This window comes from Triturus cristatus, chromosome 5_2, assembly GCF_964204655.1.
Source record: "Triturus cristatus chromosome 5_2, aTriCri1.1, whole genome shotgun sequence".
Lineage (NCBI taxonomy): Eukaryota > Metazoa > Chordata > Amphibia > Caudata > Salamandridae > Triturus > Triturus cristatus.
This window is the reverse complement of record NC_140588.1, coordinates 794,771,124-794,827,941: the sequence shown is the minus strand read 5'-3', so window position 1 is coordinate 794,827,941 and position 56,818 is coordinate 794,771,124. Positions and strand designations below refer to the sequence as shown.

The 56,818-nt window shown below is 42.5% G+C and overlaps 1 protein-coding gene across 1 annotated transcript; it reads left to right on the top strand.

The window, feature by feature from the left end:
• Positions 1-7,968: 7,968 nt before the first annotated feature.
• Positions 7,969-53,159, top strand: MMGT1 (membrane magnesium transporter 1). The gene is made up of 4 exons (XM_085607923.1): positions 7,969-8,129; positions 17,442-17,494; positions 22,659-22,762; positions 51,573-53,159. The coding sequence occupies exons 1-4, from the start codon at positions 8,051-8,053 to the stop codon at positions 51,733-51,735; spliced, it is 399 nt and encodes a 132-aa protein (XP_085464049.1). The 5' UTR covers positions 7,969-8,050; the 3' UTR covers positions 51,736-53,159.
• The last annotated feature ends 3,659 nt before the right edge of the window (positions 53,160-56,818 follow it).

The window sequence follows — 56,818 nt, the reverse complement described above, 5'->3', positions numbered from 1 at the left end:
AATCGTGATGTTCCACCCAGACATCAAGGAACTCAAGTTTTGTAGTGCTAGCATGGGCGGTAAATCTGATATTGCTATCAGCCGCGTTCAGCCATTCAATATAGTCGTCCAATGTCACTTGATCGCCAGTCCAAATGAAAAAAAAATCATCTATGTAACGCGACCAGTGACGGACGTTCTCAAAGAAAGGCGCGACCTCATTGAAAATGTTGTGTTTTTCATAGTCGCCCATATGTAGACAGGCGATGCTCGGTGCACAGGCAGCCCCCATGCTAACTCCTTGTACCTGTTGATAAAGTTGTCCATCAAACTCAAAAAGTTTTCTTCTAGCCCAATCTCAAGGCATTGGATCAAAAATCTGCCATTGCGTAGGGACTGTTCAGTGTCAATAATGTTGCTCACTACCCTGCAGGCTTCCGTCTGAGGAATGTTTGAATAAAGCGATTCAACATCAAGAGTCACCAGAATCTCATGTTCTTGATCATAGTCCAGGCATTCAATCTTAGAGATGAAATGTCCAGTATCCTTTACATAGGATGATAGATTGACCACCATTGTCTGAAGAAACCTGTCAAGATATTTAGATAGAGGTTCCGTAGCAGAGCCAATGGTTGAAACAATAGGTCTCAAAGGCGGATCACATTGATCCTTGTGAGTTTTTGGCAACCCATAGATGATGGGGATACAAGTATGTGTGGGCGTAAGAAATTGAGCCTCTGATAGACAAATGTCTCCCCTCTCAACTGCCTGTTCTACCTCGCGGAGAATCTGGAGTTTGATTCTAGGTTCAGGGTTAGACATGATTTTACGATAGTGTCTAGGAGATCCGAGTAGCTCCAACATTTTCTCTTTATACCTGTCGGTATCAAAGATAACAATGCCCCCACCCTTGTCGCAGGGTTTTATGGTAAGATCGTTGTTATTTTTGAGCGAAATAAGGACGCAAAGGACAAAAAGAATGAGAAGGGACCTGTCATAAAATGAAAGGAAAAAGATATATATATTTATATATATAATATACACATAATGTGTAAGGCACATTTAGGATATCACATCAATCGCATTTTTTATTTAAAAATAAATACCAAAAAAGGTTCAACGAGCCGATAGTCCATGCAGAGTGTCACATAATTAATAGGTTCGTATTTGCAAATACGGCTCGTTGAACCTTTTTTGGTATTTATTTTACACCATTACATCATTAACACCAAAGGTTTGAAAATGGACGATAAAAAAGTGGTGGCCATTACCCAATTAAATTCTCCCTCAAGTGTCCACTCACTGCAAAGCTTCCTAGGATTCGCAAACTATTACAGAAGGTTTTTAAAAGACTTCTCTAAGATCGTTCAACCCATTACGTGTCTTCTAAAAAAAAACACCCCGTTCTGTTGGAAAGCAGAAGCAGAGGAAGCCTTTTGGGAGTTGAAGACTAGATTTACCCAAACTCCCATTCTGTGACATCCTGATGTAACCTTGCCATTCATGGTGGACACTGATGCCTCCCACTATGCTCTAGGGGGTATATTATCTCATAGACACGCAGATACAGGACAACTGCACCCTGTCGCTTTTTGATCCCGAAAATTAACACCATGTGAATTAAACCATAGTATCACAGACAAGGAACTATTGGCTATCAAAAGGGTTTGTGAAGAATGGAGGCACTATTTATTAGGGGCTCAACACATAGTGGAAATTTACACCGATCACTAGAATCTGCTATTTCTCAAAACAGCACGAGCTCTTACTCTTCGACAGCTGCGCTGGTCTTTGTTTTTCTCGAACTATGATTTTGTGATTAAATATCGACCTGGTCCACAGAATGGCAAGGCAGATGCTCTTTCTAGGCCTGATATCCCTTTGGACGAAGAGCTCCTGGAACCTGTCGAGCATCACAGAATAATCCAGAAAACAGCTTTTGTCAACAACGAAATAGCATTTGCTACCACGGAAGACTTCATGAGAGATCTTAGAGTGCAGATATCTTCCCTTGACCAAGACGCCTGGATTAATGAGGGCCCCGAACACCGCAAATTCTAGGAGGGGCTTCTATACCAAGAACATTCCCTGTACGTACCGAGTGTCCCTTTACAAATGTAAATCTTGTCCTGGCTTCATGATTCACCTTTAGGAGGTCATTTTGCGACTCATAAGACTCTGGCAGCAATACAAAGACATTTCTGGTGGCCTCTCTTACGATCAGACGTTCACCGTTACAGAACAGAATGTGCTGCATGCACCCAAGGAAAGGCCAGCCATAACAAACCGGCCGGTCTGTTAAGGCCTATACCCATCCTTTCTGCTCCCTGGCACACAGTGTCGATGGATTTTATAATTGAAATGACTCCCAGTGCAGGGTACACTACCATACTAGCAGTTGTGGATCATTTAACAAAGATGGGACACTTCATTCCTATGCCTAAATTACCGACTTCTGTTGCCTTAGCACATGCATTCTTACAACACATAGTGGGAGCATACGGCCTACCAGCAGTCCTTATAACCGATAGAAGTTCCCAGTTCACCTCTCACTTTTGGCGAGCCTTATGTAAAACTATGAATGTGGATGCTCGCCTATCCACCATTTTCCATCAGCAAACCGATGGAAAAACTGAGACTAAACCAAACACAAGAGCAATATTTACGCTGATTTTCTTTACAACACTCTGAGGAATGGAGCTCTTTTTTGATAATCCTTACAGTGTTTCAAAAGTAACCATCACTTTTCCCAAAACAAGTACTCTATTCTCTCAATTTAATTTGGAAGACGAAGCTGAGCTTGACATGTAGCATGCTACACAGCATTCCTTTGTTTTGTGGCACATGCCATTTTTAAAACAATTTTAAAAACTTTCTTTTGTGACTTGCAAATTGGCATGATTATAAAATCAACTAGGACATTCACAGCCCTAAACCTCCCATGGCTTAAATTTACATTTAGTATGGATCAGAACATTAGCATTTAATGTCCCCCATAATTACCACATAAATACATGTCTAAAGTTGTGTAATAGATATCAGTATAATGAGTATCAGTATTAGTATAAGTATAATCGTCATATGTCAGTAACATTGTCTCTAGCTTTTCTGTTTTCTAGGGGGGAAAAGCTGATTATAAATTGCATAGTACTGAAGTACGGATACAATCACATGTAATTTTACTGTTACTGAGCGGTAATTTTGAACCAGTACCGTGCAGCTACGAGTAAAAAAAACCTTGGAGTAAGGGTATGTGCGGGTCTGGTGGCTTGGGGTGGTGGTGGTGGTTATATGGGGAAAAAAAGGGGATGCATGTTTCTAGCAGAAAAAAGTATAAGGACTTGGCAGCTGCTGCAGCCAAATGTTGATGCATTTTTTTCCCAGCTGGTTTTACCTACCAGAAACGTCATATTCGGGAGAGGATCTGTGGTCCGTCGGCTAGACTGCCAACTTTGGTGTTGGAAACCAGGGTTCGAGCCTCGGGGTCGCGTCCACATCCTGGGATTCTGGGCAAATCACTTAATCTCCCCATGCCTGAATGTGTAATGTAAAAACGATGATAAAAAATATATATATATATATATATATATATATTTAGGTGTCCCACACATAGTAAAAACAACTTATACTATACTCAGGTGGACCAAATAAAAGCGAGCAGCAATTTCGCTCTGTCTAGGTTACAATGAGGTCCTATGTGGAAGAGGGCTATAAATATGGCCCTACTTCTATGTAGATGGAATATCCCTGCTTTTGGTTCACAAAATCGGGACAGCAGAACTGTAAAGAGCTGATTTAGGTAATCCAGACATGCCAACCCTCCTGATTCAGGCGGGAGACTTCCGATTTCAAGGCTAGTCTCCCGCCTCCCGATTTCATTACAAGACCGGAGGCTACATTATGCATTAATCCTTTAATGCAGTCACAGACAGCCGCACTACATCATAAAGAACACCCATCAAATTTGTGCCACGAGGGGCACTGTTCTCATTTGAGGCGCGAGGGCCTCCCAACATAGACGAGGTGCTAGGACCTCCTAGGTCAACTGAGGTACTACGACCTCTTGTAATGTAATCAGAAGGATATTCGCAGTATTTCAATTTTTTATTCTTTTTGCCGTGAGTTGTGATGTCGTAGGTAGGGTCATCCTGACCAGAGGGGAGAGTTCTTTTGCAAGACATCACTTCTTTAAAAGTAGATAGCATGCAGGATCGCATTTCTTTCTGTAAAAATTGTTTAAAGGAGTCATTATTGTGGAGGGGGGAACTAGCAGTGGCGTCATCCGAGTCAAGGTCTGACATTTGGGTGATAATTCTATTAGCTATGTTAAAAAAAAAAATGTATATATATATTTTTTTTTTTTATTATATATAAATATTTTTATTTATTTTAATTAATTAATTAGGTTAATATTAATTCTTCCCTCTTCCTTTTTTTTTTTTTGGTGAGATGGCAAGGATAGTGAAATAAATCAGGTGGTAATCAGGTAGAAATTGATTTTTAAGCTTATTTCCGCTATTAAGGTATGTTTTCCTTTGAAAAACTGTTGAGGAGCGATTTCTGGCAGCAGCTGATCCGAGCGGAGTAACTGAAGCTCTCGCTCGAGATCAGCTGCTGTCAGAGAGCCGTCAGTGTTAGAGGAAAGTGCCTTTGATGAGGGCTTGCGAGCGTGCACCGTTCTTAAGGTGCATTCCTCTAAGGTTGTGACGCGCTCACTTGGTTATACGCGAGCGCGTCGAGAGCTCCGAAAAATAATAAAATTGTGCCCACTCAGGTATACGCAACCGCGTCGCAAATGGCAACGGAAAGGAAAGCTTGACAAAGGTAACGGATATGAAAGCCTATAATTGTGTTTTAAATTATAATGAAATAGGTTAGATGTGTGTGAGGAGGTGAAGAATCGACAACCTTAGTAGGAAGTCGATGGGAAGGGGGGATAGGGGCAGGGGGGTAGAGCCCATAGTCGGTCACGCATATAGCGGGGCTGTTGGGGTAAACACGATATTTACAAGAGATATTGGCATAACATTAAACCGGCATCAAAATCAATAAGGTAATCAAGATGTTAATGGTAGATCGTTATTTTTTTTTTTTAAGTTTAAACAAAAATCTTAAAGACAATTTGTAATAAGAGAGAAGGAATGTTACTTATCTGCCTGTGAGACGCATTTAAAAGAGGCAGTCTGTTTGTGCCTCATGCCATTTGTATCCTGATCACTACATTCTAGAACTGTTTCTTTCTTTATGATGTAGTGCGGCTGTCTGTGACTGCATTAAAGGATTAATGCATAATGTAGCCTCCGGTCTTGTAATGAAATCGGGAGGCGGGAGACTAGCCTTGAAATCGGAAGTCTCTAGTCATGTTAATAGGAGAATCGCAATTCCTGCAAGCAAAAACCCAATTCCTCTGGGTTTTCAGCTGAAATGAAATGAAAAGTGAATTTATAAAGCGCAAATTGCTGCCCTGAGGCATCCAAGCGCTACCTGAAGAGTGAGGTAGAAATAACCGGATTGGTTCGATGAAGTTAGTTTTGGGGGGTGAAGAGAAAGGTCTTTAGATGTTTTCAAAAAGAGGGAAGGTTGGGATTGGATCTAAGCTGAGAGGGTAGGAGGTTCCACAGCTTGGCGGTGTTGTGTGAGAACATCCTGCCGCCAGCTCTTGTTCTCCTAATTCTGGGAACTGTTGCTAGAAAAGCCTGGCCTGAGCGAAGTTGTTTCCTAGGATGGTAGTGAGTGATAAGGTTACGGCAGATTGCCGGTCCTTTGTCCCAGAAGGCCTGATGGGCAATACACAGTGCCTTAAAGGAGATTCTTTGCCGGACCGGTAGCCAGTGCAGGCTCCTCAGTCCGGGTTTGGCTGATAATCTCCGTGGCAGCTGTAATAGTGTGCGAGCGGCACAATTTTGAACAGTCTGCAACTTATGAAGTGTATAATCAGGGGCACCGAGGTACAAAGAGTTGCCAAAGTCCAGTCGAGACTGGATCAGACCTTGAACAGCAACTTGCTTGGCCTCTATAGGTAAAAGTGGGAGCACTTTTCTAAGCATCCTAAGGAGGCCAAAGCAGGTCGCAGACAGCCTAGTAGCCTGGGTGTTGAAAGTTAAGGCTTTGTCTAGCCATATCCCCAGTCTTTTTATATTGTCCTTGGATGCAGGTGGAATGCCTAAGCAGGGGGGCCAGAGAGAGTCAAAAGACGTTGGAGCAGCGGGTCCCAGGAGCATCAGCTCAGTTTTATCCCCGTTAAGTTTGAGGAAAGATCTCGTCATCCATCCTTTCAGGTCCTCCAGACATTGCCTTAGTCCCCTTTGCGCGGAACGGCTATGCTCCTGTGCCAGGGATACCACTAGCTGAGTGTCGTCCGCATAGGAGACGATCTCAATACCAAATGGGCGGACAACCTCAGCCAGTGGTCGCATGTAAACATTAAATAGCGCAGGGCTCAATGATGAGCCCTGCGGGACTCCACAGCTCAGGGGTTTGCTAGAGGAAACAATATCACCCTCAAAGATCTGGAAGGATCTATTGCTTAGGAAGGATTTAAGCCAGCATAATGCCTTGCCTGAGATTCCCATTTCAGAGATGCGACAGAGAAGCACATCATGGCTAACTGTGTCAAAAGCTGCGCTTAGATCAAGGAGGATCACTGCCACTGATCCGCCTTGATCCAAGATCCTTCTAGTTTCCTCGGTTACTGCCAATAAGGCAGTCTCCGTCCCATGTTTTGGTCGGAAACCTGTTTGGGTGATATCCAGCAGCTGATTGGACTCCAGAAAAGCAGTCAGATGTATATTAATGTGTTTCTCCAGGATCTTACTTACCCAGGGGAGCAGGGAGATAGAGCGATAGTTGCTAAAATCGCCAGGATCCAAGTTGGGTTTTTTCAGTAAGGCACGGGCCATTGCTTGCTTCCAGAGTGGTGGAACTATGCCGGAGGTAATAGAAGCATTGAGGAGGTTCTTGATGGTAGGCAGAACCACCTGGATTACCGAGACCATAGCCTTTGGAGGGGCTGGGTCCCAAGGTGACCCTGATTTGACTTGCCGCGCTAGAGTCTCCAGAGAGTCCTGTTCCAACAGAGGAAAACATTCCAAGATAGCCATGGGTTGAGAAGGGAATTCCACCTGACAGGGCAATGCCTGAGAAACAAGATGAGAATCAGTGTCAGAAAAAGAGGAATATATTTGAAGAACTTTTTGGTGGAAGAAGGCTGCCAGGTTGTTACAGTGAGCTAGCGATTTACAAGGTAGCGTGGACGGCGGTGGGGGTTTTGTGAGACTCTTCACTATTTGAAAATTTTCCTTGGGTTTTGATTTGGCCCGCAAGATTTGAGTGGAAAAGTAAGTTGCTTGGGCGAGTTTAACCTCGTTTTTGTAGGCTCTGATTGCCTCTCTGTAAAGAGCTTTATCACCTAAGGAAAAGTCAAGGCGCCACCGTCTTTCCAATTTTCTACCGTGCCTCCTTTTTATCCTGAGTGGCTTAAAGAACCAAGGGGCGGTTTTTTGTGAACGAAGCTGACAGGGCTTGGTATTGTGTAAGGTGCTAATTCTTCCAGCAATAGTCAGAGTGGCGATGCAGGGGCTCTAGAAGGGGTGAAAAAACAACAAAGCCTCATTAACAAGCCAATGGTCTTTTAAAGACCTGTAAAGTACTCAGGAGTGTGTGAGTGCCTGGGAAGCTGTTTCAACTCGAGCTGCCACACACGAGGGGGGGGGGGTATGCACTGCCAGTAACCTGCCAGGCCAGTGCACAGCACTTGCATCACCCTCTTTCTGCCTGCCATTGCGCTCCATGCTTCTAAAAGGTAAGAACAAAACGTGCATTTGCGTTTCAAATGTCCGATCCTGCAGCAGCACACTTCCAAAGCCATGACAGTAACCCGATTCAAGGTCCCTAATCTCCCGCTTTGCTCTTCTGAAATGCTGGCATGTATTGTACTAATACTCGCGCTGTGTAGAAATTCAATAATTAAATAGTGACGCCATCAGAGCGCCCCCGCCCTCCCACTCCTCGTGACGCCATCGGAGTGCGCGGCGGCGGAGCAGGCCTCGGGAAGAGGCTGCAGCAGCTGATCATGGCGTCTTCGCTCTGGAAGGGGCTAGTGGGCCTCGGCTTGTTCGCTTTAGCGCACGCAGCTTTCTCTGCAGCCCAGCGTGAGTGTCGGCGGGATTAGTGTTGTGGCAGGTGACAGTTGCTGACCGGCGTATCTTTCGGTTTATAAAGCCAAGAGTGGCAATGACCGAAAGAGACACTTGAAGCCTGAGATCCGCGTGTGCGGCAGGTAGCAGGTGCTCCGGTGCACAACGTGCCGGGAGCCTCTGAGAAAAGGCTTCCCCGTAGGCTGTCTATAGCGAGGGAGAAAAGGGTGCTGTTAGCCGGTGCACGCCATTGAGGCTAAAGATCACAGACTAATGTTGGGGGAGGGGTGGCAGGTACGTCTCTGTGGGGTGTGAGGCATAGAGTATAGAATAGATGGGGACTGTCAAGCCCTTGACACCCCCACCCCCCAATAAGGATGAAGTCTGGTATTTAAGAGTTTTTTTCTAAGTCCCCGGGCAAAAAAGAAAATAGTTTAGGAGAGGGGTGCAGAGGAAGGCGTCTCCTAACATAATTCGTACCATTGCATCTTAATACAAAGTACTAACGCATACAGTTACAATTGAATTAAAACTTGGAGGCATCAAATATGCCACACTTTCCACACTACAATCGTTGATGACCTAATCCGCGCCTTCCACCAGTATTGCTAACTATAGAGCTCTGGTCCTTCAAACGGAAGCCGATACGAATTTAAAATCCTATCTTAATAGTGATAGACTCGTTCCACTAAAATGTCCCGCTTCTAGAATAAATCCCGTCTGAATTCTCGAGTTGCTTTATTGACCATTTCATGTGTAGGACCAAACCAGCAGATACCCTATTGGTGATAACAGAATCATAGTTCTATAGCCTCATATATCATTATTACGTACCCCAAGTGCAATCATATCCTGTTACCGTAATTTCTGCCTCAAATAATCGGACATTGGCACACCTGTAAGAAAAGTGGTCAGTTTTTCTACATCATAACTAAATAGCCTACTGTTGATTATGTGTTATACCTGCATCTCAGCCACTGTTAGTTAAGAAGGGAGATATGTTATACCTGCTGCTCAGCCAGTGTGAGTGTGGAGGGGAATGTTGGTGTGTGGTGATGGAATGTTGGATGTCTGAAAGAGTCAGTTGGAATGTGGGCTGAGCTGCAGGAAGGTTGCTCCTGGTGGGGCTCCTCATTATAGCGCTTGATTTTAACTACTTAATAAACCATTTTACTTAATCTGTACCTGCACTACTGGACTGTGTCCTATGGCTTCCAGCAAGCAGATCCCTTATTTTTAAGTGCATGAACTAAAGCCTCAAATCTCGGGTGTGTCTTAGCAGTAGTATTCGCTGCAGTGTTCTGTCAAGAACACATACAAGTTCAGTTTATTCAGTAGTTTGCAGGGCTCAAGTCCCCTCAAAAATGTTTGGCAGGTCTACTATGAGTACATTTGGGTGTATTACAATTTTTAACAAATTAGATTTTGCATTGGGGTTGTGCCTCAATGTATATATTTATGTTTAAACCCTGCCACAAAGAAATTGACAACAAGGAGACGTGGCAGTAAATCTGTTCTAAATTGGTTGCAATATCTGTATTTTAAAATATATTATGGAGTTAAGGCACCTGCTGCAGGAATCTTTGCATGCCTGATCAATCTCAGTGAGTAATAAGGATAACCTATTTGATGGAGAGATCTGTGTATTTCCTAGTTTTGAATCAAAGTAGCATAGTGGATTAATATGTCTCCTACAACGCACATTATGTAAAACACAGGTGACATTTTTATTTTCTGTAAATGGATAAGTGGGTTACTGCTTTTAGGACCGATCCTTTTGTTACTTACAGTTCAAAAATTGTAATTCTTCTAATATAGCACAGTGCAGTATGAAGGGCATGTGACTACTACACTTTGTAACCCTCACTGTCTTGTGTAACACATTCTATACATTGATTTACACACACATGATTTATTGTTAATGTATATTCAGTACGTCTGATGTAAAGTGCTTTGACACCCAGCATTGGGATGAGTAGTGCTAGAATAATATAAAAGAAAAAAAAAAAAATAGTGGTATTTAATCTATTTCTGTAAATACTGGGACGACCGACACAACATTCTTGCACTGTATGGATATCTCTTGTATACAGGGACTGAACAAAGTCGAAAGCATTTCTCCCTTAAGTACCTGTGAAATAAGATATGAGCTTTTGTTTCCCCACCATTGCATCTAGGTGCGAGGCTCCTGATAGCTCCAAGCCAAGATACACTAACAAAAAAAGAGGCCTAATGGCCCCTTAACTCCTGCTTTTGTTATGTACTAACCTGGCGTCTAAACCCCCTTCCCCACCAGCACATTGCTGCTCGGAACAAAAGCAGACAACGCGCAGGTGCTCTGGAATATGTCCCGGTGTCAGAAAATAACACCAGGACGAGTTAAGCACATTTCTGTGAATTCCGGGCGAAGTAGGAAAGGAACTTGGCACTCTGCTGAAAGTGGGCAGCTTTGCAGCAGGGTATCGATGGGAGGGGGGGGCGTCTACCCTCTGAAAAAAGTGGATAGACCGTGTCTACCCTCGACTCGAGCCATGGTACTTTGCCATCACTAAGCATACCCCACACTGTAACTGTCAGCAGAGACGTCTTTGTAGTTCTGCTTAGCCTTTTATCTGACCACAAACTTGTCGGATCATATTTCTCCCAACCTTTTAATAAATGTGTGAGCTGCTGCACATTCAGGCATAAATACATGCTCCAACACTAAATAGGCCATGGTCCTTGATTTAGAATTTTCTAGATTCAAACTGTAAGAGGTACTTTTTCAATCTAGACACAGTCACTACAGTTCACACATTATTTCGAGTAGGCTTAAGCCAATGAATACCTTCAGTTACAATTTCATCTCTTCTAATTTTCTTCCAGGGTGCTCTTGAAGAACGTTGTACCCCGACCAATACAAGTTGGCCTAGTGGCTCACTCTTCTAAGATTTTCAGTGTCAGTTCGCATGCATTTATCATATTGGATTCCTATCTAAGGTCTCTTAGCCATAACTTGGATGCATTTGTTAACAATACCAACATCTGTAGAGTATTAGGAAAAATGATTTTATTATTATAACAATCTTGGCAGTACTAACACGAGAATGAAGGGAGTTATGTTCTTTTTAAAGGGCTAGCAATCCTGTTTAAATGTGTCTCGAAACACAATTTTCATTGGTTCCTTCATACTTGAACCCATCTAATGTGCTTTTATGCAGATTAAGGAAACAAAGGGTGTGGTGATATATTTACAGTTATAATCTCTGCATTGGCTCATTTTGATATAAGGCCAAATAACCACAAATGAATGCAAGTGCATCAGAAATCTCTCTCACTTCAAAACATGTTTTTATAGCCTTGAAATGTTGCCCGTGCATAACTGAAATAAGTGGGAATGTTGTAAAACTTTACTTCCCGTAAATACCACATTGGTCCTCACCAGTCATATTGTGGAAGAAACTTTAGAGTTCAGTAAAACAATTGACCAGAACATGCTGTAGTTAAGGAAGTCTTAAGTGATTTCTGAGAATAGCAGTCACCGTGAATCAATTTATCTGGTAGGTAGAACACTCCACTGTACAGCTCAGAAATAAGAGTAGATTTTGTTGAGCTCAGCTGTGACTGTTCTGACCTGGTCAAACTTTACCTTTCTGAACACCCCTCACACAAACCAACTCAGGAGATCTTAAAATATCATCTTGGGTTATCACATTAGGTGCTAGGTAGCCCCAAATATGCACGGGATTTGAATCCATAAATCCTGACTTGAATCTCTGCACGAATATTGCTCAAACCTCCCACAGCCCGCAACTCAAAACTAATTTTCGTATTATTCCCCTCATATGCAATTCTGACCAAGAGATTTTCTTTTACAGTAGCGATGCTTTGGTCTGCTCCCGCTAGTTCGGGCCTTTAAGGAAGCCATTATTGCTCCTTCCATAAGCAGAGTTATATTGTATTCTACAGCCTCCATTCGCTATAGAGGGTAGTTCCTCTACTTCAGCTGCCCCACAAAATCTTGTCATCCAAATTGGGTGACAGTTTGCCATCTACACAGGACTTTCTACTAAGGCACTTAATAAGCTATAGCGAGTCTACAGCCACACATCCGGGCACATATCTGGCTTGCAAGCTATGACTATTGCAAGAACTCACTAAAACTTTCCTGCTGAGGGCCTCCAAAAACAGCTGCAGTTAAGGTTGTGTCATTCTAAAGACTGTCTCTGTTCTTACCACTTACAAGCTTCCAAAGGTTCTTCCTGTACTATCAACATTTTGCAGAGCTCAAAAATACGTTTCTTGCATGCTTCCTAATAGTCCGATATTGCTCAATTCTCCTGTGACCTAATTATAGCTTCATTCACAGGTCTCTCTTGCACTTACCAACCCATTGCAGTCTAGTCACAAGCCCAAGTCAATGCCCATCTCCAGAAATCTAGCATGTGGCCCTAATAGGGACATGTTAAGATTTTTCTTAAATGTAATCCTTACATAAATAAAAATTTTAAGTTCTGCCCCTTGCCCTACACTTTTGACATCTAGGATTGATTTCTTTTTTACCATTTGACTGGTTTTTCGTGTTTTGTATGTCGAGGTGTGTTTAAGTGTATGCAAATGCCATACAAAAAGCAACAAATCATTCATGTAATACACTTTCACAGCTGAAGTACTTTGTAGTGTTTGGTTGTAACATCAGCCTTTTTAGTTGTCAGCTCTCTGTGGTGCATTACAGAATTCTTCTTTGGCATGTGGGTATGTAGGTTGCAGAAGGACAGTTGCCAGTTGGTCTGCTTTATGCCCTGTCCTGTATTTTAATCATAAAGAACATTGCTAATGACAAAAGACTTGACTTTAGAGAAAAGCCATAGAAATAGCTACCCAGTTTAACTATGTCTCGGGATATAAAACAACTGAAAGTGAACAGCATAGAGCAGTGGTTCTTAACCTTTTGCTGCAGTGGCCTGCCCACTGAGTCATTACTGGAAGCCAAGGATCCCGGCCTAAGAATTTTTAATGTTTAGAACTGCAAAAGAATACACAAAAATACAGAAACAAGCATTCGTCAAACAAATATAAAAATGATTAAATAGGTTATTTCATTCACAAATATAAAAAACAGCATTTTAATTGTACGGTTGGAGCTTTTCCAATTATAATTAAGGCCACCCATCGTTCATACTATATTCTGTTTGATGGACATGCGCTGCTCCCACAAATCACTATAAGAATACTAACTTTTAACTTCCACTTGCAAATTCCTTCACATTTACTGGCATTTAAAAAAAAAAAAACAGTTTCACACTTTGCTTCTTTATTTATATACACTTTATTAATCTGTTAATATTATTTAATTTTCTAAGCAGTCTCCGACTCCTGGAGTAGCCTTTATTGACGTCCAGGGTTCACAGACAGCAGGTTAAAAACCACAGGCATAGAGCAAATAAGTGAAAAAGCCAATGGTAAAAAGACACTGGGGGCTTAGGTGGGAGGGCATGCAGTAGTATGGGAGATGTGATGAAAGAAAAACACTAGAGAGGGTGTGCATTTCATGCATAGTAGAAAGGGCCACATAACCACTATAAAGGCCTGTCCTGCCTATAACCAAGTGTGTAAAAGGTGTAATCGAATGGGTCCCCATTCTGTCATATGCAGGGGTTGGAGTGTAGGAAATTACAGTTCAAGCAGGAACAAAAATGTGGTTGGTATCGAGGAACAGGGGTGAGGGCAAAGATGTGAAGGAAGAATTTACACTTCAAATTTGTGGGGTCAGGGATGACCAAGATGCTTCCTTCTGTGAGTTTACAGTTAATGGTAAACCATTGAGAACCACGGCCGGTTCAGCTCTAAGATGCATTCAGATTGGAGAAGATGTAGAAACAAGGGAGAAATCTGAAGGAGTCCAATATCAAGTCAGTGACATACTGCTGGTAGATAATAAGGGTTGTGGATTAATTTGAGGCAGATATTGATCTGCACTTCCTCAAAGGTGTATGTTACTAAAAATGGAGGATGTTTGTTAGGGTCACCTCAATAATGGTATGTGGCTAGAACATTAGAACTTCACGATTCTGACCAAGTGCTGTGCGATGATGAACCAAAAGAGCAAGTAGTATATGATAAGGGGAAGCCAAAGTATCTAAAGATTTTGATTGACAGTCTAGGGTTGCTAATGAAATGCAAAGATGAAATCATATTTCTTGAAGGGGCAGTGCTGAAGGTGCATACGGTGAGACTGCTATCATTGTCCTTGAGAATGCAGTTGAAGTAATATTTGGAGAAGTTATTTTAGGAAAGTTGAGGCTTTGAAGTGCTTAGCTGCTATTGATTTGGCTCTAAAAGCAGAGTGGAAAAAGTAGAATGCATGTGTATTTTCGAGACCTAGTCAGTGAACTTGGTTGGACCCTTTGGTGAACATTGATGAAATAAAGGGTGCAACATTATTGCTGACGTAGGACCGCTCCTCTTTATATCATCACATTGCACTAGATGAGCGATCCAAATCTTTACTGTTTATCACCCCTCTGAATGGCCTTACAGTTTCTTTTTTTAAATTTTTTTATTCGTCATTGCAAAAGAAAATCAATTCATACATTTCATTAGGCAGATTCCATTTAGCCAGTTATACAATGAAAAAAACCCAAAAAAAAACCCAGCAGAGAGAGCGGAATGGCAGATACAAAAATAAATGGGGTTGAAGCATAGTCAAATCTCTATATAGATTATTTCAGTCGTTTTCAAATCTATTTCTCCACTCGGAAATTGGTGTCCATATCCGTTTCCCCATCTGTTGTGTCTTCCATCCTTTTTTGTCATACAAAGCTTTATCTAATACATATATTGCTAACAGTCGTGCCATCCATTGTTGAAATGTTGGCGGGTTAGGGTCTTTCCACATAGCTGCCACACAAAGTCTACATAGGATCATGGCTATATAGATGAACTCATGATGAGATGATTTTATGCCATCCCTGGTTACTCCCAGAATCATAACTTCATTGGTTATACTTATTTTGATCCCGAGAGCATGATTCAAGAATTGCTCTATTGTGTTCTTGAATAGATCCAAGGCGGGACAAGCGGAAAACATGTGAATGGTATCCGCCTGTGCGATTCGGCATCTGGGACAAACCACTCCCGTTGTTCCCCCCCCACTGAGCAATTCTATGTGGTGTATAATATAGCTCATACAAGGTCATTATTGCTGACGTAGGACCGCTCCTCTTTATATCATCACATTGCACTAGATGAGCGATCCAAATCTTTACTGTTTATCACCCCTCTGAATGGCCTTACAGTTTCTGTTGCATGCCCTTTGGTTTGGTGTCGGGGGTATTACACTGGGCAATTCATCAGTAGCTTTGCAAGGCCAATGTCACATGCTTCCAGGATGACATCTTACTTTGGGGAAAGAGTTCGGAAGAGCATGTTCAAACATTTGAGCAGGTTTTGAAAAAGTGCCTACTGTCAAGGGTGAGAAGTCCAAATTGGGTAAAAACGGCGTGGATTTTTTGGGTCAACATATTGACTGAGATGAGGAAAATTGAACATGTGTTTAATTAAATTAAGCCCTCGGTTCTAATAATAATAAAAAACAATTATGCTTATGCCAAGGACTAGTGGAATATTGCACTAAAGAAGGATGAGAAATGCAGTGACAAAGGCATGAAAATAAATTTGCTAATTTAATATTGGGGAAGTCTGCAATATACCTTGCTTGAAACTGATCAATACAAAATGCCAAGAATAAAAACATAAATCAAGAATTCTGCTTATGTATATCTTTTTATTGTCCTCAAAATATTTATCACATATATGTTGATGATACTGAGTGCAAGCATTCCCACTGCATACTCTTTAGCAAAAACGACATTTTCCTCTGGTGAATTGCAACCTAGAAATTTTTGTCTGTGTGCTTCTGTAGCTAGTTAACATTTCCTTAAGTAGCCATCTATCTGCTAAGGTTGTCTAACAAATGGCTCTTGCCTCTGTATTCCTGGGAATGAACGGAATAGTGTTCTCCATTCACTGTACACCTTTATGTATTTTATATCTAAAGCTATTCAAAAGGTTTTATTGTCTGACCTTGAATTTTCTTAAAATATTCTTTTTTTCATCGTTGACCAAGGGGTGAAGTGTTTTTGCCCTTTTCGAAGTGTGCTGCATAGAATGTTTCTATCTTGGCTAATAACATCGTATGCCTATGTTCTGTGTGCCCCTTAACAGTAAATGCTGTGTGTGGCCAGCTATGGTAAATTTTCCTTAACAGATGGGCCTCCTATTCAGTCATATAAGTGAACTGTCTTCGTATAAGAATGTGTTGCTTAGACAAACGAGATACTTTCAACTTCTTTTTAGTTTGGCTTACTGAGTAGGGTAAATACCCCTTTTCACTCTGGTGGCTTTGTGTAATGGCTATATCTCAATTCTACCTGATGCCACATTGCCTCACATCTAAAGACAGTACTACATGCTGCAACTCCACTATCCAAAGGTAATTTACCTTTATCACTCTACTCGGGGAGGGGGGGGCAGGGGGGGGGGAGAACTGTATTGGTGGCTGCTGTTTCCTGCACCTATTGAGTTTTTAAGCTTTTGTATGATCTTTAAAAAAATGTACTTCAATACATTGAGCACTGCTCCACACAACTACATCTTTCAAGCCTCACCTACTACCCACAAACTGCTTACCTAAAAGGCTACTTGTTATAATCCCCAGTTCCACATCTGACATATTCCTTGCTGAGCATCAAAAGTACTCTGATGACAATGTAAAAAGCTAAGGATGTAAAATGTAATTTATTTTTCAGTGGTTTGGATGACTGCATGTACTGCATTCTCACAAAAAAGCAAGCACCGAATTAAATGTCACGGGATATTATTGTCTATTTAAAGTCTTTTGATAAATTGGTGTGTTCACTAGCGAATAGTTAAAGATCAGCCCTGGATACTGACATTGTATGCCTTTTCATGATGGACTCCACCATGATTTTACGGAGGCAGCGATCCTTTAAGTTAAGCCTGTTTAGCTAAGATTTTCAACTTTGTCTAGTTTCGTCACTTTCGCTGGGACAGTGGGTGGAGGAATGCCTTAACCACTGCCCTTGCACTAGATATGGAGTAGACTTGCTGATATTCCATGAAAAATGCCATTGGTTTAGCTCTGTTTCTCAGTTATGGGCTAAGAATACATTGAAAGTCTTTCAGGCATCCCATAGTTGAAATGAAAGACCTTTTCCAACTGCCATTGCTTTTGAATAATTGGCATTCCTAAAACTCAATTGAGTAGTTTATAGGCCAGTTGCATACAATTCGTATTAAGTAATGTATTTTTTATTTTAAATACAGATCGCTCATATATGCGGTTAACAGAAAAGGAAGATGAAACTTTGCCAATAGATGTAAGTAATTTGGAAACAACTCCATTTTGGGTTTCATATATTTGAATGCCCTTGTTTTTCGTATGTGGCTTTGTATCTTTGCTGCCGTCTTCACCTTTTGATCTTTGCAGGTTCTATCAAGTTTTGTGCTCACCAGTAAAAACTAATTTAGTAGCACCAACACCATGCGTAGTCAATCAGTAGGAGCTTAATATTTCTATCATTAGAGTCCTCCACTACCCTGTAGAACAAACGTCATGGCCTTTCCCCCAGTCTCTTGCCTGTTTCACCATAGTGAGAATGCCTTGGAGAATTATTCTGCCATTTTGCCAGCATTTCCTTTGCTCCTTTGACTTGCTTTGCATCATAAACCTAAGTTTGTGTTGTCTCTGGTTTGCTAATGAAAATCTTAATTCCCCCTGCGTTCTTGCACTTGGTGTTTAAAACTCAAATTAAGGGGACATTTGCCCACCTATTTCCCGTTACCATAATTGCAATTTTCTGATATCTCATACATATTGCTGCTTGCGCTCACAAATACGATAAATCGTCCTCATCACACTGAATTCATTTAATTTAATGTAATCGGGCACACTTAAACACGTTTTTTCCTTGGACAATGTCTCGTGTGCGGGCACCTCCTTTTTGAAGCGTTAGTGAGAATAATGTATTTACATAACGCACAAAAAGACCCAGAGCCAAATGGTGCAGTAGAACACTTAAATAAAACTGTGAAAGTGGGTATCAAGTTGGTTTAGATTGGAGAGAGGAGATGCATAACTGTATGTCTCTACATGGTTCGACAGTGAAATCTCCTTTTGGCTTGTTTAAGGGTTGTAAGCCATGTGCTAAGATGAGTTCTGGTAGGATGCTGTGAAATAAAGGTGCTTGATCATGGATTTGGTTCGTGGTTTGTGAAGGAAGAATTCCAGCAGATGAAAAATTTGACCAGTGTAAACAAGTTAAGTTCTTTAAGGATTCTGTTGGAGAGTGTGTAAAAATTAAGGCTCCCACCAGCTGTGCTAATTAATCTAATTTCACAAGAAATGGAACAAAAGTAGTAGAGTGGTGGCGGTGGTCAGTTTCTCCTAAAGCCTACTTTATAGGTTCCAAAATCCGAGGCAGACCTTTGGCTCTGGGCTCGGCTCTCCTGTACTTCTGTTGACTCGCCCACGTCTGCTTTCACTCATTCAATCTTATCTTTCCAACTTTTTTCCTGCCTATCCATTTAACTCTCGAGTTAATGCTTAAATTAGCTTTTCACCTGTTTTGTTGCTTTCTTTTTCTCTTTCACTGTCGCTATGTGATCCTATTTATTAAGCGCCTCAAACTGTGCAGTTCTAGGCATCTGCTTCATGTCCTACATGGTTTGTCTCAGGGAATCTACCTTTCTAATGTTAAAGGTACCTTCTAATGGAAATTGTAAAACTTGATCATGTAGAGTGTATTTATTCCAATGTGAAATCCAGGTATATGTATAGTACCCAATCGCTCATCATTTTATAGGCTGGTGTTCCTCCTACTGCTCATTTTTGCCCCTCCATAGGTACCAATGGTAACCTTGTGCTTTATGGTCAAATTTCCCATTGTTTTTGCTCAAAACAGTCTCAGAACCACTGTAAACGGACTAGTGCACAACAACCATTCACAGCACGGTTCTGTCAGAGGTCAACCTACCACAGTGCTGCTTCACCAGCAACCAACCAGTCAAAGCACTGCTCTGTGATGACGTCCCACCAATCCCTTGCTGACTAATCAATCATAGCAAGATTTATTTGTGAACAGGAGAACTATTGCAAAACCTCTTTTAAACCAATTAAGTAAATGAACCCTTTATAAACCCTTAAATAATTCAGTCAAACAATAATATTTCAGAAACAAAGATAACAAAAATGTCAAATTGGAAACTGAGCGTGGGCCTTTTACCCTGTGACTTCAATTTCTTCTAGGATTATAGATAAGAGCAACCCTCCAGCCCATGGGAACCAGGATATAGGATTCATAAGTGCTACGGTGGTTCTCACAGGAAACAGTACAATATATTATGTTAAATTTAAAATTATAACTAATCTGAAAAAAAATTGGCGTTTATTGTATGCATTTCTACGCACACTAGATCTACCAATGACGGAAATTAGGGTGCTAGGTTAACTCTGAATCACAATGTAGAAAAAAATAGAAAAATCTCTTAAATCTTTCTCCGTTGTGATAATTTTTGGTTGTTACATGCACGCGCACTTTTTGTGCCAGTACCTAATTAAGTTTGGCGAGTGTCTTTCATTTATTATAATCTTTAAATATAATATACTGTACTGTTTCCTGTGAGAACCACTTTAGTACAAGTCACACTTTGCGGACTCCAATCAAGCACCAGTCAGCCCTAGCCAGTGTTCTTGCCCCTGTGCACTCAAGAAAAATACACCAACCAAAATTAGACCTCAACCTAGAAAAAGGAAAACTTAGTAAAGAATCCCATCAATGTGTATGCAGTGCCTCACTCTACACACCGCTACAGAAAAATAAATTAATTTATCTCAATCTTGGATTTCGACGAATTCAATAAACAAAACACCCAATTGAACTTCAAATGGTTTACATAAATTGATAATACATCAGTACAACATTAATTAGTCCACCAATCAAACCCACAATCATCATAATATAACCAAACAGCACGCAACAAAAACAGAAATCTATTTTGCGAGCACATACTCAACATACATCATGAATGTGTACACCATTTACAAAACAGTTGACCCTATTCCTACTTTCACCCCAAATCGTTCAGGAACGTTCCGCAAATCACCTTTTAAGAGTCTCCAGCACCGGATCATTTGGCAAAGATCCAAAAACACTTTTTCTCCTTCAAACTGGGCATTAAGATGTAGGAAATCACTGGAAATCTTTTGGGGACCTATTCCAAAGAGGAGGTGCTCTTAGGCAACCATCCTCTGCTACTGCAATTGTAGTTGCTGCATCCCAATATTCTAATGCACCCCAATATTTTGGATCACCCAAAATTTACCTTGACGGTTCCGCTCCAGCACCCTTGTTCTAGACCCAACAAAAATTATAGTGATAAGCAAGCGGGACCACTCAATAACGTAGTCCTAGAACGAAGAAAAGTTTAATGGGTTTTTATACGAAAATCTCAAATTAAGCATTACAAAGAAATGCAGAGTAGTGTCATGAAGCCTGTGTACATAAACAATTCTGATTTCTGTCTAACTCCCAATAAGCAGCAAAAAATCATAAATGTAACAGATAACCTCCATAGAAGCAAGGGGAAAGTCTGTCTCTCTCAAAACCTACAGGTTTTCAACACATTTTGTTAACACAAGATGAGTAAAAACTGCAAATTCAGCATGGCTTGACTAGTTATTGAGCAAATGAGAATCAAAATTATCAAACATAATCAGATAACACTAACCTATTTCTAAGTAAAGGAAAGCTCAGCTACTACAGCAACACAAGCGTAGTCTGGAGATGCACAACACAATATGAAACATTTTTTAAACGAAGACCGATACACCAGTCTATGCTAAAAGGTCCCTATCGAAACTTCCAGTGGAAGGATATTGTAAAGTTGGTACTTTCAGTATAGGAAGAAAAGTCTATTCACAGTACATGCACTTGAAGGAAAATAACCAGTTATGTTAAAATATCCTATGCTCTGTGAACACTGTGGGGAGAGAAGACACGCAGGGTGGCATTCATTTGGGGGAGTAATGAACAGGAGCAAGATTAATAAAACACCAAAACAGTGTCTATTTTTAGTAAACTTGTGTATAAATGTGACCCAACTAAATTAATAAACACCCGTTTAAATATCCAATCAATATCCTACAAGTGCAATATTAATAATTAATTGGTCACGACTAGAATGATCATAAAAATCATTAGTATTTGTGAGAATATGGGGTTCTTTTGCAGTACACCTGGCCCCACTTTATGCTTGGCTTTTGATGCAGCTTTGATTGTAGAGTACTGAGGGCCTGCTGTCCAGGTTTCCCGTACCAGTGTTCTTTCCCTAAAACTGATCCACAATTGGCTCTTCAGGCCCCCTGTAAGTCCCTATTAAAAGATACATGGGTACCTAGGGCATTGGGACTGTCTGTAAGAGGAGCCATGGCTTCAAAAGTCTTTACTCTCGGAGCAAGGCTGGCGGATATAATCAATGCATCTGACTGGTCCTCATATTCCATGTTTAAGAGGTTTTATTTTTAGTCCGTTCTAGATATGTATTGTATTGTAATTTGTAAAGCGCGATTGCTGCCCAAGGGCGTCCAAGCGCTAGAGTGCAGAGAACAGAGCTAGGGGGGTAACAGAGAATAAGATTTAGGTGGGCCTGGCAAATATATAGAACCTTTGTTGTTGAATAAGCATATTCCTCGCCCTGGGTCCTGACATGGAATGAAAAATTCTTAGCTTTTAATTCTATTAAGGACACAAAGACGAGGATTCTTCCACCCAAAGTTCCAAGAGACCATTCCCCACCATAGACTTCAAGGGGCTATTTGTATATTATTTTTAACATACATGGATGAATTTCCGGGAGGTATTACAAGGTCTTGTGTTTTTTCTTGGTTAATAATAATCTGTCATTAAGAATTGTGGTTGAATAATCGGGAATTGTGGTTGAATAATCTCCTTTGATGAATACCTTTTGAGCTAGGTGTTTTAGGTCTGGAGAGTTCCAAGCTGGAATAAAAATGCCATATTCTTGGGCTACTGTCGTATGAAGAGAAAGGCGGCTTAGAGGAAGACCTAGACTCTTATGGGACATTGTACTCTTTGATTGGTTTTATCCCTTTCCTTGCCCGCTGGTTCATGGGAAAGGTAGGTTATTAAGTGCTAAAGCTGCTGGAGTTAAAGTGGAGAAAGTAGAGCATAATCCCCGCCTCAGTGTCCTTACTACAATTGACTTTCTTTTGCGAAAGCAAGAAGATTTTACAATACAATATTTAACACATTGGTTCATCCTGGTTTCTCTTTTCTGCAAATTACTTTGTCTCAGTTGTGTATATGACATTTGTGAATTAATTTTGTGAACCATCTTTCTGTTCCGCTCAAATCACTTGGCTTCTGCCATAAAAATTGCTTAGAAATTGTAAATGAGTCCTTGTTTTTATGTGTTATGCCTATACTGTGCAGCTCTAAATGCTCACTTTGTTTAATCTTGCAGATAGTTCTTCAAACACTGTTGGCTTTTATAGTAAGCTGCTATGGAATTGTACACATCGCAGGAGAATTTAAAGACATGGATGCAACTTCAGAACTAAAAAATAAGTATGTTTTCTTTTTATCAGTGCATGTAAAAAGTATAATAGTCTTGTCATATTTCGGTTTATGTTTTTTTTTTTCTGGGAGGGAACCTATTAATTGACCATTGGGAAACCCAGTGGCACATTATGTTGAAAAGGAATACTTCCATTGCATTTTAGCTAAAGGAAGTTACACAATTCTAATTTGTTTTAATGTGAGAGGGTGTTCTAATTATTTAACCCTCCCTGTGAAATCTACCCTTAAGTAAATTGCTGGCATAGAGTTTTGGATTAGGCCTGCCAGCTCACTTCCAGTGGCTTTGGTCTGATACATACACCTACCCTGTTCTGCTGTGGTGTGTTTTATCTCCAGCCTTGTACTCCTTTCCCTGCTCCCTTTTTGCAATGTTAATCAGACTTCTTAAGGCACCTGCGCCAAAATGTTTGGGGACTGTTGGAATTGGCATTTAATCAATCAGTTCTACAACGATAGTGCCGCCCCTTAGCCATGGGTATAACTGCAGCAAGACATATGGGTGTGACGTAAGCGGCTGTAGAGCTGAACAATGATGAGGCACGAAAGGAGTAAGAGGGCTCCTGAGGTTGCACGCCCCTTATTTGTTAAAGCCAGTTTAAAATGAAGGAATGAAAAATTGATATACAAGCTCTGCAGACAAGTGGAAGTAGCCTAATTCCTCAAGTGGCCTGTGTTATTCCAGATCCAATACTCGCTCCTCTCTTATATTTATACTCCCAAAAATATAGTCACGTGACCAGAATAACCAAGGATTTTTAGGTCTAACCTATCTAAGTTAAGCTGTCTGGTTGCGAAAGCTATATTGTAGGCATACCAAGAACATGGAGGGGTTTGCAGCCTGCGCGTTGCTGGGCTTTACTGTCATTCTAATTTGCCTACTTCATATTCCATGTCTTGCCTTCTCCCCCTAGCTGTGTCCCTCCCTTGGATCATTTCCAATTTACTTATGTTCCACTGGACAATTTAATTGTGTTCTTCCACAGTTCACTTTTAAGGAACTACTTTTTTCTTTATTAATTAGTACTCCATGAAAGTGCATGTGTTTCCTAGCTGTTTCCCAAGTGTACTTCTCTTCTCCCTGCACTCAGTGTTGCTCTCTCGCTCATGTGCGTTTCCTCTGTCACCCTCCGTGATGTGCTCGAACTTGTGTGCTTCTCCACCTTGCATTACTTTCTTGCCCTTGTGCTTCTTCCCCTAGCTCCACTTTGCGCTACTTTGCTCTCTCCCTTTCCTACTTTCTTTATCCCCACCTGCGTTTCATATTGTTCTCCCTCGACGGTTTGCTTTTCCCCCTCCCTCCCGCATCCTCAGTGTTGCTTCTCCCACCTGCAACACTGTTTTTCTCCCAAATGCTTCCCACCCCTCCTTGTTGCTTCTCCCAACCCCGGCTGCTTCCGCCACCAACTTAAAACAAAAAAAAAACTTTCACTTTTTTTTCCTTTTTATTTGTTGAACAAACTCTGATCGGCAAATAAAGACTAAGCAAAGCATGTGCGTGCATCTACTCCAGGCCCTTTTTTTGGCTTGCTTGCACAGCATTAAGGATGCTGTATTATCGCTATAAACCATTTGGAAAGCCAACAGGTCCCAAAAGCGAGACTTATTGACTTTGCTAATGCTTGTTCATGGTGAATTTGGTCTACAGACACTAACTTTGTCTCATTCTCCGGTCTAGTAGTTTGATTCAGAAGAGCATCTTCTTTACCGTAAAGAGGGTTCTCCTTCAGGGATTTCCAGCGATGGGTATGAATAGTCACACCCACACTGTATCCCAAAGCATTTTTATTTAGTGTTTATAATCCGTACTTTAAAAAAGTCACATTTTTTAGAAATCTTAATATTCGAAGGCAGTGTTTGCCAAATTTCATTGCCTTCCTTTAAAAAGAAGACAGTTGCATTTGAATATACCCTCTAGTTTAAGAAAAGTGGCATGAAAAACACTAACAAAATGTTTTTTTTTAAATGAGAGGAAAGAAAGGCAACCTAGTTAGATTGCTGGAAGTTGGCACTGGTCCTTTATGGAAGCTCTTTCTAGTACTATTGTAGTATTTCTATAGCGCTTTATATCCCATTTGAGAGCACCAGGGCGCATTATTACTGAGGTAGCACTCTACACCATGGAGGGAGTGAATGGCTGGAAGAATGTTGGGTTTTTTCTGATTCTTCATGGCAAGTGTTTTGGTATCACTGGACACTGCATTTAACAGTGTGATGGAGGAGGTCCTGTGATAGATCCGATAATGGTTGTAGCTAGCTGGCAATTATAATTTGTTGCGCAAGTACCATATTATGTTTATGTTGTTGTGCTAATTTTCAGTCAACATCCTGTGCTTACTGCACCGTAAATCTTATGAGTCTGGGGTGTAAGAGTATGGAAGGGAGAGAGATCCAGATCCACCTAGGTAGTCTGCATTACAGTAATTTTCTATATGGTTAAGGGTGGGATATTAAGCATTGATTAATAACCATATGGGTGTTTAGCTCTAGAAGGATGGACTCTGATATAGAGTGATCTGGGGTGCCAGCTATGTGGTGAATCTCTTCAACCATGATCTGCCTGTCTATTCTGGTATTGCATGGCTAGTAAAGGTGGATTAATACTGGATTATTTTTTTTGACTATGTACTCTATAGTTCTTCCTCTCTGATATGGTTGGAATATCATGCATGAATATTTAGTATGTAGTCCACTGATTACAGCCAGATATGGCAATATCCAGTTATTGCTCCTTAATCACCTGAGGATCAGTAATGATGCTACAGGCACTACTTAGATCAGTAATGATGCTACCTTGTACTACTTAGTCGAATGTTAAAATGAAAGCATATAGTTGCAGAGCTGCCCAAGTATTTTGAGACCACTGATAAGTCTCCCCTGGGAGGGTTTTCTGGTTTATATAAATCAAAACCCATGGCTGTGGATAGAGTGTAACCTATAACTAAATGGGGGGAGGGAGGGAGGGAGGGGGGGGGGGGGAAGGTTGGTTTCAAATAATGATTTTTCGGTAGTTATGTTCAAGAAGTTCTATTTCTGCTAAAATCAAGAAGGCAAATGTTCAGCATGTAACTCTTTTTAGGCCAGCCTGATTGCCTCACTGAAATACATTAATTCCTGTGTATTGTGTGTCCAGTAGCTCAGGGCCACTGGACATGTGCTGTTACTGTTGACCACCAATTTCCTTAAGGCTGCAAGCTGATCAAGATTCATTTTAACACTGTCTATATCACAGAAGGCTCAATCATTTCTTTCAGTCCAAAGCAAGAGGGGATAATGATTCGAAACAAGGCGGGAACACTTCCCTCTGAGAGATTGGACCCTGACAAAGACTGTGTGGGCCCCCAAAAACGTGGACAATATCCTGATGACAAGATCCAAAACAAGCGGCACAGAGCTATAGGACCTGTATTTGACATGGTGAAGCATCTAGTAGATCAATTGTCAGCAAGAGGCTTTTCCATTACTCTGTTAAAATTGTGCAGTTTGAATTGCCCAATATACACATTGTGGTTTTGGGTCCAGTATGCCAAATTTATAGATCCATCTGGTCTTCTTGACTCTCGGGCCTCCAGTTCCATTTTGAGGCTTTTGATGATGGGTACTCAGACATGTTTATGATTTCATTGGTGATTCCACTGAAAGGCAACCAGGATTACAGGTAACCTTTCCTTCAGTGGATCTCCATTGATAACCATAAGTACTGAAGAGTATATCCAGTCCACCCCTTGAAAAATATTTCCTAAGGAGAGGAAAACATAATGCAAAAGTCAGTATAACTAGAACTGTTGTCCACTATATGAAACACTGTTATAAATTAAGGGTCAAAGTAGCTGAATGAAACCATCAAAATTCACTCCAGCCACCTTATACGAAGCACTTACTTTCATAAGGGATCTTTTTCAGTTCCGGGGGGGGGGGGGGGGGGGGGGGGGGGAATGCTGTGGTTGGGGAAGACTTCTATTAAGACTGCTGCTTGATTTAAAGTAAACTAAATCAGAACAGACTAATAGAAAATCATTACTTTTAACAACTGTTCTGCAGGTTGGTGTAGTGATTAACATGTGAACCTTAAGGCTAATCCCTTTCTGAAGCTTGAAAATAAATAAAACTTGGTATCTTTGAACCAATTCTAGGCATTGTTCTAACCCAGTGACATTTGCTCCAGCCCTAAAATCTCTATCTTTCCTTCCTTGCTGGCAAAATTAATTAGAAGGTGGTGGCTTACAATGGGTTTGCCACATTGCTAAATGCAGTTTACTTTTGTATGGTTTCTGAGAACAGTGCTCGCTGATTCGCTGCTAGTCTTCAATAATGGTGATTATTTGATACTACTATACATCTGTGTGTGGTACATACAGTATACTATAAAGTACTTTTTTGTTCATATTGGCCTCAGCAGGGTGGTTTAAGATTTTTGTCTCCTCCTGAAGATCAGAATTGAAAATCAAATTGTGTCGGTTGACAGGTCACGGTCTGCAGTGTGGAGTACCTCGGGACACTTGGGTCATCAACACTTTTCAGTATGTTATATTATGATACCAAAAAACAGCTATTTACATTAGTACACAGATGCTCCCTGATCTGCCAGAAGGTCCCAATCATCCTTAACCCCTTCAGTGCCCATGACGTGATGGTCTCGTCATGGGCCGCGGTTGCGCTGTGCCCATGACGAGACCATCTCGTCATGAACTCCGCCCGCTAATAGAAAGCCCGGCAAAGGGCGGGGAAAGGGCGGGGCACGCAAGAGGTTAAATCCCTCCAAGAAGCACTTGACAAATCAATTACACTTCCTTTATAAAATGTAACTGCCTACCCTCCTTTTGTGTCCCAGTATTCTTGTCACAAGCAACATCACGCAATCTCTTCCTTCATGCTCACGTTTTGTGCTTGAAATGAGAATAGACTACAGTTGCAGTATCATCCTTGATAAGATAATTAAACATCAAGGGTGAGCTGCCTCAAAAAGTTTTGAGAATCACAGCCAGATGTCTTATGGCCCTAAACGGTGAGTTGAGCACTGCCAGAGGAGCAGTTGTTGAAAGGCAGTGGTGTGGAAACCATTATTATATCCAAAGAGATACCTTTTTAGATCTTGCTTGAGACAGCACATGTACTGTCACCTGTTAGACATTTTAACTTAGTTTAAAGGTAGCATAGAGCCCACCCATAACTTACCATTGGTTTGGTTTTAACACCGTTCTCATTGATTTGCTTTTCATTGGTCGACGGGTGCCTGTTTTATTCTCTCTTAGTGTGTTTGTGCTTCCTCTGGAGTATGGACCATGTTTTTCTACCTAGCTGAGTGTCCTTCCACTGCCGTGCATGAGGTACGTTTTTAAGTTGAGCCAAGACAGTGCTTGCGCGGTCTCTCAGTGGCCTGGTATATGCTTTGTGGAGTTCCAACCCATCTATTGCTTACCTTTGCTTTTCATTTGTTTCAGTGATCCTTAATCTTTGCTTGCTAGTGGTCAGTCCTGCCTCTTTGTACCTCCTTTTTTAGGTCGAGCCTGGGCAGCACATGTGCTGCTCTGCGAGCCATGCTGTATTGAGTTTGGGATTTGAAGCTTCGCCAACTCTCCGCCCATATTTTTCAGTGGCTTGTGTCCTTGTCCATTGTTAATGCTGGCTTCTGATTTCTTAATCACCTTGTTAGTCTCTCCTTAGTACCACCTTGTCTTCATTTGAAAACTCCCATGGCGACTTGTGGTAAATAATTTTCATTACCTGGACTTAATTTGATACGGAAACATAATAAAACAGCTCAGTAAAATGAGAGGCAGAATCCGTGGTATCAGAGGTTCGGAATGGGCTTTATTCCAATAAACGATTATAATCGGTTGCTCCAAGTTCCATCACCACGGAGGTTCAGGAAGTGAAGTACATACATTATTGACAAGAAATGACTTTTATAGTACATACATTACAATGAAGCGAATGCAGTAGGCGTAACAATTGATAAGGAAAATGACGATTTCATATGCGTAACCGAAAATGGGTGTAATAAGGAGTAAAAAGGAACATAATTGGTTATGATGTCATATATAGGTGGATCTATAAGATAATACTTGGCATAGATGCGCGCGCAGCAGTATGACGTGTGATTGACGTGTAACTAGGGGGTGAAGGGGACTTGACATTTAGCTCTACATGTGGCGACAGAAGTCTGGAGGGTCAAGTCAACCTAATCCCAAATCATATCTAACATCCTATGTTTAAAGAACTATGTTATCCAAAAGAGAGGTCTCTTCGAGTGGAATCTTATTCTATACTGACTATACTGACTGTTAGTGCGTGTACAAGCGTCTAAGTGTCTACACTAGATGCGAGGGCGGAATCTTCCATAGTAACAGGGCTATGAATTACTTGTATGAAGACAGAGAAGTCGGGCCTTTGCTTGGTAGCTGGCAGAATGTTTACTTAAGCTACTAGACAGGAATGCATCGGGCAGGGAACGGAGCAGATAATTTCGAAGGTGAAATACAGTTCTTGGCAGGCAGCAAGCTGATGTCAGGCTTCGTGAGCCGCGCAGAGAATGAGACAAAGTTCATGGTCACAGATGCAGGCTCAGACTCGAGCTTTCAGAGGCAGAAGGCAAGAAGAGTTTGATGACAGAATCAGGGCCTACTTGCCTGGACTGTAAAATGGCATAAGTGAACCATATAAAGCCGGTGGCCTTTCATACTTAGGAATGGAATATCCGGCCTATTCATGGCGGATCTGACAGAGGACATGTTGACGGTGGACGCACATGTGTTTGCGCCTTCATAACTGGAACTGGAGGGAACATACATGTACTTGTAACATGCACATAGAACCGTTGGGGTCCAAGATAGGGGACATAACTGACCAGAAAAATCCATATTTCCACATTCCCTCCTTGTCCCCTACTTGCCCGTCAAGAGATATCAATCTTCATTAATCCATTGATCTGTTCATATAGCATCATTTGTTCTTCTTTCTTCTTCCGGGATCTTGAATGAAAATCTTGGTGTGGAATGCACGATGTGGTACACAGACCACAAATCGCTGGTCCACATTGCAGACATAGACAGCAACTGAATAATATGAGAAGGCCAATACCTAGGAAGGATAGGACTCTCCATCCCCAGGCTGATATCACGCTCCAAAACCAACCGGACCAAGTCCAGGTGCCTGGATTCTGGTGTATCTGGCTTACAATCTTATGAAGGCGGGTTATGGCCTTATATACAGATGGCGAATTTTCTGGTATGAATATGCAACAGCTTGATCCGATGACCCTACAAGCTCCGCCCCTATCAGCCAGGATGACGTCAAGGACAAGACGATTTTGAAGCACAACAATCCGCATAGCAGACTGCTCTTCTGTTAAATTGCCTAAGGCGGAAATAGTTTCGTTCACTACTGCTTCAAGGGTTCTAGTTAATCTACGTATCAGCTTACTATTAGTAACAGTACCTATATAGGGAAAGATGCCTTTATTGAAGTCTGTGTATTTTTCCCATGCTGTTTCAGTGTAATCGACAATTGGGAGATCTCTCCGCTCTCTATTGTGTACTAAATGAATATTTCTGTGATAATCAGGAGGAGCTAGAAAAACAGGTGGCAAAAGGAATGCAATGTAGCAGGTACCATCCCAATCTAGAGGTAGACGCATATATGCAGTCTGACCACAGATAAAGTAGGAGTGGCGATAAGCTCTAAATGAAGATTTACCTTGATCACGGAATTCTACTGTAGTAGTGCATTTACTATGGCCCATATGTATGGAACCAACTTTTCTTACACACAATTCACCTTTCGCTGGGAATACTGACATGGTTGGTAGAACTAGTTCAACTTCGGATTCGACATTTAGAATCATGAGATTAGGTGTAAAGTTACCTAATCCATATACTTCATTTTCTAGATCAGTTCCTGTTCCTTTGGGGCGACCCTCCTTGTCAGGGTAACAGACTTTGAATAAAACTAGGTTCAGATTTCCCCATACCCAATGGTCTTGATAAACTGCTGTGTCTGAGTCTATGGAATTGATTAAGCTGAACCATGCTCCACAGGAGCCATTATGTGAAAACGGATGTGGAAAGAAAGGCAAGACTCCTTCATAATTCTGATAGGGAGGGAGCCGGCCACACACCCAACAATTAGTTGCATTACTAGTCTGATGGGAATGATGTAACATACTAATGAAAGTGTTATTGCGCAGCGCAAGTCTATAAGACAATTCATGCGGGGGTAAGTCACTAAAAGAATGTTCAGCAGTAACATTGTAAACATTTCTGGCAATAGGGTAATATATGTGCAACAATATACTTGCAGTAATTATTAAAAGACTTAAGAAAAACAAGATTAATAATGTCACTATGCAATGGCTACGCAGTGATTTACAATACGCCTGTCGTTTCAACATTTTCCGGGTGCTTTCTCTACTCAGGTCCAAGGGATACATGTCAGAGACAATTCAACCGCTTCACCTTGGAGAGGACTTAAACAATCAAATTGCTCGACTGGTTGGGCCTAAGCTTTAGTTTATAGTGTTCAGAGTTGCTCTGTTCAACAAAAGGAAGTTTTGAGTCAATGGGTGAAGACACACGAGGTGGGCTGTTTACATCTGCAGGAAGTCCATGAAATTTCTTGATATGGCTTGAATGAATCCATCCTTTCTTGCCCTCGATCTTCACGGCTGTCCTTGTGGTCAGTAAAACCAACTTGGGTGTCTTCCACCTGGGCTCCAGCTGAGTCTTTCGGTCGAAATTCCTCACAAAGACGAGGTCCCCCGGAATTACGTCATGGGGTTTCACCTCAGTGTTGTCAGGAAAGGCTGCAGCTACCTGTGAACGACAAGATTGTAGTGCAGACATCAAGGAAGCCAAGTAATCTGTCAGCATATTACAGTCAATATCAGTTATTTTGTGTGGTATAGGCGTCCCCCACATATTTGGTGGTCTGCCGAAGATCACCTCATACGGGGATAGCCCTGTTCGAGAGTGTGCGACCATTCTTGTGAAAAAGAGTGCAACTGGTAGTGCTACTACCCAGTCGACACCTTTCTCCCTACATATTTTGGACAATCTAATTTTCAGTGTCTGATTATGTCTTTCTACGAGACCTGCTGCTTCGGGGTGTCGGACACAGTGGAATTTCCACTGATAACCTAACAAAAGTGAAACGTGTTTCATTAATTCGGATGAGAACGGCTGGCCGTTATCTGAGTGAACAACACGTGGTAAACCGTATCGTGGGAAGAATTCTCGAACCAACTGTTTGGCAGTAGTCGGGGCAGTGTAATCTGAAACCGGGTATGCCTCCGTCCAGCGGGACAGAGCGCAGACAACTACGAGAACGTATTTGAATCCTCGACATCGTTCCATCTGGATATAATCCATCTGGAGGACTTCAAAAGGGTGATTAGGAGGATGAAATCCACCTTGTTCTACGGGAACACTTTTTCCCGGGTTGAACTGGCAACAGATCATGCAGGTACGGACCTTTTGTTTGGCTGCAGCTCGTAAATGTTTATTGAACCAAATATGTTGAATGCTGTCTAGCATAGCTTTTTCTCCTAGATGGGCTGGACTATGGATAGTGTTAATAATGACTTGGACCATTGAATCAGGAAGGAACCACACAGATTTTTCCTTCATCATCCATCCTTGGTCCGTTTGGATCCCTCCTAATTCAGTCCATTTCTTTATTTCTTCTGATGTAGCATGTGTCTGGATGTCAATTACGTCAAAAGTAGGATCTTTAACTGTCATACACTGTGTCGGCGTCGGAACTATTGTCTTTGTCATGTCGGATTTTTGAGTTTGAGCTGTCTGTTTAGCTGTTCTGTCAGCTAAATCATTGCCTTGAGAAATGATATCAGTAACTTTCGTATGTGCTTTGCATTTCATAATCGATATTGCAATCGGTAGATGTATCGCATCTAATAAGGCATGAATGAGGGGTCCGTGCTGAATGTGGGCACCGTGGGAAGTTAAATAACCTCTCTCTCGCCACAGCACACCGAAGTCATGTACAACTCCGAATGCATAACGTGAATCAGTGTATATGTTGACTTTTTTATTTGTAGCTTGAATACAGGCTTGTGTCAGAGCGACGAGCTCTGCTGCTTGAGCGGACAAAGTATTTATACGATTAGTTTCAATGACTTCAGTATCTGTTGTGACTGCGTAAGCAGCCACCAACTCTCCTGTACTTGTTCTCATACATGAACCATCTACATACAACGTCAGGTCTGGATCTGACAATGGAACATCTGTCAAGTCTTGTCTGGGTTTCGTCGTGATAGTGATAACTTCAATACAGTCATGGGCTAGTGGGTCTGTTCCGGTTACTGGCAAAAGTGTGGCAGGATTCAATGTGTTACAGCGTCTGATTTCTATGTGTGGCTGAAACAATGTAAGTTCGTACCCTGTAAGTCGCGCTATAGTCAAGTGTTGTGTTTGCGTTCTATTTACAAGAACCTCTACTGCATGTGGTACTTGAACTGTCAATGGATGTCCTAACACTATGGCATCGCTTTGTCTGATTGCTAATGCTGTCGCTGCCACTGATTTTAGGCACGCAGGCAGAGCCTGAGCTACTGGATCTAATGTACTAGAAAAATAAGCACATGGTTTGTGTGCTCCTGCTTGTTCCTGTGTGAGTACTGACAAGGCAGTACCTTCGCGTTCTGTAACAAAGAGTGTAAACTGTTTTCTGTAACATGGCGTTGCTAAAACAGGTGCTTGACATAAAGCTTTCTTTAGGCTTTCAAAAGCTTGTGTATGTTCCTGGGTCCAAGGGAGAACAGTCGATGTGGCTGCCTCCTGTGTTGTCAACTGAATGAGTGGTTTTGCTAGAAATGCGTATTGCGGGATCCACTGTCTACAGTATGAAGTGAGGCCTATGAAAGCCCGCACCTCCTTTTGTGTCTTGGGTATTTGCATGTTAGCTATTAACTGAATGCGGTCTGGTGTAAGCTGCCTTCCCTCCTTGGACAGCGAGTGTCCAAGATAAATAACTCGCTGGACACAGAATTGCAGCTTAGAAGGGGACACCTTGTGCCCCTTTTCTGCTAGAAATTGTAAAACTGTCAGTGATGCTTTTTCACATTCAGGTTCGCTTCGGGCGGTGATCAGCAGATCATCGACATATTGAAGCAAGGCGGTGTTAACTGGCATGTGGATACTGTCAAGTTCTCGTTTCAGTGCTTGGCTATAGATGCTGGGGCTTTCTGTAAATCCTTGAGGTGCGCGTGAGAATTTAAAGCTACGTCCATTTAAACTAAATCCGAACAAATATTGGCTTTCCGGATCTATTGGGACGCTGAAAAAGGCATTTTTGAGATCAATTACAGTAAAGAATGTTGCTTCGGAATCAATAGCTGTCAGTAATGATGAAATATCGGGGACCACAGGGAATTGTGGCACAATACATTTGTTTAATTCGCGCAGATCAATAACCAATCGATATACTGGCGGGGCCTTTGGATCTGTTCGTTTGAGAATCGGAATTATCGGTGAATTACATACATTGGAGTCCGTTTCTACAACCACTCCTTGGGCAATGAGCTCGTCAATGATTTGTAGTAAAGCCACTACAGCATCTGGTGGCAACTTGTATTGTCGCATTCGTGGTAGTACCACTCCTGCCTTTAATGTGACTCGATATGGTGTAATAGTCATGCAACCAACATCAGTAGGGCCTTGTGCCCATAGATGTGTAGGTAAAGTCTGCAGTCGGGGATCCATGTCTCTAGACACATAATGACCTTTAAAATCACGTAAAAACAATCTTACTCCTTCCGGAGAACAACATATTATAGCTCCTAGAGCTTTCAATGTTTTTATTCCTAACAGGTTTTCTGGACATGATTTAGTAAGCAATAAATCTGTAGTTCGGGTCAAAGGTCCTATCGTAAGTGGAAGAGGTTGTGACACTTCATTAACAATAGGTTTTCCTGAAAAACCAAGGGAAATATTCTGAGAGCCTGAGAGGGGTGCCCCTGGAACTTCACTACGTTTTATGGTCGTTCGACTTGCCCCTGTATCGAGTAAAAATTTTCTGTCTTGGCCTAACAATTCACTATGTACATAAGGTCCTTCTTGATCTACAGGGATCTCGATAAGGGGTAAGTCAACTTCCCTCTCTAGGCTGGTTCATGCGTATCGTTGGTAATCAGGATAGTCGTACTGTGCGGTCTGGTACAGTTGTCGTGTCGTGGTTTGTGTGGCAGCAGCTGGCAGCGCTGGTGCAGCTGGCACAAACTGCACAGACTGTGGTGGAGCTGGCATGGACTGTGCATGCTGCGGTGCTCCTTGTTCATTCTGATCCTGTCTAAGTGGTCGTGGTCTTTCTTGTGTTTTACCTATGGCGATATTATGTTTCAAAACTGGACAATCGTGTACGTAATGACCTGGCTTTTTACAATAATTGCATGTCCCTTTTACAGGTCCTGCTGAATCACCGGAATGTGTCATACCCTTTTTATGTCCTTCAGCTGGAACTGTCTGAGAAACTAGCATTTTCATTTTTGTGTCTTTCATGCGTCTTTGTTCATGATCTTGTTCCTCTCTAATTCTATTGTGATGGTACTGTAACATTTGTAACATTTGTGATGGAGTGTTACCTTGCCAGGTACTCTCGAATTTTAATACTCTATTCTTTACTTGGGGCAGGGCATTCTCCACTAATTTTGTTACAAACAGATGTGGGTATGATTCGCTACTTGCTTTTATGCCACTATTTATACCAAAACATTTTTCGAATCGGGCATAGTAATCACTAGTGTCTTCATCTTGCTTCTGTTTACAGGCTGAAATTGTACCCCAATCTTCCTTTTTCGTAGTTAATAAACGTGGCAGTACCTGTACTAGTAAACCTGGTAGTGCTTTAGTTTTATCCCCGAGTCCTGCTCCTGCAGTTCGGGCCTTTTCTTCTGCTTCTAATACTGACCATTCTATCTTTTGGTCTCCTACCTCCCACTCTTTTTCCCTGAGTTTCTCATAAATGCCAGCAGGCATCAATACCTTTAATATTGTCATAATGTCGGGATAGGTATACTCTCCCATGAGTAGCATGTCTTTAATTTCTCGGTGAAAACCCGCTGGATCTTTGTCATGACTGGGTACCACTTTCTTCATTTCTAACAATTCTATTTTTGATATGGGCGTATATACAAATACGCGCTTAAACTCGTTGTCCTCGCCCTTTATTGGGTGCACTTCTCGTAAGGGATTCTGTCTATCCATGTAATACGTGGTTCTTTCCTTGATGGGTAGTGAAACATGTTCTGAACATACAAAAAGAATATACTGCTTTCTTGATTCTAGAATTTCTTTAATTAATTTAGTACCTGAACCTCTCCATCTATTCATGAGTAATTCAGTCAATATATCAGGTAAGGGACCAGGGTCCGAATGCTGACTCTGATATAGTATAATGAGTTGTTGAATCATATAAATCCCAGCTAACCGCTGTTCATCCGGGGTGAGATTCAAAAATGCGCGTGCTACTGTGTCATCACTATATTTTCCGGGACTGTCAACCCAATGAACGGCTGACCTGGCTAATTCTTGTTCATCCATAGAATCGAGAAAATGATAACCCCTTCGTTCTCGGAGTAATTTGTCAGCTGTTTGGAACGAATGCTCGTTAGACCTTATATGGACTATGGGTGTTTGAAATTTTCTGTTATTTTCTAGACACATCGGACGTATCGGATCAGTAAGACATCTAGTACTATTACAATATTTTCTTCTACCTACATAGGCTATAGTTTCTGACTGTCCTGTGGGCAGTCCTGATCCTTCTTCCTCGCTTTGATCGAACTGGTCTACCACTAATCTTTCTTCGTGTAGGCGTTCTATTTCTTTTCGGATCTTTCTGCACATGGCTATTATACAATTCTGCTTATCATGTCTTCCTTCTGATATATTCTGACTCCATCTGGTAAGAATTTGCATTGCTTCCGGGTCTACCCCTGGTCGGTCTTGATTTCTGATCACACAATTTATGAGGAAACGTAACAGTTCCCCCTGTATCTCCACTTTCTGGTATTCCATAGCTCTGTTAATACATTCAGAATCTCGTCCGGTTTGGACAAAATGATATATATTGTCTAGATGCGCAGTCATTCCTGGTAACTTCCCTAAATATACTGCGGCTCGTCTGATACGTAATGATGCTAGGGTCATTTCGTCCTCTTTTCCGGGCACAGGGTCATATCTACAATCTATCAGAAGTTCCTTAAGCGTACGGGCATTTATGAGTTTGGGGGTACGTGAATGTGCTGACTCTTGAAAAGTAAGTTTATTTATTCTGGGTGGTGTAGAAAAGATATTGGTAGCACCTCCGGTAGCCCCATCTGGGGTATCGGGTGTGAAAGGATTCGTTGAACGTGATACAGCAACTATAGGTGTGGATACAGCTATAGAAGTAGTTGTAGGAACAGATGCAGAAACAGATGTGCTTGCCGGAACTTGTGTCGGAACTTGTTGCTGTACCGATACGGGTACTGGATCTTGGCGTTGAACCTCCCTGGCAGGCGGTCTATGTGGGGCGGGATTAGCATACTCGGGAGCTGCGTCATCTAAATATGAGGAAAGAAAAACATCTTCTGCGGTTCTAGGATGCCCCTTAGGGTGTACCTTTATTGGAAATAATGGGGTTGGCAAGTCTTTTGGTATCTCTGGAGTAGCCTTAGGTAATCCTTCGGCCAGAAGGGGATACATACCACTCATAAGGGCATTTCTTTGTCTGTCTACTTGTTCTGATTTCACTCGTGCACCTTCTTCAATTAATAGGTTTTCTCGGACTTCATTTGATTTTTCTTTACTCTTCTCTTCCTGTCTACGTGCTTTTTCTGTTCGTCTATGTGATTCTTTACGCCATAATTCAATGGCATCTTTCTGTGATTGTCTAACTTTCTTTTTCCATAACTCTTCCTCGACTTTCATGATGCACTCTGCATCCCAGGTTCCCGCTATGGGCCACCTCTGAGTTTCTGGTAATCCCTTGGTGTAGTCTACCCATAAATCAAGAAATAATATAGCGTCTAAGCCATGTTTATGATACATGAAGTACCCTGGAGTGTCCCTAGGAGGAATAGGAACGGCTTCTTCGAGTACCCCTTTTCTAGTTGTGATCTGTCTTAGTTTCGAAAAGAGTGGCATATTGAAAACTGATCTGATACTTGATTTTGAACAAACTTAATACCATAAACACGATAATGAACAGTCATTCATACCACAATATACAGGACGTTTAACACATTAAACATTAAACATTAAACATTTTTTTTTTAACCTTTAAAATAACCAACAATGATGATCGTCTGCATAACTAATCACCAAGCATAATTCTTTGACAGTAACTAGATACTTCGGAATACTTGGTATACTGCTAAACAGTACAGATACACTGCTGAAACAGTGCAGACCGGATTTGTGTACCCAAACCCGTCTTGACCGGCACAACCTATGTGCACGTCAGAAATGCCTCCCCAGCAATGGTACTCACCGGGTAGCTTCGGAAACGGAAGGCCTCGGAAACTCGACTGAACTTGAACCGGACTGGACTCGACTCGAACACTTCGGACACTGGACTCGACTTGGGACTTCGGAAACTGGTGGGCCTCTGTATACCTCGGATCTTGCTCTCTCAGCTAGGCTCTGGTCGGGATACTTCGCACTTCTCACCGCCTCGTCTGGGTGTTGATCGCAGCCTCAGTCGCCCCCGCTTGACCGGAGGGAGATACAGGAAATCCTGCTGGTACGCGTTGTTGTCCGTCCAGCTGTGGCAGGAGACCGGGCCTGCAACTCACCGCCGGCGCGTGAGATGAGAAAGTGTCCCTGTTCGGGCGCCATTCATGTGGTAAATAATTTTCATTACCTGGACTTAATTTGATACGGAAACATAATAAAACAGCTCAGTAAAATGAGAGGCAGAATCCGTGGTATCAGAGGTTCGGAATGGGCTTTATTCCAATAAACGATTATAATCGGTTGCTCCAAGTTCCATCACCACGGAGGTTCAGGAAGTGAAGTACATACATTATTGACAAGAAATGACTTTTATAGTACATACATTACAATGAAGCGAATGCAGTAGGCGTAACAATTGATAAGGAAAATGACGATTTCATATGCGTAACCGAAAATGGGTGTAATAAGGAGTAAAAAGGAACATAATTGGTTATGATGTCATATATAGGTGGATCTATAAGATAATACTTGGCATAGATGCGCGCGCAGCAGTATGACGTGTGATTGACGTGTAACTAGGGGGTGAAGGGGACTTGACATTTAGCTCTACATGTGGCGACAGAAGTCTGGAGGGTCAAGTCAACCTAATCCCAAATCATATCTAACATCCTATGTTTAAAGAACTATGTTATCCAAAAGAGAGGTCTCTTCGAGTGGAATCTTATTCTATACTGACTATACTGACTGTTAGTGCGTGTACAAGCGTCTAAGTGTCTACACTAGATGCGAGGGCGGAATCTTCCATAGTAACAGGGCTATGAATTACTTGTATGAAGACAGAGAAGTCGGGCCTTTGCGTGGTAGCTGGCAGAATGTTTACTTAAGCTACTAGACAGGAATGCATCGGGCAGGGAACGGAGCAGATAATTTCGAAGGTGAAATACAGTTCTTGGCAGGCAGCAAGCTGATGTCAGGCTTCGTGAGCCGCGCAGAGAATGAGACAAAGTTCATGGTCACAGATGCAGGCTCAGACTCGAGCTTTCAGAGGCAGAAGGCAAGAAGAGTTTGATGACAGAATCAGGGCCTACTTGCCTGGACTGTAAAATGGCATAAGTGAACCATATAAAGCCGGTGGCCTTTCATACTTAGGAATGGAATATCCGGCCTATTCATGGCGGATCTGACAGAGGACATGTTGACGGTGGACGCACATGTGTTTGCGCCTTCATAACTGGAACTGGAGGGAACATACATGTACTTGTAACATGCACATAGAACCGTTGGGGTCCAAGATAGGGGACATAACTGACCAGAAAAATCCATATTTCCACAGACTGGCCCTTTTACTTCTGTTGGGACATGGTATGTTTTATTTGGTCTGTAAGCACTATTTTCTTTAATGGGTTTTGCCCTACTGCAAGCACTATGTGCTTTCCTTACTTTCAGCGCACCATGTATTCCAAGCAGCCGGTACCATTATCTGTTTGCATATGCGATTTCACTGCCTCACATGCGTTTAGAGTGCCTCGCTAACTGTGCTAATTAGATGCAGAAGGGGATGCTACCCAAGTGTCTCACTGAGGAACTGGGTGTTGGGGAAAGACTCATTTCTGGGTCTTCTCCAGGGGAATCAACAAACACTGGATACCTTTAAAATCCCCATGATGTTGGAATAAAAGGACGCATATTTGGCGTAGATACCTTATGTGGTCAAAAAGTTACAGAGGCCTTTGCGCGAAGTACCCCAAATAGCCAAAAACAAGGCTTAGCGCGGGGGGGAAACGCCTAGCAGCAAAGGGGTTAAAGGTTATTCACCGTTCCAAGATGGCCGACGCATTTACTTGCGTTACACAGGGCTACTGACATAGTATTACTTTGAATTGCTAGGTAGTTTACCCTGCTGGTCCATCTTCTCTTTTTACTGGCTGGCTAGATTGGTTTTCTTTCTTCTGAGCAGGGAGTTCCCCTTATACCCTGCTCCCAGGTCGCTGCTTGCCCAAGGAAACCATTTCTTGTTGCCACCTTGGATATTTGTGGCAAACCAAATTATTGACTGGTGGTCATGGGCATCTGTTTGGACATGCCTACTTATATCACCCACAATTCATAAATTACACGTTGATTTTTAATGTCATTACCAAAGCCTAGTGTCATCACTTCACTTTCCTGTGGGTACAGTAATGTTTGTAACGGTCATGTTTTGGGGGGCGGAGCTTGCCTGGCCTAAAAATGGCTGCTTCGTAAGCTAGGTCCGCACACCGCCGACACAATCCGTCAGGAATTCGCTACCCGGGAGTGAAGTACTCTCCCCTGCTAAGCTGGACGAGTGTAGCCCTTCGCCTGGTGCCCCCAATCGACGAAAGATTGGGCGTCAAAGCTGTAGCGCATCCACGACTACTGACACCGACATTGCCGTCCCCAGCGCTGGCCTGGTGCGTGGCCGGCGCTGAGCGCGCCTCCTGCGGGGCCCTGCGAGTGCCGGCGCCTGGTGTGGCGAGAGGTATTAGGCTCCCTGGGCGGCCCGGCTGGCTTGGCGGTGGATTCGGTGAGTGCTGGAGCCTCCGCGTCAATTGGTGTATGGAGAGTGGAGCTCCGTGTTAATTGCTGCTCCTGATTCCTGTACCATCCCTGAGGTGCGGGCGAGACCTCTGCGCCTGCACTGGCCGGTAGTCTAGATTTGATGTTCCCCCCCCCCCCCCCCCCCCCCCCCCCGCTATCAAGTCCTGCTGGAGGGCCCCGTTGCTCCTGTGCCTCCTTACTCCCTTCACTGAAGACTTCAGCATAGGCAAGGCCTGTGCCTGCACTGTTGGCTCCCCTACGCCTACATCTTCAAGCTCCTTGAGACAGGGGTAGCTTGACTCATGCGGCTCAGTTCACCTCCCACTCCAGGGGCGTGTTAACATAGGTGAACCCTAGATCTGGTCTTTTGCTGGAGAGTCGTGTAACAGAACCGGCTGGAAGATTTCTAGTGTCAAGATGCTTTGGAAATTTCGTACGGGCCGAATTATGACGATCCTCCGTTTTATCACTATATTTTCACTTATCAGGGACAGCACTGCACTGCTGTTGCTCTGGGGAGGGGACTTCAACTGCGTTATGGAGCCGGCACTTGATCACTCCAAGGGCCCGCCTCGGCCCCCGTCAGCTGCCGCTTAAGCTGTGGCGGATATAGCTTTACAGATGCACTTGGTGGACGTGTGGAGAGCTCGATCCTCTGTGAGGGGCGGGTTTACACACTATTCAGCCTACCATGATATTCATACTCGTATTGACTATTCGTTCATCTCAGAGGCGTTAATGACCAGAGTGCGAGACTGCGCAGTACTTGCTCGCTCTTTCTAAGATCACTCCCCTGTGTTTTTGATGCTTGAGGTTTCCTCCAGGGGTCCTCCCCCTTTTCAGTGGCGATTCCCACCATACTCCCTGCTATATTCGTTCTTCAAAGCAGACTTAGCTGCTGCTATAGAGGAATTTTTTGCAATTAATTTTGGGTCGGTTGACTCCTTTGCCACAGTCTTCATTCGCGGGGTCGCTATCAGCAAGCATGCAGGAGTGCTTCGCTCCATTAGAGGTTGTCTCGCCTTGCTCGAGGGCCGCTTGGGGGAGCTGGAGGCTGCTTTGGTCAATAATGATACACAGATTCAGGAACACCTTAAAACCACACTAGCTGAGTACCACGAGGAGGCGGATCGTGAAATCAAACATATGGGGAAATACGCTGTGGCCCGATCCTACGGAGAAGCGGACAGACCGGGCTCGGTTCTGGCGATGCTGGCACGCCGTAGATTTGAATCTGGGGTCATTACTTGGATCCTTGGCGAGGGGGGCTCCGTCTTTAACAGACAAAGGGATATAGCTAGTCGGTTTTGTAGGTACTATCGGGATCTATACAGCTCTAAAATTGCCCCAGTGGACGACAACATATTGAATTACCTGGAATATGTCAAACTGCCGTGGCTGACTGATAGTCACCGGGAATACCTTATGCAACCCCTTGATGCTGCTGAGATTCACATTGCTCTGGATTCCATGCGGGATGGGAGTGCCCCTGGTCAGAAGGGGCTTACGGTTCCCTTTTATAAGGCTTTTAGCGACATGCTGATTCCCCACTTGAGCACACTGTTTCAGGAAATGGGTGAAACTGGTATTATGCCTCCTTCCATGCGCAAGGCGCTAATTGTAACGCTTTTAAATCCCGGCAAGGCTCCTCGAGTTTGCTCATCCTATAGACCCCTGTCGCTCATAAACGTCGACACACAATATTTTGCCAAGATACTGCCTAATCGCTTATCCCCTCTTATACCACTGCTGGTTGGCCCGGAGCAAGCTGGCTTCATTCCGGGCCGCTCTCTATCTGGGAATCGGAGAACAGTCTTTGGTGCTCTTCCGCATGTGCATCCAGAAGTTAAGGCGGCTGCGGTGTTTTTGGACGCCAAGAAAGCCTTTGATTCGATCGAATGGACATGCATGCTGTGGGTTCTGCGACGCATGGGACAAGGTTTTTCTCCATCTGGTATCGGTGTTATACAATCCTCCATCGGCACAAGTGTGCATTGGAGATCTGGTCTCCTCCCCTATCCAGGGGCACCAGGCAAGGGTGCCCCCTGTCCCCACTACTTTACGCGGATGCTGCTGAACCTTTGTTGAGGGTTCTGCGCGAGTACCACTGCCACAGGGGTTTCCGGTTTCCCAGCTACAATCTAATAGTCTCGGAATACGCAGATGACATGCTTCTATACGTACAAAACCCGGACTCTAATCTCTCCCCAATAATTCGAGAGGTGCTGCGATTTGGCGGACTTTCAGGGCTTAAAATCAATTGGGCCAAGTCCATAATTTTCCCACTCACTCCGACTACAGTACCGACCCCTTTACACTATCCTTTTCAGTGGACATCTGATCCAGTTCGATACTTGGGAATTCAAGCCCACTCTGATGCAGAGCAAGTGCTCAGGGTGAATTACGGCAGGGCCATTGCCAAACTAGTGGATGATATAGATGGGTGAATTCGGCTTACCCTCTCGCTGGTTGGGCGGGTCTCCTTGATGAATATGATTGTCCTCCCCCGTTTCCTTTTTAGGTCTTGCCTGACCCAGCGCATGCGCTGGTCTGGCGAGACATTTTGTAGGTGGGTTTTGAAAGTGCTACCCACATTTTTGTGCTGGCTACAAGCTTGAGTGCACGATGGCGTGCACGCGCACAGCTGCTCCCCGCATTCCCCCCTCCTTTCTCGCCCAGCCATCTGCCTTTTCTGCGCAAGCCTTCAGCACCATCTCCGCCCCTCCCCCCGCTTCTGCGCGCGCATCCCTAGCGTGCTTTAGTGCATCATCGCGATCACTTTCGCTTTCAGAGTGATCTCGATCACTTTCGCTTTTAAGGCCGATGCTTGTTTCTTCTGCTGAATGTCTCTCGCTTTCTTTCTTTGACTGCCTGTCTCTCTTTCTCTTCCGTTGACTTTGTCTGCCTGTCTTTTCTACTTGGCCTCGCTCCTCTCTCTCTCTTTATGCTTCTATCTCACTCCACTGCCTGTCTCTGCCTCTCTCACTAACCACTGCCTGGCTTGCCTCTCTCTGTGACTGCCTCTCTCCCTCTCTTTGACTGCCTGTCTCAGCTTCTCTCTCTCTCTTTGACTGTCTCTCTCACTCTTCTACCCCTCCCGTGCGCGCTCTCTCCTCTGAGTCTGCTGCTGGTCTCTCTCTCTTTGACTGTCTGCCCCCCCCCGCGTGCTCTCTCCCCTCTACAAGCCCGCCTCTGCCTCGCGCTCCATGCCGCAGTCTCTCCCTTTATCTTTCATTTATGGCCGAGGCGCCGCCAGCCAGAACCAAATTGTATTGCTTTAGGTGCCTCACATATCATGTTATGTATAAATTTCCCGACTGCTCCGTGTCTGTCATATTCTGGTTGATTTTTCCTCCCTTTGTGCATTCCAGCATGGATGAATAACACACAAATGACTACACCTGCCATATTTCACCCTGACATTACAACTATTATCGTCCTGCCATAAGTTTGTAATTCTGTTACAATGGCGTAGGCGGTTGGATGTTTGTTAAAACACTCAACAAGACCGCCCATGATATCCGCATTTATTTTATTGGGCAATACCATTGCCTTCTAGTTACTACTAAGCCTTCTGGGTCCTTTTGGGTTATGTTTCAACATATGAACACTGATGTGTACAGTAAAATATATTTTCAGCATTGGTCCCCTCTCCTCTTAACGCGAGTGGAGGCAGTGCTATAACTTATGTTTCAGAGTTATTGCCCTCTAGGTACTCTTAGTATTTCTGTTTTTCAGTGGGCTATCTTTTGCATGTTGCATGCTTGGGGAAACGCTATGCGCAAGTGCAGTGGCATTTATTTGAAGCTGTCTCAAGTAATCATGAACATTGTCTATTTTACTGTCTCTAAACCCTATGTACATTGTCTTCAAAAGGTCCATGCAAGATGGAAAACAATGTTCCACTGATGGATATTTACACTTTGTTTCGGCGCTTTTTTTAATTAACTATTTATTCCTCTAAATTGAGTGGTGTATTCACAGATGATCGATCTTGAAGGAACCGCGGGCACCTATTTAGAGCATTTGAATGAGCAGAAATATGATAATCTCACCATGAGGGTAGAATAATTCCCATTCGTTTTAACTCTACCTACTGAAGATCCCAATAAAATGTTAGTCTACCAGTAGGTAGTTTTAACAGTTTTCCCATCTGCATCTCACATTAGATTTATTCCCACACCAGAAGATTCAGGCCCCACAGTTACATGGTGGCTGATATTTCCACCTCAGAAGCCCCCTGTCTCTCCGGGTTATAGCCCACATTACCAGAGCATTTCTACCAATGTGGGTAAGGGCACATGAGGAAGCATACCACCCCTGGGTGGTTGGGAGCATTAGTCCCTAAAAACCAAGATTTATTTTCCCCTACATACCATCTCCTGAGACTTTTATCACTGTTCCTTGAGCACCTAGCATTTACTTTGGGCCCCGCCAATGCATAGCCGATAGGTCTCGCCATTAGGACATAAGTGTTTAGTGTTTAGCACAATATCCTTGATTAAACAACATCAAGTGTTGCATGGCTAAACACTTATAAGGTCCCAAAAGCGAGACCTTCAACACATGACCACGTCTTTGTGTAATGTTACTGGTGCTCATGTCTGCCATATAAAAAACTGACAAACGAGTCACTACAACGTTGCATCAAAAGCAGTGCTGGGTGCTATATTGACGAGTTGTTTCTTCCCCCCTCCCCTCCCTTAGGGTAACAAGCATTGGCATAGCCAATAGGTCTTGCTTTGGGACCATAAGTGTTTAGCCATGCAACAGTTGATGTTGTAGCACCAAGGATATTGTGCTGCATAACTAAATACTTATAAGGCAAAAGCGAAACCTATTGGCTATGCCAATGCTTGTTCTCTTTGTCAACGTACCTATTGTGATACCTCAACACATGTTTCGTGAGTTACGGACATTGATGTGCGGCCTGGGCTGGCAACACTATGCGTGTTAAGCTGGATATACTCACTCTGCCCTACTCTGTGGGCGTACTAGGGCGCCTGATTTAGAATTATATTACAGGGTGGCGCAAGGTTCACATTCTCATAGCTGGGTTCATGGGCCAAAAGATCTCCTGCATCTTCAGATAGTCGCTGCTAGCCCTGACCCACTCCCACGAGTCGCTGCTAGCCCTTACCCACTCCCACGTTTGCTGACCCAGATGCCAGTCAGGCGCTGCGGAGTTCTTGACTCTGTTAACTCTATAGTCCACGCTTGGCACGTGTCGCTGAAAAAGCAGGCAGGGGCCCAGTTATGTTCTCCTTTCTTGCTGTGAACTGGTGTCGTTTGTTCACCCTCAGCTCGGAACGGGGTGCACTTCACTCATTGAACGCCCTGATTCTGAATGTGATGGGCAATTTCTTTCAGGAAGGAAGGGTTCGCACGTGGGAGGTGATGCTGGTAGGTTTATCTAACCATACCACTTTAATACAATTCCATTTTTTTAGAGCTCGCCACGCACTGAGGGCTCTGCTTGGTGATGATCTCCAGAAGCCCCTGGAGCTTCCTGCCTTCTCCATACTCTTGTGCTCAGTGTTCCCGATTAAATTGATTTCGAAACTCTCTGCCTCATCTCAAACCGCAAATAACACCCATTATTCCAAAGCGCGACTCGAGTGGCATCATGACCTAGGTACACCCCTGGTCGACGGAATATGGTCCTACTGTTGCGCTGTTACTCAAACGGTCTCACTCAATCGCAGGCATTGATTGGGGCACTTCAAGTTTCTGAATAGAGTCCACTACACACTCAAACTGTTTTCGCTTTGGGCTAAGGGACACAAATTGCTGTGAAAGGTGTGGAATGGACAAGGCGGACTTTATGCATGTCGCAAGGGTGTGCCCTCCAGTGGTGGCCTTTTGGAAACATATTGTTCAAGCATTGAATGGTATAATAGGTCTGTCCCTCCCTCCTGATCCCCTCCTAGCGCTCTTAGGTTACACAAAGCCCCTCAACAAGAGTGTTCGAAAACTTGTATCTATAGGTCTGCTATTGGCTAAATGCAGGATCGCGATACGATGAATGAGTGGGCCTGCCTCCACTGTTGCTGAGTGGGAGCGAGACATGGTATATTGTAATACTCCATCTGATGTTTATAATGAGTTGCTGCCACCTCGCAGTCGACCTAAAAGCTTTCGGGGACTGTTTGCGCAATACCTGGCGACGATGAAGGGAAGTGATACTGACAATGCAAGAGAATAAGATGTCATATGTCATTTTGGTATATAAGTGTAGGGGGCACGAGTATTGTTTAAGGGACTGCGCTCCACCCATCACTTCCTTAAGTTGATTGGTCAAGAGGTTATGGTTTGATTAGATTGTGTTGTGATTGATTGACAAGGCATTGATCTACTGCTTGTTCTCTTCTAGATGTACCTGCTGTCAGTGTGTTCCACATTAACGATTTGTACACTAATGCTGGTTGACTCATGCGATCCTATTTCTGTGATGTATGCGATAATGTGATCTGTTTTCTTTGTTTTTCTTTTCTGTTATCAATCTGAATAAAAACATAATTGGAGAAAAAAAAATGTCATGTTTGATGCTTCAGTACTTCCAATGACTGAAACACACTATATCGCCTGGCAAAGATGTACCTTAGGGGTTAATTATCTTGGCACACTAATGTGCCAAGGTAAATTAACCCTCATTTCACAAAGCGGATTTATGTGCCAAAATTAGCTTCAACTCACACCACGTTTTTTGGCAGATTTTGGGCATACAGTTGTGCGAGGAACAGTGATCCATGCAGCTCCCAGTGCAGTCGTCAGGCTCATAGACACCTGCTGGAATCTAAGCACATCTCTTGCTCCCCTGCCACAATAAGATAGGGCACGATGTAGGCAAGTGACAGACATGTCCCCTTTGCCGGGTTTCCACATTTTGCCTCCACTGCTCTTCACACGCATGAGCTGTGGACAGGAAATTTGCATTCCTTATGTATATCCAGATGTAAACAACATTTGTCTCTAACAATTTTTCTCAAACTAATGGAGATGCACACAATAGTCTTAATCCTCATTCGAGAAATGATCCCTGCTTATCACTGGGACAGTAGTGCGGTTTTCGCCTACCTTCTCTAATTCCAACTTATTCACCCATTTAGTAACACATCATATTGCTGGATTCTGCTAAACAGTATACTATTGGTTCCTAATACTACATGACCAGAGATGCGTTCTTCGATGTCATGCTCTATAGTTTAAGACCAATGAGAATTGAACAGCATTAAAAGCAACCCACATAAAATCACAAATCCATGCACTTCCTTTAAAAAATGAAACATTGGTCTTTTTTTAGTTCGCTGACTACAAGACAGCACAGTTCTCTGGGTTGCTAAAGACATCTTGAGGACTTTCAAAAAGTTGTCCAAGGAATGCATTCTGCCCACCTAAATACCATTGGCTTTGTGGTTTGTAACACATCTTTTGGCTTTCTTTTTGCTGGCTTTATTTGCTTTAGGCTCTCCAGGTATAGTTTGTCCCTCCAATTGCCTAAACCGTGTTTACTGTATTCTTCCACAAGTTTGCTTTCTGTTAACAGGCTGTAAAGTCCATAAAATTCAGGAGGACTTCAAGTAGGTTTCAGTAACTTTTATTCCAGTAAGAAGGATAAAACCACCAGTCCTTATTCCAGCTAACCGCCTCCTCCAACACCAACCTCCACTCTCCTTTGCCCACATTCTGTTGCCAGGCTAGTCACAGATAGAACATAGAATGCAACGAGCTGCACAGGCAAAGAAGTAGTGAAGCAGGAACAAGGTTATATAAAAAGGAAATGAATTAAATAAGTAAAACCACAACACAGGCCTTTAGATCTACTTATCTCTTCATGTTTGCTGTGCTTTCAAAGACGGAGGTCAAATGTCAGGTGCTGTTTTCCGGGGGCGCTTGTTTACTTTTTTTTTCTCTGACTTTAAAGTGAGAGTATTTATGTGACCGTCTTGCTGGACGGGGAGAGTTTTTTACCACAGGACAACATTTAAATGATCTGTGTAAGTATTTCAGTATATATCCGAATTAGGAACACAAATAAAGCACATTTTTTACTATTTCTGAAGTGTGTGGGTAACAAATACTTAAATATGATCAAAATAAATCATTACAACTAGGCTGTGCCATTGCCACACATTTTCATCTGTGCACTGTATAGTTTTAAGAGTGAAACTGTCTGTGCAAATGTAATGGTCATTTTAATTTAAAATGTGTCTAGGCCACACCAATCTATTCTGCACAATTCCACTCTACACCACTGTACTCCAGGCCACTCTGCAGCACTCCACTCTACGCCAATGCACTTTACTCTCGAACACTCAACTCTATGCCCCCGCACTATACGTCATTCCGCTGTATGCCACTCTACACCACTTACACACTATGCCCCTCTTTGCAACTGCATTCTACCCTGCACCATTCCACTCTGTGCCACTCCACGAAACAATCTACACCACTGCACTCTGCCTCTTTGCACCACTCTGTGCCACTCCACACATTGCCACCACACGCAACTCTCCTCCTGAACCACTGCCCTTCGCACCAATGCACTTTACACAACTGCACTCAGTCACTGCACTCTACCCTGCCTCACTGTTCTCTACGCCACTGCTTTCTACACTACTGCACTCTTTGACCATTTGTTCTGCAACAATGCTCTCTCCGCCACTGAATTTATGCCAATTTAAGCTCAGATTAGCTTTTGCTCTGTCGGCCTGGTTATACTTTACCACCTCTGACCTTCTCCAACTGTCATTTGTTGCTTTCTTCTGTGATTATTCTCCCATCAATTATGTTGTGACACTCCTTATCTGCTTTGCTTTCTGCACTCCTTTGTACTACTTTGTTTCCCATCTGTCTTTAAGGCTTCCACGCCCTCAGTCTGCCTCTTTCATGTTTCCTCCTGTGTCTATCCATTCTTTGTGGCTGTCTAGTTCACCTGGCTAGCTTTCACTCCTAAATTGAATGCCTTAGTGAGCCTTCTTAAGTCTTACTCTCCCTCCTCTATCATCAGATCCTATACTCTTTCACGGGCTGTCCGAGTTAAAAAAAAATTATAATCAGCAAGCGGAGTGCTCCATTGATAGTGGGAATAGATTATGTAGGGGGACCACAAAAACTTGTACGTAATAGACAATGGACTTCTTAGAAGCTGACCCTAAACCTACAGTGTCCCTTGCCTATAAACCCTCCGAGGGGTCCAAGCATAAGACATCCAAGATACTGCCTATAACTCCAAAGGAAAAGTCCTTGAGTAAAGCTACACCACAGAAAATAAAGCCCTCTTCGCACAACGCATTGTGCAAAGCATGTCAATCTAGAAGAGTTTCAAGATGTAAAACTATAAGTACAGGTAAGTAACTGGTTTCATATATTTAAAAACACTACTTGTATATGGTCCTCACTGAGAGCCAGCAGCATGAATATTAATACAGGATTAGAACTCAAACCAAGTTATTTTCCTCTCTCATTAGATCTGTGATATCATAGAGAATTGAAGGCCATGTGACCATGCTCTCAGAAAGACACACAATTGATGAATGGAATGCAGAACAAATCATAACATTCACCCTCAGTCAAGAGATCTGGGTTAAATCCATCATTCTTTTGCTCACCATGCCACCCCAGTTTAGACCTGGCCATATGCAGATCAGTCTTGACCCTGTGCCTCATGGGAACAGTCCAGCCCGAACTGCTAAGCCAGGTCCTCCCTTGACCGGAAACGAGCATTCTAGGACCGGTTTCGGAGTTTCACCCCTCTTCAGCCAGGGTACCTTGAATCCAGTTTGGCTGGGTTCAAACTGGAATGTTATGGTGAACAAAAAAAACGATGGATTTAGGCCCAGATCTCTGTACTGGGGTGAATGTATGACATTGTTCTGCATTCTGTCCATCAACTGTTTTTGCATGCTCTCAGAAAGCCTGTCAGTGCAGTGCTGGTTCTTTTCTCCATTGGAGAGCAGAGAGTGCAGCTCTGGGCTTCAGAGGGTGAGCCAAACTTCAGAGGGTGGTAGGGGGAAGAGGAGAGAGCAAAGAGAGAGTGGGTAACGGGAAACCAGTTTTTTGTTTGTTTAATATTTGACCCTCGTAGGGGAAGGTAATGTTAAGGTTTATGTGGCAGGATGCCAGATTTTTCATAATTTTGAATGGGGGCGGGGGAGGATGTCCAGGGGTAGACCCGGGAAACCGGCAGTAACACAAGGCAGGGGCTGAGGTGTATGAGGCTGTTGTGTATTACGATGTAATTCCGCATAACTGTTGAGAGCAGGTGCAGATGATTTGGGATGGTCTTAAATGACAACAAAATCTTCATGGTAACTGTGAATACCAAGAAATGTTTTTATCTCTGGCTTCTGAACGACAATTTAGACATCCAATCGTCGTTTTTATTGACTGTTAAATGTCACTCCGAGTTCCTCGAAGAAGAAAAAAAGAATCCGTTAATCACCGTTATCTAGCTCTAATTCTGTAAAGTCCCTGCCTTTTCCATTGCACAATAGTATTTGCTTGTAAATCTGTTTGTTTACTATACCAGATTTTGCAGTTTCTAAATCTGTTTTCTTCATCCTTCATAGGACATTTGATACATTACGGAACCATCCATCCTTTTATGCATTTAATCATCGTGGTAGAGTTTTGTTCCAGCCCCCAGATTTGGAGGATTCTATTTCAAGCCAAGCTACGTTTTCATCCAACCCATCACTGAAGTTACGAAAACTTGAACCTTTGCGCCGTTAAGATTTTTACTGAAGATATTCGGAAAGGACACTGAAATAACCTTGCAGTTTGGGATGTAAACACTTTTTTATTTTTCTGGAACAGTATTTATATTGATCTTCCAGACTTTATAACAAAAAAATATGACTAAGGACCTTCTTTGTACACTGTTAATGAAAAAATGACTGAATTGTAAAAAGGCAATGCAGTGTAACTTATTGATACGATTATGCTGTGAAATTGTATTTAGTCTTTCATACATTAAACAATGTTGCGGTTGATCAATTTTAAGTTAAACGTTTGTTTAAAAAGATTGCTACTTTGATGGGAATTTCATTTTCTCAGGGTGTAAGGGGAACCCTTTTCTTGTAACGTTATTGGCTCTGTTGGCCTGCATTGATTTTTGGGACTTGTTGAGCATTGCTTTAATTAGAATAGCTGACCACTTCAGCTATATTAAAGATTGTCATTGCTTTGTGAAGTGCTACTGAGTAGTACTATTCGTTTTCAAGTATCTGAAGGACGATACATTCATTAAACAGTTAATTAATTTTCAGCCTATCCACTTATTTCTTCTGTCCTAAAAATGCTTGCATAGTTAACTGATGGATTTTATTTCTTTGAAAACCAACACTTACCCCTTTAGTTAGCTTTGATCTGAAAGGAACAAAGGCTGTTGGTTGCCTCCTTTTTCAACGACTACTAACTACCATGGCGGCAAATTATGCTGAAAATTTGATTCACAACATTCTTTTCCGTAACCACTGGTGTGTTTACAGAGTTGTTTGGAAAACTGTACATTGGATAATCTGCTAGGCACTGTTGATTGAGCAAGACTTTACTTTATACTCCTATAAAAAGTACTACACCTGTGTTTTGTGTTCAGTTTAATGATATCTACTGGAACATGCTTGCATATACTGCATACTAATCATTTAGGAGAGAATCGCACAATGCACGAAGTTTAGTTGAATATTCCCTTTACAGGAATATTAAAGCACTAATCTGCAAAACAGATATTGATTCCAGAGCACTATGCCTTCTCAGATAGATCCATACCGTACTGGGTGTACCGCGGGAAAGTTAGTGGATGTTGAGAGATTTCATCCAGTAACACTATGTAAATGTAGCAGTAAACAGTTATCAAATGGAATAATTTCTGCAAAACATGTTTGTTGTTTTTATCTGTTAAAATAGCATTTCTTTATCATTTGTATGTAGGGCTTGCTTACAAGTTCTTCTTTTTACGGCCACCTCACTCTAAATGTAGGACATTCTGAACAGGTATCCCTGATACTATACCAAACATTGTTTAATGTTGCCTGCGCATAAAATGATCAATTCCATGGTTCGACCTTGTAGGTCTGCCCAGCATGTTGTAACTGATTTGAAAGTCTATTAACTTGTTATTTTTTTTAAATAAAAGAGCTGCTAAGAGAAAGTAATATTTGCATTTGATTTATATGCAACCAGTAGTTAAACTGATCACTGTTAAACTGTATCCTCTTGAGGTGGTCAGTAGTGCCTCTGTAATTCTTATCATGCTTTTTTGTTTTGTTAAGGAAATTGATCCAGTTTGAAAAACCTGCTCAAAATGTTCCAAAAGTGGAGGTAATTTACTGTAGCTCAATCTTTTAAAATATTGTGCAGATTGGTTAGAGGTAGAGAACAGTTTTGATTCCAAGATCTGATTTTCTCATTTTTTTAAAGCTTACCAGTAAAATAGTTAGGGTTTGTCCCAAGCAAGAATCTTCAGTCTGCTGCGTCACATTAAATCACACAACAAACATTCAAAAGACGTAAATACGAAGGCAGAACCTTAAGAGAGCTAGTCTCTGTTGCTAGGCGTCGATCCAGTAGTTTTTCCTTGGCTCTGATGCAAGCATACCAACTTGAACAGGGAAAACGTGGGGCATGGGGGTGCAGATTTCCAGTACTGCCAATACATCTTTTGGTGAGTCACTCCCCACCAGAGTATGCTCTCCCCGATGTCACACACCACCTCAATACAGTCTTCCAGAAGTGCAACCCACGATGAGGGTTCCACCAGTCTCCCAAGCATTTCCTATTGTGTAGAAATCATACTGTGCCAGTACATACCGATAACTGGACAGTTGCAGACTAATTGAAAGATACCCCCCTACTGCCATCGGAACCTTATGGGCACAGGGAGCTTTATTGCTCGCCGTAGCCTCCAGGGTGTGAGGTACGTAGTATGTAAATATTTACATTTTAAAAGCCAAAGTTGCGCAGGGATAACGAGCAAACATGGGGCTATACAGGTATTCCTCCAATCTCTCTCATCTAGGGGTCAAGACATGCCCCCTATTTTGCTTCCTACCCCAGGAAGAGATCGAATTAGTTAATGACTAGTGGTTTATAGATCTGGGATGTCAAATCCTCCCTATACTTTTCTATAGAAGGGATCCATAATGTATTTTGCCTTCAGCAGACTGAATCCGGTTATGTCCAAGGGACTCCTAGTGGTGCGCAAGTGCATGGCATAGCTGCAAATTGCTATAAAACAGGACTTTTTGTTAGTCAGATTCAGCCTGGAGGTATGGCTTACAGTTTATACTTTCTCAGTAAAACTGTGCATTTGTTGGACAATTTAAACTTCAAAACTGTGCGAGACTGAGTCCACACTCCTCATCAGGATATGTTGGCTAGCTCAAAGTGCACCATCTCTACCCCTAACCTAGCACAGTAACAGGTGGTATTTGCAACCTCAGATCATGGCAACCCTGAATCCCCAAGGAAATCGCGGAAAAAGATTGAGAAGCCTTTTGTTAACTCCTGCATGCCCAAAGGGTGACACAAGAAGTACTCAAATTGGCATTTCAATGTTTAATGAAACATTAAGATTCTTGTGTAAAATATGTGCACTGAAATAATCAATAGGAGGAAACAAAACAAAGTAATTGGCATTACGGGAATGGTAAAGAAAATGAACAAAATGATCAATTCAACACATAGATTATATGCTTGCATATAACACTCGAAAATGCATAGCTGACAGCGGAATACATGCTGCACGCAGGGTAGCCAGACAGGCTGAAAGAACAAGAGCCACTTGTCATTCAGTTCTTGGAGCAAGGGTGCGCCAAATGACTGCACCATTCTCTTGCGACACAGTAGCACATGTGGTAGTGCCATCCCAATTTGGCCACATGGCGGAACATCCATTGCAGAGCAAATAGAATAAAATCAGTGTCCCAACAACTAGGAATATGACAAGCGTTAAGCCTTAATTCCTCTCAGCATGGAGTATATGAAAGACTGAATAACTCTGAAGACTGGAAGGTACTAACCAACCCGGAGCTAGTTGTTTTAAAAAAAAAAAAGTGCTCCCCTCACCCCCTCTTTCTCAAGTATTGGAAATGTTAAAAATGCGATTAATTGGCTCCCCAAAATGGTGTGGGAAATTGGTGCGAAGTAGAGACTGTATCTCGGAGGAAGACCTTGCAACTTGAAGATCAAACCTGTCCCTTGCATAAGTTAAGGCCATATCCTTCTCAAACAATAAGGCTTTCAGTGTGCTTAAAGCATCAACATTCCCATTCATAATTTTTATTGAAGGCCAGATTGTCCCATTCCTAACTATATGGGCAGGTGGAAGTAACATTTGTGTACAACAGGTCACGACCCCCGAAACCATCACTAGATCCGGTTTCATCCCAGAGCAACTCCCATTAGAGAGCAATCTGTATGCTGTACGAATCATAGCAGCCGGATAACCCTTCAGAGATCATGACAAGTTTGTCTTGGACGCATTACATGCACCGTGGAGTTTAGCCTCTTTGTGTACTAGAGAATTGCCTAAAGTATTCTCGCAGTCTGTACTGCTAAGAAAACCTCAGTTGCACCATTTCTACAATGGTAAGTGAAAGATAGGATCCATGCCTCATGTACAAACCCTTCTCCTAGCACTTCATATCTGCTTACTTGATGGTGTTGCAAGCAGTACTCCATGTGAAAAGTTGAAATTGGCAGAGAAATAAATCTGTGTTATACAATCTGCTGATTGTACCTCTGCAACAGTAAATGGTAATTTTTTCCAACTTTTCTGTGCAACATGGTGTATGTCACATCTTTCTTAGCCATAGTGGTCTGTTCTTTTGTTAAGTTCTATGGTAAAAACAAACTAGTGGCATTTCCACAGAACACGATCCGTGCTGTAGAGTCCAGTTTAGTAGCACAATAGACTTGAGCTGTGATTGCCCATGTTGCAAAGAGGTCATATCACTCTGTATGATGTCAATAGGAGATGACACAATATTACCCAGAGAATATATCCTTGTGGATACTGTAGTCATATCATTGTCAACTACTGCTAGTCTTTTCTAAATTTGCTCCGTCAATTTCATGAAGTCTTCCTGCTGTGAAATTTTCCACATTCTGTGGTATATTGCACACAAAGTTCTTTTGATTTGGCTTTCGAGGACCTCCCAAAAAATCCTGTAGGGCCAGGTCCTCAAAAAGAAGAGAAGTATTTTGTTTCAGCTCAGACAACGCTGAATGGTTTAGCCACTCTAGGCAACTTTCCAACGCTGTATGGTGTGCCCACTCCTTCTTGTATTGTCTGCACATATCGTGGGTTTAGCCTATTTATCTGAAACCCCTTTGTGCTGTGAAGAAAATAGTGCCTGACATCAGTTAGTATACAATGGCCATACTAACCATCCTTCTGGATTGGAACGTGAAGAATTGTATGTTCCATTTCAAGCATGTTGTCAAATGTGTCCTCTGTGTAATTTGGGAATTGCTGCCAATTCACAAAGTGCTCAAGTGGGAATTTTTGGTGTATTTAAATCCCTTATCTTGGCCAAGCTCAGACAGGACGTCTGCTGCCAGTTGTATTCAGGAAAATCAGTTGGTGTGGTATAAGCCATGCTCTAAATAAAGCCTTGTTCCCCTGAACCTGCCAATCTCTAGCTCCCCATATACATTTTAAATCAACATTTTCTATCCAAATGTTATACCCTTATGTTGACAACCGGGAAATGAAGATGCAGAATAAATCAACTAGGCATCAGCACATTTATCTTTGCTGGTTAATGTGTACGTTTTCAGTACTAGGACTCTGGGTCTGTGGGATCATGAC

Excerpts from the sequence above, each read along its gene's own strand:
- MMGT1 (XM_085607923.1), top strand. The coding sequence starts at position 8,051 with ATGGCGTCTTCGCTCTGGAAGGGGCTAGTGGGCCTCGGCTTGTTCGCT. Across the intron at positions 8,130-17,441 it reads AGCTTTCTCTGCAGCCCAGC|ATCGCTCATATATGCGGTTA; the intron begins GTGAGTGTCGGC and ends TTTTAAATACAG. Across the intron at positions 22,763-51,572 it reads ACTTCAGAACTAAAAAATAA|GACATTTGATACATTACGGA; the intron begins GTATGTTTTCTT and ends CATCCTTCATAG.